Source organism: Spea bombifrons, chromosome 10 (assembly GCF_027358695.1).
Source record: "Spea bombifrons isolate aSpeBom1 chromosome 10, aSpeBom1.2.pri, whole genome shotgun sequence".
In the NCBI taxonomy this organism is placed as follows: Eukaryota; Metazoa; Chordata; class Amphibia; order Anura; family Pelobatidae; genus Spea; species Spea bombifrons.
This window is the reverse complement of record NC_071096.1, coordinates 23,194,786-23,266,874: the sequence shown is the minus strand read 5'-3', so window position 1 is coordinate 23,266,874 and position 72,089 is coordinate 23,194,786. Positions and strand designations below refer to the sequence as shown.

Genomic DNA, 72,089 nt, shown 5'->3' with positions numbered 1-72,089 from the left:
GATTGCTAGGGCAAGTCAGAGCCGCGGCGGAGCTCTCCACTTAAGCGGCCATCTTCTCTGACGGTCGGCCACGCTTCCCCCAAAATATTCTATCCAAATATGTATACCGTATTTGCTCGATTATAAGACGACCCTGATTATAAGACGACCCCCCAAAATCTGAATATTAATTAATGAAAAAAAAGAAAAAGCCTGATAAAAGCTATGATTGAGAAAAATATATTTCCTTTTTTAGGATTTTTAGGATTTAAGTTATGCACATCTACCCCCACATCTACCCCCAGGCTTGCCACTCTGCCCCAGAAATGCCTTATACCCTCTAAATGCCACTGTGCCCCATGATACGCCTTTTAACCCTCTATATGCCACTGTGCCCCATGATATGCCTTTTGACCCCCTATGTGCCACTCTGCCTCCAGAATTGCCTTATACCCCTAACACTCTGGCATTTAGGGGGTTAAAAGGCATATTATGGGGCACAGTGGCATATAGGGAGGTATAAGGCATTTCAGGCGGCAGAGTGGCACATAGAGGGTTAAAAGGCATTTCTGGAGGCAGAGTGGCATTAAGGGGGTTAAAAGGCATTTCACAGAGCACTCTGCCTCCAGAAATGCCTTATACCCCCCCCCTATTTAACACTCTCTCCCTCTCCCTCCTCCAAACTTACCGATGCTTCTGAGTCCCTGGTGCTTAGTCCGGGCAGCATGTAGAGCTCTACGCGCTTGAGCGGAAGTTGTCTACATGAATCGCGTAGAGCTCTACGCGCTGCCCGGACTAAGCACCGGTGACTCAGAAGCACCGGTGACTCAGAAGGATCTGGTATCTTAGTCTCATAGTCAGACCTATTTGAGGTCTGATTATAAGACGAGGGGTATTTTTCAGAGCATTTGCTCTGGAAAAAACCTCGTCTTATAATCGGGCAAATACGGTATTTTCTATTTTTTTTGATGCAGCTGCTGCGGGACCAAATGTTATTACTCTAACTCAGTTAAATGGTTTTCCTTTTTCTCTCCTCTTTTCTCATTTTGCTCTTAGCGATTCTCCTTCTGATCTTCTTTCCCCTTTATTCTCTCTTTTTTCTCCTCTGTCACTTATCTCACTTTTATCTTCCCTTTTCTTTCTTGTCATTTCTGTTTTCTCATGTTTCTCCCTCACTTTCCCCTTTTGTTCTCTTCCACAATTTCCCATCCTTTCTCTCTTTTCTCCCTCTTCTTCTTTAGCAATCGTGTCTGATCTTTCCCTCTTTTTTTCCCTCTCTTTATTTATTCTACTCTCTCGTGTCTTCTTTCTATCATTTATTTCTTCTCTCTAGCCTCTAGCCTTGGGGACTAGGCGTGCAAGTGGCAGATGAGGTTCAATATAGAGAAATGCAAAGTTATGCATTATGGTAAAAATAATAAAAATGCAACCTAGTCTTTAAATGGAATATCCTTGGGGGAAACTACCAATGAGAATGATTTAGGAATAACGGTTGACAACAGACTTGACAGCAGTGCACAATGTCAGCAAGCAGCTGCGAGGGCCAATAAGGTTTTGGCATGCATAAAAAGAGGTATTGATTCAAGAGAGGAGGATATAATCTTGCCTCTTTACAGGTCATTGGTAAGACCCCACCTTTTGAATATGCGGTACAATTCTGGGCACCGGTCCTTAAAAAGGACATTATGGTATTAGAAAAAGTGCAAAGGAGGGCTACAAAATTAATAAGAGGATTGGGAGATACTAGTTATGAAGAGAGACTAAAAAAGTTAAAATTATATACACTGGAAAAACGGCGTCTCAGAGGGGATATGATAACATTATACAAATATATGCAGGGCCAATATAAAGAGCTCCTCGGTGACCTGTTCATTAACAGAAATATACAAAGAACAAGAGGTCACCCTCTGAGACTGGTTTCATAGACGACAAAGGAAGGGATTCTTCACAGTGAGGACAATTAAGGTATGGAATTCACTTCCAAGGGAGGCAGTGTTATCCAATACATTAGATTTTTTTTCCCTGATGGCAGAATTCGAAGTAGCTTAATTAGGGTTTTTTTTGCCTTCTTTTGGATCAAGAATAGGAAGGTTAGGTAGAAGGGTTGAACTTGATGGACTTAGGCCTTTTTTCAACCTTATGAACCATGTAACTATGTAACTCTACTCTCTTTCTACTAAACCAAAGATTTTAACTGTCACAGCTAAACCCTCTCAGAGTGCCCTGTAAACAGCTGCCACTTGTGCACAAGTTGCCATCATTTACATGTAAGGTGCATCATTTTAATGCATATACGTCTACACCAAATTCACCTGTGCATCAAATGTGAGCATGCAACATATACACCATTGTGATAAATTGTGGCATCAATGTTTAGGGACCTCTTTTTAATGTTAGGATGTGCATCTGCGATGCATTAGTTACAGGGCAGAAGTATTAATTGTTCTAGTGGGTGTTTTTACGGGAATTCTGCGATGAAAGAGGGCAAAGCAAATTCAGTTTTTGCCCTGTCATCAAATATTAGCTAGCTTACATTATGAACTTTTCCTTTACATTTAACATTATAAAAGTGGTAGTAGTTTATTAAAGTGGTCCTATATTCACAAAGTGGTAGTAGTGTTGCCCGCTGACGTCGGGGGAGTTCCCGGGAGGGGAACTCGCGACTGAGAGGATTCGGGTCTTGACCCGGAGAACCAGAGGAGCATCGCTCACCCGGCAATCTACAGGTCAAACCCGGAGAGTTCCCAGGTATGCCGATCATCAAAGATGGTGGCAAAGAAGGCAATCTTCTGTGCCTCGCTCAACAGCAGAAAGGCAGCGGGAGAATAGGGAGGTTAATGCATGGCTAAAGTCATGGTGTAGGAAGGAGGGTTGTGGCTTTTCAGAGCACTGGGCTGATTTTGTGCTTGGATACAATCTTTATAGCCGTGATGGATTGCAAGAGGGTCTGCTGTGCTGGGGGACAGGATGGCTAGAAGGTTGGAGGGGATTTTAAACTAGTTGTAGGGGGGGAGGGACACAGACATCTAGAAAAGGTAGATAGCACAGAAAGGAGATGGGCTTTAGATCGGAACAAGGGGGTGGAGATGGGGAGGGGCAAGATCAGAACAGAGGCGGTATGTCATAATAAAAATTCACATAAAATAATAAAAGGAGTCTAAATAACAAAATGGGGGAACTAGAGGCAATTGCATACACTAAGCAATATGACATAATAGGCATAACGGAAACATGGTGGGATGAGACGCATGACTGGGCAGTTAACTTAAATGGTTACACGTTATTTAGGAAGGATTGGAAAAGCAGGAAGGGTGGTGGAGTATGCCTGTACGTTAACAATGAGCTAAAGTCTAATATTAAGCAACTTGAATGTGACAAGGAAAATGTGGAAGCTTTATGGGTAGATATCAGCTTGGGGCAAAAAAAGGAAATCAACTACTGGTTGGTGTATGTTATAAACCACCTAATGTTAATACTGATGAGGAAGAAAAGGTGTTAGAGCAAATTGAGAAAGCTGCACATCTGGGTAACACGTTAATTATTGGAGATTTTAATTACCCAGACATAAACTGGGATAGAGAAACTAGTAGTTCTACTAGTAGTAGATAAGGACAGCTTTACAACATATTGACTGGCTCTAACGTTTCACCCTTCGCTGTCTGGACTTGTTTAAACTTTGTGCTGCTCATTTTCATTACCAACCACTAGTGGCCACCCTTGTCACTCTGAACCACTCTGAGTGATTATCATGTCCAGCTGCACTCAGACCTGATTGCCATGTCCAGGTGCACCTTGTTTCCTGGTTATCACAGCCTTTATAAACCTGCCCAGCCCTTCAGTCTGGGCCTTGACATTGATGTTAGAGGACTACCTGGTTTGATTCCTGATCTGTTCCTGTTTTGGTTCCTGTATTGTTCCTGAGTGGACTCCCAAGACGAGTGCCCTGCATCCGGGCTCCCAAGACGAGTGCCCTGCATCCGGGCTCCCAAGACGAGGGCCCTGCATCCGGGCTCCCAAGACGAGTGCCCTGCATCCGGGCTCCCAAGACGAGTGCCCTGCATCCGGGCTCCCAAGACGAGTGCCCTGCATCCGGGCTCCCAAGACGAGTGCCCTGCATCCGGGCTCCCAAGACGAGTGCCCTGCATCCGGACTCCCAAGACGAGTGCCCTGCATCCGGACTCCCAAGACGAGTGCCCTGCATCCGGACTCCCAAGACGAGTGCCCTGCATCCGGACTCCCAAGACGAGTGCCCGGCATCCGGACTCCCAAGACGAGTGCCCTGCATCCGGACTCCCTGTTGTGTGTGTGTGTGGGTGCCCCATGCAGAGGGCTTCGTGCCGTGGGTGCCCCATGCAGAGGGCTTCGTGCCGTGGGTGCCCCATGCAGAGGGCTTCCAGCCAGAGATCATGTTATGTTGTTGTACCATCATTTGCAATACAACTCATATCAGCGTCTTTTGTCTGTGGTTTATTTCCTGTGCCTGTCTGTACCAACCCCAAACCATCATGCATTGTGGGGTACAGACTCCTATCAGACTTCTTAACCCGGTCCGTGACACTGGCCTAAACTCTTTAGTGATAAAAACACTGAGGAAAATGGAGTATATGCAAACAAATATTAGAAATGTACACTTCTCAGTATGTACCATTGGGTAATAAATATAAAAGAAATAGACTGAACCCAATGTGACTTTTAAAGCATTTAAATCAGACAAATCAGAGGCATCTTATATAAAATATAAGGAAGCCAATAATGCATGCAAAAAGGTGATTAGATGGACTAAACTAGAAAATGAGAGAGGGATAGCCAAAAAGAGCAAAACCAACCCCCCAAAGTTCTTTAAGTACATAAATGCTAAAAAAAAATGAAAGAGAGATGGGAGTGTTAGTTAACGAGGACCAGGAAAAAGCAGAAACTTTAAATAACTATTTTTCCTCACTATATATTAAGGAGGAACCTATGGCAAAGGATATTGAAATGACTACTGCAAAAAAATTACAAACAAATCGCGATTGGATGACTCAGGACAAGGTGCTGCAGCAACTAAAGAAAGTTAATGTTAACAAAGCTCCGGGGCCTGATGGTATTCACCCACGAGTATTTAAGGAGCTAAGTCTAGAAAGAAGTGAACCTCTGTTTCTAATCTTCCGGGATTCTTTTCTTTCAGGAATCGTATCAGAGGATTGGAGAAAGTCAGATGTGGTTCCTATATTCAAAAAGGGTTCAAACTCTTTGCCTAGAAATTATAGACCTGTGAGCTTAACTTCTGTGGTTGGGAAAGTATTTGAAGGGCTATTAAGGGATAATATTCAGGAATTCATTGGGAAGAACAGTGTTATTAGCAAAAATCAGCATGGTTTTATGAAACATAAGTCATGTCAAACTAACTTAATTGCATTCTACGAAGAAGTAGATCAGGGTGTTGCAGTGGATGTAATCTACTTGAATTTTGCAAAGGCGTTTCACACGGTTCCATACAATAGGTTAGTACCATATTTGCTCGATTATAAGACGAGGTTTTTTCAGAGCAAATGCTCTGAAAAAGACCCCTCGTCTTCTAATCGGGGCCGTCTTATAATCAGACCTCAAACGGGTCTGACTATGAGACTAAGAGCCAGATCCCCTGCAGCGCTACAGGGGACCTGGATCTTCCTGTCTTATGCCCCCCCCCCAACTTACCGGCACTTCGCACTCCTCGGTGTGTAGCCGGGGCAGCGTGTAGACGTCTACGCAATTTGCGTAGGCAACTTCCGCTGCAGCCGGAAGGAGGTTCGGTTCGCAGCAGGGGTTGTCTGCGTCCATCGCGCAGACCTTCCTCCGGCTGTCAGTGAGAAGAGTTCCCTAGGGAACCTACGGACCGGTACGTTTGGGGGGAAGTGTTAAATGGGAGGCATAAGGCATTTCTGTAGGCAGAGTGCTCTATGAAATGCCTTTTAACCCCTATATGCCACTCTGGCATTTAGGGGGTTAAAAGGCATATTATGGGGCAGAGTGGCATATAGGGAGGTATAAGGCATTTCAGGAGGCAGAGTGGTGTATAGAGGGTTAAAAGGCATTTCTGGAGGCAGAGTGGCACATAGGGGGTTAAAATGCATATCATGGGGCACAGTGGCATATAGAGGGTTAAAAGGCATATCATGGGGCACAGTGGCATATAGAGGGTTAAAAGGCATATCATGGGGCACAGTGGCATATAGAGGGTTAAAAGGCATCTCATGGGGCACAGTGGCATATAGAGGGTTATAAGGCATATCATGGGGCACAGTGATATTTAGAGGGTTAAAAGGCATATCATGGGGCACAGGGGCATATAGGGGGTATAAGGCATGTCTGGGGCAGAGTGGCAAGCCTGGGGGCAGATTGGAAAATAAAAGGAAATAAAAACAAAATATCTTTCTCAATCATAGCTTTTATTTAAAAAAAAAATAGTTTACATAGTTTACATGAATTAACATTTACTGGTAAAACTTTTTTCCTATAGGGTCGTCTTATATTCAGGCTTTTTCTTTTTTCCTAAATTAGTATTCAGATATGGGGAGTCATCTTATAATCAGGGTCATCTTGGTATTCACACTGAAAGAAATTGGTCTAGATGCAAATTTTTGTTCCTGGGTTGAACATTGGCTGAATAGATAAGGAAATACATGAGAACAAAATGGTGAAGGACCTCTATTTAGGGTGCCTGGCCAGCATCATAAGATGGAGGGCTAGCCTGTGTCACAGAAAAGAAGCCACCTAGAGGTAATACCATGACATAAAGACACTCGTCCCTGGAAGATTCTGTAAAGTCCCCACGACAGCTATAAAAACCTAAGGCTGCAACTACCAACTTTGAAGTCTCACCTGCGGTGTTTCCAAGAACATGCACGGGCAGCCCAGGATGGATCCAGGGATCCTTGCGTCCGAGACACGTGGCTCTTCGAAAAGACTGTTCTGAGGGGTTTCCCAGTCCTTGCTGAGTTGCCAGTTAATCAGCTAAAGGAGTGATAACTACTTGACTCGGTGATCTATTACTGTATGGACATTTGACACTATAGCATTGATTGCTGTGATATTGATTTATTGATGGCTTAACTCGTTTCACACACACACATATATATATACATACATATAAGTTTACACACATACCAGAAACTACTTTCTATCTGCTGTAGTATATTACAGTTCTATATTAAAGTTTTGCTTGATCAAATTGCTGTGTGTTGGGCTGTCATTCCATATACTTATTTATTGGGCAAAACAGGGACATTCAGTACATTTCAAGTAAAATGTTCCCCATATTAAGGCACCAAAGTCTCTTTCGTTGAACCCATGCCTTTACAATCCTTCAAAAAGTGTGTGTACATGTCCCTTAACCCCTTCAAATCCCTCAAGTCCCAGTGCAATTTTGCCATTTTTGCGGTATGTCGGTTTAGCGATTATTCTCCTTTCCTGTGAATAGTGTACCCATGTAAACTATATATTGTTTTTTTCAAGGAGAGATAGAGCTTTCTTTTGATACCATAGTTGGATGATTAGCTGAAAATTTAGAATGAGAAATTTAGTAAAAACTAGCGACAATTAGAAAAGAAACCTAATATTTTTTAAATTTTCCCTCTGAATCCTCACAAAATTAGGTAAAGTGATGGAAAATCCCCTCCAAGTTTATCAATTCAGGTGTCGTGATTTCAGAAATACCTAATTTATATAGATTTTCCATACTTTCCCAGCACCAGGGAGCATACTATAAGGTGTACATTTTTTGTATAATTTTGGGTTTGGGGGTTGTGAACAGGGGCAGGATGGTTATACTGGCTAGATGTTATGCTGGGGCAATGGGATGTAAGGTTTTTTAATTTTTTTTAATTATCTTTTTTATGTATATTTTTTAATTTTTTTTTACTTATTTATTTTTATATATATATTTTTTTACACAGAAATGGTTAGAGGTCCTCTTAGGGACCTCCTGAACATGCCAGTAATGTCACAATGACATCACAGCTCACATTATTATTTTTTATTATTATTTATATTATTATTTTAATGATTTTTTAATTATTTTTTTAAATAGTTTCTCACTCCCCTCCCCGCGATCCTCACAGACGTGCATAGAGATCGCAGCGTCTGTACCTCATCGGAGGACAGGATATCCCCTGCAGGGGATATCCTGTCCTCCGATGAACTTCCGGGTTACGTCTGCAGTGACGCAACCCGGAAGGGAATGCCCGATCACGCGATCGGGCAGTTAGAAATGTAACAGCTTTCCGGCTTTCATGCCGGGAACTGTTACATCAGATCGGACAGCAGAAAGCCGGCGAATGCGGCTTCTGCTGTCATCGGGGAGTCCATATATATATATATATATATATATATATATATATATATATATATTCTTGCTTAAGCAATAAAATATTACCTTCCAAATTGCTTCTTTTATACAATTTATCAGGGCTGCAACTAACGATTATTTTCATATTTTAAAATAATTTAATAAACAAACAGGATGTTAAAAACAAACGGCAGAATAAAAAAAAACTTTGCTAAAAATGCATTTCTTGTTTTTATTTCCCAACCTGCCCCCCCCAGTTATGCACATTTGAGCCCAGGCTTCCAACACTGCCTCCCAGATATGCCACACTGCCTCCCACATATACCACTCCATCTTCCCAACATATGCCACTCCACCTTCCCCACATATGCCTTATATACCCCGATATGCCTTATACCCCAGTATGCCTTATACCCCCAGATATGCCATAGTGCCTGCATATATTCACAGACTCGTTCACAGCACACTGACACAATACTTTTATAAATAAGTACTGGGTTAATAATAACTGCCCCTAAATTAACCCTAAGACCCCATCAACCATAACTGTCCTTAAATTAACCCTGAAGACCCCATCAACCATAGCGGGCCCCTAAATTAACCCTAAACACGCCATTTACCATAATTGCCCCTAAATTAACCCTAAGCACCCCATCAACCATAACTGCCCCTAAATTAACCCTAAAAACCCTAATTTTATAATCGATAAAAATCGATTCAACTAATCGATAATGAAATTCTTTGGCAACGATTTTCATTATCGATTAGGGCTGCAACTAACGATTATTTTCATAATCGATTAGTTGGCGGATTATTTTTTCGATTAATCAGATAAAAAATGTAAATGTTTCATTTATTTAAAATAATTTTATAAAGTAACGTAGGATGTTAAAAACAAATGGCAGAATAAAAAAACTGATAAAAATGCATTTCTTGTTTTTATTTCCCAACCTGTCCCCCAGTTATGCACATTTGAGCCCAGGCTTGCCACACTGCCTCCCACATATGCCACACTGCCTCCCAGACATGCCACTCCACCCTCCCCACATATGCCTTATATACCCTATGTGCCTTATACCCCCAAGGTATGCCGTATACCCCCCTGATATGCCATAGTACACTCACAGATTTGCAGACTCGTTCACAGACACAATACTTTTATAAATAAATACATTAATAATCCCCAGGACTTAGATTCCCCTCAGTTTGCCCCCTTTACCTCTAACTGCACCTTAAGTTAACCTTATTAAATTAATTAAATTAACGCTCAGTCCTCAGCATTAAATTAACCCTGAAGAGAAGACCCCATTAACCATAACTGCCCCTAAATTAATCCTGAAGACCCCATCAACCACAACTGCCCCTAAATTAATCCTGAAGACCCCATCAACCACAACTGCCCCTAAATTAACCCTAAACACCCCACTTACTATAACTGTCCCTAAGTTAACCCTAAACACCCCATTAACTATAACTGCCCCTAACTTTCAGAGCAGTGGCTCTTGGGCCCTATTTTCAAGTGGCCCTGTTTCTAAGTGGTAAAAACAAATCACCATATCCCATTGCACCAAGCCCCACAATGATCCCTTCACCATCCTTATCTCGCTCTCCCTCCTCAAATCACCTATGCTTGCTTCGCACAATCTGCTATGTTTCCTCAGAAACCTTTCTCCATTCACTTCTGCTGCTACCAAAACTACCCGGTCCTTTAAGTCCTACTCCCACATTCACTCTCTCCTTCTCCTACTAGTGCTTGCTGCCGGTGACATCAATCCGAACCCCGGCCCCTTAACAATCCCCACCCTGTCTTGCTCACCTTCCCACAGAAAACACCACAGGTCCCGCAACACCAAGTATCTCACTACCATTAAACCACAGCTTTCATCCCCATTCTTTCTTGTGCCCTCTGGAACGCTCGCTCGGTCTGTAACAAACTCACAGCCGTGCACAACCTATTTTTCTCCAACAATTTCAACCTCCTAGCCATCATGGAAACCTGGCTTTCCTCTGCTGACACCGCTTCCATTCCTGCTCTCACATATGGTGGCCTCCACTTTAGCCACACTCCTAGGCCAGGAGAAACACCTGGGGGCGGTGTTGGAATCCTGCTCTCCCCCTCCTGCTCCTATCAACACCTGCCTCCCCTCCCCTCTCTGTCATTCTCCTCATTTGAAGTTCACTCCATAGCATCGGTGGGTGCGCTAAACACTAAAGAAGGACGTGTGCTAAACCTGCGAGTACTGTGGGTCTATCACACACCTCCCACGGCAGAGCGTCGCGGACATGTTGCAGCACCTCGCTTATAACTCCGCGAGTTCTGCTGACACGCTGTGGCAGCTCGCCGAGGGACGTTGCTGCTTTGTGGGCGGCTCACGGCGGTTCGCATTGTGTACTGCGCCCACCGTGAGCGTGCCGCGTCAACACTCACGTCTCTCCATGTACGTGCAGAGAGATGACGAGGGACCGCGTCAGAGACGGTAGGTACAACAGTATTCCTGTGTATTCGGTAAAATACTGTTTTAACATTCCACTAATGTGTATTTTTTCTTTACAAATATTTTTTTCCTTAAAATAGAACCAAACTTTTAGGGTGCGGCCTATATTCGAGCCAATACGGTATATTGGTATATCCTGCTGCTCCCTCTCCAGGAACACACAGAATAATGGTGCTTCGCGCCTTGTGTTGTTAGCCCCACCTCCCCGCTCGCGTCAGTCACTGGGGAGGGCGGGGAAACTCCGGGCTGGGCAGTGAGTGTGGTGGCTGGGAGCTGACGGCTGGTAGCTCCTTCCCCGTTTGCACAGCCTTTACTGTGCTAATGGGGATCCAATGGGCGGCTCAGCCAGCGCTTTAGCAAAAGATCAAAAATCCATTTTAATCTACAATAAATTATTATTTCTATTTACTTTAGATTAAAATGGATTTTTGATGAATTTTGCAATTTTGTTTTCCTTTTGCGCTTGGGGGTTCACGTGCGCATGTGCTCCTATGGAGGAGCCTCCACTGGGCTAATATATATATATATATATATATATATTGTGCCAACAGGGGGTAATATTAATATATATTGGCAGCAGGGTCTTATATTTATGTATATCAGCAGCAGGGGCTAATATTAATATATATTAGTAGCAGGGGCTAATAAAATATATATTGGCAGCAGGGGCTAATAATATATATTGGCAGCAGGGGCTAATATTAATAAATATATATATATATATATTGTCAGCAGGGTCTAGTATTTATATACCGTATTTGCTCGATTATAAGACGACCCTGATTATAAGACGACCCCCCAAAATCAAAATATTAATTTAGGAAAAAAACAAAAAGCCTGAATATAAGACGACCCTATAGGAAAAAAGTTTTACCAGTAAATATTAATTCATGTAAACTAATTTTCATATTTAATAAAAGCTATGATTGAGAAAAATATATATATTTTATTTCCTTTTATTTGCCAACGTGCCCCCCCCAGTTATGCACATCTGCCCCCAGGCTTGCCACTCTGCCCCCAGAAATGCCTTATACCCCCCTATTTGCCACTCTGCCCCATGATGTGCCTTTTAACCCTCTATATGCCTCTCTGCCTCCAGAAATGTCTTATACCCTACTATATGCCACTGTGCCCCATGATATGCCTTTTAACCCCCTATATGCCCCTCTGCCCCATGATATGCCTTATACCCCTATATGCCACTCTGGCATATAGGTGGTTAAAAGGCATATCATGGGGCTGAGTGACATATAGGGGGTTAAAATGCATTTCTGGAGATATATATATACTGCTAACAGCAATCACCCTCCTATCAAGCCAAGGCAGCCAGTACATGCTGGAACCTGGGGATGTTAGAAGTGTGATTACATCCTCCCTATGCCATGCTACCACCCCCACCCCCTTACACATCCATGCTATCACACACACACACACACACACACACTCATTCACAAACATTTAAATACTCATTCATTCCATTAATCACACATACACACACACGCTCAAACCCCCCACTCCCTTACCTGAACTGCAGATCTCCCGCTCGCAGACTTCTGCAGGGGCCCGGCTGTGCGAGCAACTTCTCTGGCCCCGCCGCCAGAGGAAGGAGGGGGGAGGTAGAGTTATGTGAGGACTGTGCTAGCTTCCTGTTTCCTGCTGCTAATAGCAGAGATGCTGCTCGCGATCAAAGCCCGGTAAGCAGCACGGTCGAAGCAGAATGAGGTCTGATTAGAAGACGACCTCGATTATAAGACGAGGGGTATTTTTCAGAGCATTTGCTCTGGAAAAAACCTCGTCTTATAATCGAGCAAATACGGTATGTATATATATATATTGTCAGCAAGGTCTAATATTCATTTATATTGGGAGCAAGGGCCAATATATCGGCAGCAGGGTCTAATATTAAAGAATGAAAAATAACTGCCAGTTCAGCTGTTATCTTGAAATTATATTTCAATCACAGTCTTTACATAATATGTACTTATCTCTTTGAAGTAGTTAAAAATGCATGTCAAACGCCTGAGTATAAGTTTTATTAGTAAATCTTAATTCACATGTAAACAATGTTTTCATATTTAATAAAAAACTATGATTGAGAAAAATAATTTTGACTCTCATGGCTGGTAGAAGGTCCTACACAGGGATTTAAAATTGGGATCTGCAGGACCCACCACTGGGGAGGGATTCATTGGACCTGAAACAGCCTGTTCCTTCTTCTGGTTGGTTGGCATTACTGATCCCACTGTAACCAGCACACCAGGATCATCCAGTGGCGGCATCACCATCACAGGCTCCTTCGGGTCAGCTGTAGAGGAGGTCTTACTTGGACCTGGATCTAATTTCCCAGGCCGTCCAGCAGCCATATCTGCCCAGGACCGCCGGGGCTTATTGGGACAGTCCTTATACACATGGTCTGGCTTGCCACATATATTGCACAACTTGGACTTATTACAGCTAGCAGTGAGGTGGCCCCATTCTCCACAGTTCCTGCATAGGAGCCTAGGCATTGGAGGCTCCTCCATAGGGGCACATGCGCACGTGAACCGCCGAGCGCAAAAGGAAAAAAAGATTCACAAAATTCATAAAAAATCCATTTTAATCTAAATTAAATAGAAATAATAAGTGTATTGTAATAAACATATATTGAATATGAAGCCTCCTGTCCCCTGATGTAGCCGGCCTGCCTGCCTATGCAAGAAAGAGCTATGAACAGGCAGCCTGTACGTGCAATAGAAAGACCCTATTTGCTCAATTGCTGCCAGAACCTTGCTTACATTACAAAGCGCCGACTGGGCCGCCCATTTGATCCCCATTCGCACAGTAAAGGCTGTGCGAACGGGGGAGGAGCTCCCAGCCGTTTGCTCCCAGCCAACACACTCACTGCCCAGCCTGGAGTCTCCTCGCCCTCCCCAGTGACTGACGCAAGCGGGGAGGCGGTGCTAACAATTGAATTTTTAAGTCTCCCGTCCTTAACAGATGCAAACTTGATGGTTGCAGGCATTCTCCTTTCACCAGAGTAAGAAAAATTACTCCGGCTTAAGGTAGGCAGTCTGCTAACTGTTAACACAAACAGTAATCAGGGCCCAAACACACAGCTACCCAGAAGGCAGATAAACTGGAATGCAAAGGCCCTGAATGGAGGCGGGGTTGCACCCAGGTGAGCAGGTGCAGCTGATCAGGTCGTTAGCATACACGGTACTGTGATCTGACAGCCCGGGCCGGATTGACTTAGGGGCTAATGGAGCTGCAGCTCCAGACCCCTACCTTAAAATAGGTCCAGTCAGGACCGGAGTGACTGGGCCTATGCGGCCGTCCTTAACGCAGGGCAAAAAGGGCACCTGCCCCTTAAGCCCGCAGCAACTGGAGTTGCAAGCTGCTAGAGTTGCGGGCCTGCTACTTACCTGGCAGACGCGCGAGCAGCGTCTCTTCTACAGCCAGGGCGAGGCAGGAATCCAACGGACCCTGCTGCACGTCTGCTTCCCCTGTGCAGATCCGCGGAAGTCTGCGAGCGGCGTGTACATCATCAGTTCAGGTAAGGGGGTGAGGGAGGCTGTATGGAGTATGTGAGATTGAATGAAAGAGTGAATTAATGAGCATCAGTGAAGGAGTGAGTGAATGAATGTTTGTGAATGAGTATATGTAAATGAGTATCTGAATGAGGGAATTAATGAGTATCAATGTATGAATGAATACCTGAACGAGTGAATGAATTGTGTGTGTGATAGCATGGATGTGTAAGGGGGGGGCAAAGATGCCACAGGTAGGCTGTTTTGGTGGCAAAGATGCCACAGGCAGGTGAAGCCGTCCGTGGAAACCCTCCGGATGCAGGTGTCAGTGTGGCAAAGCCTGTCCTGGTGTTTGTGATTGGGTGTCAGTGTTGCAGAGCCTGTCCTGTTGTGTGTGTGTTTGGGTGTCGGTGTGGCAGAGCCTGTCCTGGTGTGTGTGTGTGTGTGTGTGTGTTTGAGTGTCGGTGTGGCAGAGCCTGTCCTGGTGTGTGTGTGTGGGTGTCGGTGTGGCAGAGCCTGTCCTGGTGTGTGTGTCAGTGTAGCAGAGTCTGTCCTGGTGTGTGTTTGTGTATGGGTGTAGTTGTGACATAGCCTGTCCTGGTGTGTGTGTGTTTGGGTGTCGGTGTGCCTGTCCAGAGCCTGTCCTGATGTGTGGTCTGGGTGTCAGTGTGGCAGAGCATGTCCTGATGTGTGGTCTGGGTGTCAGAGCCTGTCCTAGTGTGTGTGTTCGGGTGTCAGTGTGGCAGAGCCTGTCCTGGGGTGTGTGTTTGGGTGTTGATGTGGCAGAGCCTGTCCTGGTGTGTGTACGAACACAGAAAAGAACCCCAGCACTCCAATCAGCTTCCAATCCTTAGGTTACTTTATTTAAAGAAAGCAAAACAAAAAAAGCAACGTTTCGGCCAAACAGGGCCTTTGTAAAGCTCAAAAGGCCCTGTTCGGCCGAAACGTTGCTATTTTTGTTATGCTTTCTGTTTTTGTTTTGCCCTTTTCCCTGCTAGCTCCCAGCTTTCTGGGAGTTGAGTGCTGAACCATTTCTTCTTTTTTTAACTGTCCTGGTGTGTGTTTGTGTTTGGATGTCGGTGTGGCAGAGCCTGTCCTGGTGTGTGTGTTTGGTTATCTGTTTCCTTAATTTACAGTAGGAACTATTTCATTTTTACTTATCCAGAGATAAAAATGCCATCCTGAATTTGTAGTGACTTCAGGGGACAAAACATTCAAGGCCCTGAAATCATTTAGTGGAAAAGATACGGTATTGTGTTATTTACTCTATAATATTTATTTCAAGGATTAGTCGCACTAAATTGTGGCTTCAGGCTTCCCATGTTGAATGACCAAGTAGTATGTATATGTATGTACATATATGTTTTTTCATAAAAATGGGCTGCTCAGTCGGAAATGCCCAGGCCTATTTTTTGTCCCAGTCTTCAGAATCCTTTGGTACTTCTGCTTCTCCTCCTCCTCTCTCTTTTTATCTTCCTTCTTGTCATCCTCCTTCATGTCCAAATACTCCTGCAGAGGAAGCAAGGAGAAAGGTTCCACATATTCCCTCCTCCAAGCTCTTTCCTTAAGCTCGGCTTTCAAATGAACGCCCATGGGGACCTCAAAGGATTCATATACCTTCTACTGAGCCGCTTTCGGCACACTGGGCAATATACTAGGGCTGCAACAACTAATTGCTAAAATCGCTAATAATCGATAATGGAAATCGTTGCCAACGAATTTCATTATCGATCAGTTGAATCGATTCTATCGAATATAAGATGAGGGTTTTTTCAAAGCAAATGCTCTAAAAAATACCCTTCATTTTATAACCCGACCTCAAACAGAGGTCGGATAATAACACTAATAGCGCTGCAGGGGACCCGGATCCTCCTCTTTGACAGCCAGCGGGCGTCTGTGCGATGCACGCAGACATCCTCCGCTGCTGCCGGCATTTCCGCCGGGGCTTCTATGATGGAGCACAAGCGTGACAGGACCTTCCGGTGCTCCACCATAGAAGCCCTGGCCAGCGGAGGCAGAGGTTGTCTGCGCGCATTGCGCAATGTTCGCCAGCTGCCAGAGAGGTGGATCCCCCGCAGCGCTGCAGGGGACCTGGATCCTCCTCTCTGACAGTCGGTGGGCGTCTGTGCGATGTGCTCAGACAACCTTCGCTACTGCCGGCACTTCCACTGGGGCTTCTATGATGGAGCACCGGTGTCACATGACCTTCCGGTGCTCAGTCAAGCTACAGCAAAAGTGCCGGCCAGCAGCAGAAGTTTGTCTGAGCACATCTGGGGTGTGAGGGGCATATCTGGGGGTATAAGGCATACTTGGGGGGGCAGAGTGGCATACTGGGGGTATATAGAATTTCAGGGGGTATAAGGCATATCAGAGGGCACAGTGGCATATCAGGGGTATAAGGCATATGGGGGATATAAGGCATATCTGGGGCAGAGTGGCATATCTGGGGGCAGAGGGGTATATATGGGGGGTATAAGGCATATCTGGGGAGGGCGGAGTGGCACATCAGGGGTATAAGGCATATCAGGGGGTTATAAGGCATCTAAGGCATCTGGGGAGGGTGGAGTGGTATATCTGGCGTACAGGGGTTATGAGGCATATCTGTTAGGCAGTGTGGCAAGCCTGGGCTCAGATGTGCATAACTGGGGGGGCAGGTTGAGAAATAAAAACTGCATGCATTTTTCTCAAAGTCTCTGTTTGTATTTAGCATCTAGTTTGTTCATAAAATTATTTTAAATAAATAAAACATTTACATTTATTTTTTTATCCGGTTAATCGAAAATGTAATCGTAGTTGCAGCCCTACAATATACGGTCTTCCACTTCGTAATCCCCCCTGCCCCACCAGCCAGAGTATCAGCAATGCTCTCAACTAAGGTGTAAACAACCTGGCTGCCCCCAAGCTCCCCCACAATACATGCCCCCAAACTCATCTCCCCGGAACCGAGACGCGCTGAGCCCCCACCAAAGAACCCCTGTCTTTTCGAGCCCTCCACGACTCCACCAAGGCTTGCAAGTCCTGTATAATCCCCTCCACCGCCCCGACCTGCGTGCCTCTATGCTTGCCGCCACACTGCGTCACACCCATACCTGCAAGACCTCTGGCTGTGCTGGACCGCTGGATCTGACACCGAGCCCGGGGACTGCCTCTGCTCCCCATGTAGCCCTTGATTAGGCCGCATCTCCTCATGAGCTTGTCTGGCCGGCTCACCGCTGCCCCTGGCTACCTCCCTGCGACGCCGCAGCCTCCTTCGGCCCCTGAGGCCCTGCAGGGCCTAGACGAAGCCGGGGAGCGGGAGGACCAAGTCTCAGGGCCCTGCCGGGGCTCAGGTGATGCGGGGGACGAGTCTTCCGTGCAGGCCTCTTCACTTCTCAGTGGGCCCAGTTCATAGCCATACAGAAAATGCCATGCAAAGTACCATCTCTTTTTTGAGCTAAAGGGGAGGGACACAAGGTGCGAGACGAGGAGGCAGGCCCTGCATCTACATGGGCTGACGAGGAACAGCTCAGCAGGACCCAAGACAACTCTCTACTCACAGTAAGCACCATGACAGAAATACTAACCAAAACGAGGGCAGCTTTCAAAAGAGACATCGCAGATATAGTGAATAGCTTACATAAGGAAGTTCAATCTCTAAGGGAACACATCTCCCACGTGGAGTCAAAGACAGCATAAGTCTTTAGCAGATCCCCAAGATAAAGTTACAACTGAGCTAGAAGTTATCAAAATAAAATTACCTATTAACAAATGGACCTTGAGGTTATGTCTAGGAGAAAAATTATATGAATAAGGGGAAATAGGCAGGTAAAATATCATCCTATATGTGCAACATCCAAGTGAGAAATGGATTCCCTAGGTCCTCATGTCTTGTTCGAGAGTGGATGCCAACACCTCAAGATTTTCATTGAAAAAGCGTCCAAAATCATTTGTATGCCCAGATAATTTAGTTTCTCCAGGCACCATCTGAAGGGGAAAGAAGAACAGAGGAGAGAGATCAAGGAACTGGAACACGATTAGTTCAACACTTCTGATTTTTCCTGATTGATTTTATAATTTATGAGGTCCCCTGCATGGAGAGAAATGGCCGTGATATGACGAACAGCAGATCGTCTGCATATCCAAGGATTTTATGATGCCCTTGCGTGCTTTTTAAACACATCCTGGTTACTTCAAATGGCTGCCATAAGGGGCTGTAAGGTGAGGATAAGTAGCAGTGGGGAAAGGGGTAAGCCCTCTCTAGTTCCATTTGAAACACTGAAGGGGCAGGACAGATACTCTTGCGAATGGAGCAGAGTTGAGGGAAAAGACCCAGAGCAACATCCCCTCACCAAAACCCATATGTGACAGCAGGGCCGGCCTTTGGGGTGTGCGACCTGTCCGACCGCACAGGGCGCCACACTCCAGGGGGCGCCGCTGCCGCGCGGTCCGACGCCACCATAGCGTACCGCTGACGCCAGCAGCGTACCTAGCGGGGGGGGGGCGGTCCGCACTGGGTGCCGCTCATCAGGGGGGCACCCGGCACCCCTCCAGAGACGGCAGAGCCGGCCTTAGGTGTTCCGGCGCCCTGTGCGAACTACTCCTCTGGCGCCCCCCCTCACTACCCCGCCTCTGCCCCATCAAACTACCCCCCCTGTGCCTTCAAACTACCCCCCCTGCCCCTTCAAACTACCCCCCCCTCTGCCCCTTCAAACTACCCCCCCCTCTGCCCCTTCAAACTACCCCCCCCCTCTGCCCCTTCAAACTACCCCCCCCCCTCTGCCCCTTCAAACTACCCCCCCTCTGCCCCTTCAAACTACCCCCCCCCCTCTGCCCCTTCAAACTACCCCCCCCTCTGCCCCTTCAAACTACCCCCCCCCTCTGCCCCTTCAAACTACCCCCCCCCTCTGCCCCTTCAAACTACCCCCCCTGCCCCTTCAAACTACCCCCCCTCTGCCCCTTCAAACTACCCCCCCTCTGCCCCTTCAAACTACCCCCCCTCTGCCCCTTCAAACTACCCCCCCTCTGCCCCTTCAAACCGCACAGGGCGCCACACTCCAGGGGGCGCCGCCGCCGGGTCCTCCACCGCCGCCGCTGCTGCCGCCGCCGCCGCCGCCACGTGGTCCTCCGCCGCCGCGGGGTCCTCCGCTGCCACCGCGGGGTCCTCCTCCGCTGCCGCCGCCGCGGGGTCCTCCTCCTCCGCCGCCCCCGCTGCACCTAAATGAAAACGTTGTTTTTTTTGTTGTTGGTTTTTTTAACTTTATTTAACATCCTCCATGTTAAATAAAGTTAAAAAAAACTTTATTTAACATGGAGGTTATTAAATAAAGTTAAAAAAACCAACAACAAAAAAAACAACGTTTTCATTTAGGTGCAGAGGGGGCGGCAGCGGAGGAGGACCCCGCGGCGGCGGCAGCGGCAGCGGCGGAGGACCCCGCGGCGGCGGCGGAGGACCCCGCGGCGGCGGCGGAGGACCCGGCGGCGGCGCCCCCTGGAGTGTGGCGCCCTGTGCGGTCGCACAGGTCGCACACCCCAAAGGCCGGCCCTGAGAGACGGACAGTAATGTCCGCCGCTGGAGGAGCAGGCTCGTTCAAGGATCTCCTTTGAACCCGGCTTAAAATAACTCAAGGGAGCCGGAGGTCTGTTAAAGACCTCCGATACCGCTCCCTTGTGATCCGCGCGGCAACAGCTGCTGTGCGCCGGGGTTTGCTGTCAGATCCCGGCACACAACACTGAAGCCGCGCCCACCGCTGTCCTTGCCCTCTGACCCGGAAGAAGACAGAAGAACTGAAGAAGAGCGAAGAGAAGGAAAAGAAGCTGTAAGGAGAAAAGAGGAAAGGTAGGAAAGCATTCAGTGAGAGTGGATTAGTGTATGTGTGGATTGGTATATATGTGGATTGGTATGTGTGTGGATTAGTGTATGTGTATGGATTAGTGTATGTGTATGGATTGGTATATGTGTGGATTGGTATATATGTGTGGATTGGTATATGTGTGTGGATTGGTGTATGTGGATTGGTCTATATGTGTGGATTAGTGTATGTGTGTGGATTGGTCTATATGCGTGGATTGGTATGGTATATATGTGTGGATTGGTATACGTGTGGATTGGTATACGTGTGGATTGGTATGTGTGTGGATTGGTGTATGTGGATTGGTAAATGTGGATTGGTGTATGTGTGTGGATTGGTAAATGTGGATTGGTGTATGTGTGTGGATTGGTAAATGTGGATTGGTGTATGTGTGTGGATTGGTGTATGTGTGTGGATTGGTATGTGTGTGGATTGGTATATATGTGTGGATTGGTATATATGTGTGGATTGGTATATATGTGTGGATTAGTGTATACGTGTGGATTGGTATGCGTGTGGATTGGTATGCAGGGTTTTTTGGGATGGGGGGGCGCCAGAGGAGTAGTCCGCACAGGGCGCCAGAACACCTAAGGCCGGCTCTGTGTGACAGTGTCACAGCCACGGATTTCCAGAAACTTCGAGAAAATAGAGGAGACAAGTGGTCAGGAATCAGATTCCTCCGGTAGCAGTCTGCATTTTTGTGAACCACGAAAGACTAGTGCACAATTTTCCCCTGAGCCTCCACCTTCTCCCCTACTCCTATCATCATAACCATGATCATCACCACCATCAGCAACACCTACCAAATCTGGTAAAAGTAAAAAAGAAAAAAATTGCAGTCCTGCTACCTTTTCTATGGCAAGTACTCCTGTTTGCACTGTTTGTTACCAGTGCCACTACCCGTACTGTAACTGTTCCAATAAGAAGAAGAATCACTGTTAGTAGCCAAAGTAGCAGTGTGGAGAGTCTAATGAGCTATCTCTCAGAGCACTAGTCCTGTTGCTGCTCATCCACCAAAAGCAATAGAAGCAGCACCCATGCCGCTATTTCAGAGCACTTTGAAAGTGTAGAAGAAGGGAGCTATGGAAAGTGAAAACATTGTGGGAAGTAAATCAGCAGAGGGAAAGTGTCCAGACATTTCACCATTCCTGCGAAGAAGCATCACCTCATCACTCAACACAATGCTGTGTTACTGGGGAAAAAGGCAGAAAAATGTAGGGCAGGCAGCATAGCTGGTGGTACTACTACAACAATCAGTACCATCTCCAAAGAGAGTGGGAAAACCCCAACAGCTGTTTTAGACCCACTCTTATGAAAAAATTACTGCAGTTTTTCTGAAGTAATACTGCACTTTTAATGCAGTATTACTGCACATTTACTGCAGTTTTACTGCATTTGTACTTCACTGTACTGCAGTTTTACTGCAGTTATTTTTGTACGGAAGTACAAATGCAGTACATTGAAGTACAACTGTAGGTTTGCAATATAAAAAAAAGTGCAGTAAATGTGCAGTAAAACTGCAGTACAGTGAAGTACAGTGAAGTGCTGGCAGCCAAAGACCAAGACAGGTTGGAGCATGACAACAAGTCTGGTCCAGCCTGGAAGACTTTGGAATGGTCAAACAGCAGGCCAATAAATAACCCGACTTATTGGGCAGTTAATTGCTGTTGGAGGTGCATCATTTTCCATGATTGAAGGTGAGACTTTCAAACAATTGGTGGGGGCTTTGGCTCACGTTCCACTTTCAGTAGGAAAATTGTCCCCTCAGAGTATCTGTCCTGTGTTTCAGCAGGAGGCGCTTTCCAAGGCTGCTGGTCAGTGTGTGCATCTCACAACAGATTTGTAGAGTGGCCCTAGCGGGCAGCATATCTTTTGTTCCCTGACAGCACACTGGTGGCAGCACGGTGTGTTTATCTAAGGAAGCTGCTGCAGCTGGCAATCATTCCTTCTCCATTCAGAAATGATGGATGAAAAGCACACTTCTGAAAATATTCTGCATGCAATAATAAAAATGTTTTTCTTTGGGTGGGAGCAGAGGCGGGTTACCAATGTTGAAGTGGGGTTTGTGGTAACTGAGGGAGGTGCAAACATGGGGAAAGCGCAGTAGCAATAGTTTTGTCACGCTGCAGGAAGATTGCTGGGCACTTCCACCACAGTAAAAATATAACACAACATAATAGTGCAATATGTTATACAGATAATATTTGAATAAGTATTGTTGATATATACACTCACAGCGGTATAGCCCAAACTCGGCTCTATAGTATGTGCCTGTGGTGTATATAGTTAACCCTACACCCTCTGGTCTGGAAGCAGTCCACCTCATCAAACGGCAATCTTGGAAAGAGCCTGTTGGTGAAACACTGGCTCAAAGTGTATATACACTGATGCTGACTCCCTTAGGCCGCCGGATACAACCAGAAAAACGAACTTTGCAAATACGGCTAGAGGTAGTTATTACAACAAAATAAACAAATACCCAATGCTGCCAAAGTACCCTATGCCGCGTTTCGCCCTGGATGGGCTTCCTTAAATTGGTCTGGTTGTCTGGATATATTGACTGCCAATTACAACCTACTGTACAAAAGGGTAGAAGTTATTTAAAAGACACCATTAGTATGTTGCAAATTTTAATTGGAATAAGTGAGACTTTTTAGTCACTGCAGACGTTAGCTCCCTATATACTATTATCCAAACGATTGCAAACGATTTTTACTTGCAAGCGTGTGGGACGGCGATAAGGACTAGGCTTAGTGAGGCCCCAAATGCTTAGGATGTGAAGAAACTGTACTGATGTACAACAATTTGAGATCCAGGCAGATAAAATAAAAATATATTTTTTGGAAAAAGAATATGATAAGAATAAATTACAGGCAACAAAAATAAAAGTTGGGGAAGAGAATAGAGAACAACTCTTTCAATATAGGGACAAGACCAATAATGATAGTAACAAAACTTAGTTTTAAATTGAGAAACAGTATCAAGAAATATTGGCCCATTTTAAGAAAGGATCCCATTTTAAAAGACATTTTACCATCACATCCACAGATTGTATGTAGAGGTGCACCCAATTTAAAAAAACACCTAGTTAAGAGTTTTATAAAAACCCCACAAGAAACACATTTCTTAAACCAAGAAAAAGGATTCTTTGGGATGTGGTATGTGATTAGCCTGTAAAAGGACAGGGAATAAGAACAGACATCTAATTAAATTTACAGTACCTCACATAATAGTAATCCCTAATAGTAATTTTAAAATTAACGAGTTGATAACATGCCACAGTAACAATATAGTATATCTTATAACGTGCCCCTGTGGATTAAGCTATGTTGGAAGGACAACACGTACTCTTCATATACGTGTTGAGGAACATGTAAGGAATATTGCAAAGGGCTCTGAGTTTCATAGCCTTTCTTTACATTACAAATTGAATCACAATAATGATCCCATAGGCACTTTATTTATAGGAATACAGAGAGTCAGCAGAAATTGGAGAGGGGATGATTTGAAGTAACTTGATCAATGTGAAATGAGGTGCATTTTTAATTTTAATGTTCTTCAACCAAATGGTTTAAACTCAGATTTTGAGTTGTGTCACTTTCTATTTTGGGAAGGGTTTTATAGGAGGTTCCATATGTATTTATATATTTTAGGATAAGGTTTTAATATTTGAGATATAGTATGGATATATTTTGAACTCCTACTATTTCATGGGGTCTGTTTCTTTAAATGATTATTTATGCTTTTTAATGGCTTTTTATGCAATTGTATTATGAAATTGGCAATAATGAATAGCCCCCCCATTTGTCCCTCCCTTTAGAGGAGTATTAAAATATTAAATATTTATATATGGGTAAATTATTTTATATTATGTTTTTGTATCTTTAAGTTGTTTTTATATTTGTTTACTTGGGGTGAGTTATGTCTTATAAGGACCTGCTATGACAAGAAACAATTTAATAAAGTGCACAACATTGTATGCTATATGCATTGTACTGTAAGATATGTACTGTGTTTCCCTATACGTACTGACAGTATACTCTATTTTATCTGCATGGTCCATATGGTAGCGTGAGAAGGACTTTAAAAACCTCCATTTTATATTTAAGGCATGTTCTATGAACTTTTATATATTTTGGCCCCAACCGCTCGCCCTACCTTGTGCCTGCAAGCGGCCATATTGGTATAGGACAGAGATGTTAACACTGACTCTAGTAGGCGGCGGCATTATAGAAGGACGCTTAATGAATGATCCGCCCTACATTGCTTCTGATTGGCCAACAAAACACCGGGCGGCACCCGGAAATGAAGTTAAAACCACGGACGATTCCAGAGTACAAGCAGACCGATTTGCCCATCCAGAGCGAAACGCGTCATCGGGGACTTTGGCAGCATTTGGTATTTGTATATTTTGTTGTAATAAATATGTTTTCTGTTCATACTCTCTTGTTGTGAATACCACCAAGAGTAGTGCTTAACTATGGCAGACAAGCCCCGTACACCTTTAGCAGCAGACCTGTCATCATCACACCTGGGAACTCTCTGGGTTTGCCCGGAGATTGCTAGGTGAAGCACTGGTTCTCCAGGCCAAGACCCTAATCCTCCGGGACACGTCCCGCTTCCCGCCCATTTTTCCTTTAAATGGGGGAAGGCCCCCGACGCCAGCAGGAACTCCTACTGACGTCAACGGGAACGTCCCCAACATCAACAGGAACGCCACTGACGTCAGGGGGGACGCCCATAGAGGGCGCAGTGAGCAAACGCCTGTGTAAAGGCATTATGTTGGCACCTCTAAAGGGAAGCAACGAGCGCTACGCATTCCCGTTGGCTCTGCCCCAGAGCTCAATGGGGATACCCATGGTTCAGACCTAGATTCGGACAATCCAGACCTCCTTACCTCTCGCAGGATGGGCGAGACAGCCTCGGATCCCCAGGCTACAGGCTCCTATCTGATGACTCCATCCAGAGCTGCTGCAACACCAGAGGATTCTGGTGCCCTCAATGCTGCGGGTGAACCCTATCCTAAGCTGCCACACAAGGTCTTAAGACCCCCAAGTTTCACCCCACGATAGTGACTATATGTCCAAAGCCGAGAGGAAGGGGCTGAATGTGGTAGCAGAGGAGCCCAGGATAAGCTTCTGGACAGTGCCGGACCATGTCCCAATTGTTCCTGATGGCCGAACAAGCAATCATGTCTGATACCCCAAATGGATGCCTCCCCGCCAGGGAATGGATTCAGCGTTGCATCATCATGGGTAACGCTAACTTAGCCCTCTGTACCGAGCAACGCCAGGCTGCTCTCATGCGCCAAGACCCTCGCCTTATGGATCTGGGGAGCAAGGAGATGGGCCAACGGTCTCCTTTTCCGGGATGCTTTCATAAAGGATCTCAATAAAAATGTGAACATTTTCACTTCCTTCCCAAAGGCTCAATCCTCCATGAGGAAAGGTTTCTCTTTCAGCCAGCGTTTTTTCTGGCAGGGCTGGAAATCCAAGGAGCTGGGCCACCAGCCGTTCAGCCACCAGAGGCTCCCGTTCAGCCACCAGAGGCTACCAGTCGTTATTCCAGCCAGGGTACCAGTTCCGGGCTCCGTTTCCCTCAGCCAGACGTTCAACCGGACAAGGTGCCACCAGTCCTGAACGAGGCAGACCACGAACCTGTAAGTTCACTGTTTTCAAATCTCTCTTCTCCCCTTTGTGTTGCGGGAAGGCTATCTCTCTTTTCCCACAATTGGTCCCTCATGTCCCTGGACCATTGAGTCGGTTCAGGGCTTCCTCATAGATTTTTCCATTCCCCCGTTCAACATGCCCTTCCTTTTTCCCCTGAGCTTTCTCTTCCCCAACAGGAGCCGGTGGACTTGAAACTTCACCTATTATCCCAGAAGGGCGCCATAGAACCCGTGTCTTGGGCCCTCCTCACTTCATCAGCAACATCTTCCTGGTTCACAAGAAGTCGGGGAAATCTTGACCTCTTATAAATCTCAGTAAGTCTCAACGTCTTCGTCACCTGCCGTCACTTCAAGATGGAAGGCATACATCTCCTCAGAGATCTTCTACTAGAGGGCATTTGGCATACGTCTGGATATCAAGGACGCCTATCTCACAGTCCCTGTCCACCAGGATCACTGACGGTTTCTTCAATTCTTCTGGCACAACAAGTTTCGGCAGTTCACCTGCCTTCCCTTTGGACTCAGCTTGGCCCTTTGGTGCTTTATCAAGCTGATGAAACCTGTCATGGCTTTCTTTCAGACCCAGGCGATCAAGAAGGAGATCCACAGGGTGCTATGCTCCAAGACTATTCCACTTTGGACTCTAGCTTACATTATGGGCCTTCTCTCCTTGTCCATCCAAGCAATCGTTCCTGCTCTGCTTCACTACCGAGCTCTTTAGTGACCCACCTTTGCAGGTTTCCATCCTATGATCAACAGATCACCCTCTCGACGGAGGTGAGGCTAGAGCTCATGTGGCTACGATACATGGAGGCATGGAATCTGATGCCAGCTTTTAATGTTGTGGAGTGTCCAGACCTTCCGGAGCCACCGGGGGTCGATGGTCAGTGGAGGAGAGACAATCGCACATCAATTGCCTGGAACTGATTGCAGGTTGCTTTGCCATTCTGAGCTTGGCCGCGGATCGCACCAACTGTTGCCTTCTCCTTCGGATGGACAACATCTCGGCGGGCCAATACATCAACCGTCTGGGGGGCACGTGGTCACATATGCTAAGGGTCCTCTATGATTTCTGCCTAGCCAACCACATCACACTGAAGGCAGAATATCTTTCAGGCTCCGACAACACGGTGGCAGACTGGTTTTCCCGTCACTTGAGGGATGCCAGTGATTGGAAGCTGGACTCTGCGGTCTTCCAGCGTCTGGACTCTCGGAGGGGTCAATTTTCTATTGATCTCTTTGCATCTAATACTCAACTGGCGACTTTCTTCAGCTGGCTTCCAGATCCGGACTGCGCCAAATGCATGTCTTCCTACAGACTTGGCCTCCATCTGGGGCTTACGCTTTTCCCCCCTTCGCTCTGATTCCTCAGGCGTTTCGCATGATCGGTGCTTCTCATCACACCCCTCTGACTGCCTCTACCCTGGTTCCCTTCACTCCTGGAACTGCCTGCAAGGACCCAGGATCCAGATGGTCAGTTTCACCCCCTCATCCTTCAACATCGCTTATCCTTAATAGCATGGAGCCTCTCCAGTGACCTGGAGATTCGTTTCAACTTTCAGAGGATGCTCGCATGCTTCTCTGAGACGCACTTGCACCAGACACCAGACGAGCTTACGCTTATGCTTGGAGGTCCTGGGTGTCTTGGTGTCTGGAACGGCAGGATGATCCGTTTGTGGGCCCTGTAATTGCTGTTCTCAACTTTCTCTCTCACCTTTTCTCCCAGGGGAAGTCGTACCCGGATAGCCTTAGAGCAGCCATCTCGGCTTCTCACTCTCCGGTCTTGGGAGCTCCCCTGGGTAGGCATCCTCTGGTCTGCCATCTTTTGCATAGGGCCCAGTTATCTCGTCCCCCGGGTCCTAGGTATTCTTCTCTCTGTGACATCCAGAAGGTATTGGATTTTCTGAAATCCTGGCCTAACAATACTTCTCTCTCTTAAACAGCTTTCGTCCAAACTTGCTTTGCTTCTGGCTTTAGTTTTCTTTTGCCGCATTTCCGATGTCCGGGCTTTCGATGCTGATGTAATTTCTTTCTCTCCGGAGGGGGTGGTTTTCTCGCTCTCTTGTCGCAAAAAATCTTTTTCTTCGGCTGTCTCCTACCCATCCAGTGCAACCACTTTTGTCTGTGGCTCACTGCTCTCAGCAATATCTTCTGTCCACGGCCTCTCATAATCCAAGGGCTTCCCATCAACTGCTTCTCTCGTATGATTCTCTCTTTCGTCTGGTATCTTCTCCTACCATCGCTAGATGGGTGTGCTGGCTTTTGGGGCTGGCCGGGATTGACTCCAGTTTCGGGACTCATTCGGTCAGAGGGGTGGCGGACTCTGGTGCTGTGGCACCTCCCTGTCGGACGTCCTGCACTCTGCGGACTGGTCCAAGGCTTCTACTTTCCATACCTTTTTGCCCTGCTCCCGTTTCGCTTCTCCTGTAGCGTGGGGGTTGTGGCGTGTTTTTATGCCTTCTTGTTGTTACTGTCTATATTATTGTCTATGTCCTATGCTATAGGAACACAGTTACTGTTCCCTTTTTCTTTCAGTTTAATCATGCCCTATCTGTGGCTCTGAGGTGATTGGTTCCACCCGTCGGAAATAGTCGTTTCGCTTGATTCTTGTTATAACCTCCTGTTCGTATTTGTTCTTCACATTGGCTCTGCATCAAAGAAGAGGAGTCTTCAGGCTTTATAGTCCCTGTTTTATGTTGGTTGGTTATATATTTTGATTTTCATGTTTGTCTCTTTGCTGCTATTGGTGGTAGAGTAAAGATGTTATGGAAATTATGATGTCTCCTGTCTATTAAAATTTAGATTATATATGCACCAAGGCTATTATAATCTCTAATTACATTACACCACATTTATTCATATAGTGCAAGTAGATTTATAATCGATAGTCGATAGTCGATAGGCTAAATTTAAAGCTGCAAACAATAACAAACTGGTACAAAAGGAGAACAACATGTGATTTCTTGAGCAGGGGGACCTTGCGGGCACTGCCGTTTTTCAGTCCTTCACAGCATAGTGTGTTACCAATTGTTTTCTTGGTGACTATGGTTCCAGCTGCCTTGAGATCATTGACAAAATCCTCCCGTGTAATTCTGGGATGATTACCGTTCTCACGAACATTGAAACTCCACGAGGTGAGATCTTGCATGGAGCCCCCCACACGGAGGGAGATTGACAGTTATTTTGTGTTTCTTCCATTTCCGAATAATCGCACCAACTGTTGTCACCAAGCTCCTTGTGAAGGTCTACAATCTTGTCCCTGACATCCTTGGACAGCTCTTTAGTCTTGGCCATGGTGGGGAGTTTGGAATCTGATTGATTGATTGCTTCTGCGGACAGGTGTCTTTTATACAGGTAACAAACTGAGATTATGAGCACTCCGTTTAAGAGAGTGCTCCTAATCTCATCATAAAAGACACCTGGGAGCCAGACATCTTGCTGGGATCCAATAGGGTATCAAATACTTATTTTACTGAGTAAAATGCAAATCAATTTATAACTTATTTGAAATGCGTTACTCTGGATTTGTTTGTTGTTATTCTGTCGCTCACTGTACGAGTAAGCCTACCATTAAAATTATAGACTGATCATGTCTTTGTCAGTGGACAAACGTACAAAATCAGCAGGGGATCAAATATTTTTTTCCTTCACTGTATATATATGGTAATGCTTGATGGAATGGAGTAACAACTCCTTTTACCTCATGTTATTACACTCCACGTAGATCTTTGAATGGAGATTCAAGGGTATTGTACCACCTTGTGTATCATGGTATTTTAAGCCAGAAAAAAGAGGTTTAAGTAAATGGCATATACACTCACCGGCCACTTAATTAGGTATACCTTGCTAGTACTGGGTCAGACCCCCTTTTTCATTCATTCTTCATGGGATACTTTCTACAAGGTGCTGAAAACATTCAATTGGTACTAAGGGGCCCAAATTGTGCCAAGAAAATGTCCCCCACACTATTACACCACCACCAGCCTGAACCGTTGATACAAAGCAGGATGGATCTGTGCTTTCATGTTGCTTGTGCGAAATTCTGACCCTGCTATCTGAATATCGCAGCTGGAATCGAGACTCATCAGACCAGTTTGCTTGGTACTTACCAGTAACCTGGAAAAACATTTTACAACAATGTGTTGGAGAGGTAGGTCATAAAATGGTTAAAAAAAGTGTTATCAAACCATAAATACTTTTGTGAAACAGTTCTGGATTCTGTTACCACTATCAAGGCTACCCTCAAAGCATATCAAATTTGGAAAACCTCTAGCGTGCAATCAGTGAAAGGTATCCTATCGTCTTTTACATGAAACGACAGAAGAAAAACACTGCACGATCCTGTGTTTTCATTAGATTTGTGGTTGTAGCAGTCCACTTACAAAGGGAACTGACATTAGACTTGAAAAAATAAGTCTGATAAGAGATCTGTTTCAATTATTCTAAATGTTTTGCTGGTGATTGATTCACTTTAATCAAACTTCATTCATACAACTAGCATAAAAACACACATTGTCTCCAAGGGTGGTTAGTGAGCAGCTAGAAGGCTCAGTGCAAGGTAAAAGGGAGAGAGTATGTGTTAACATGAGTGCATGAGAGTGTTTGTAGATATGTGTGCCAGCTAGTATGTTTGTTACGGGGGGGGGCGATCAATGGTCTTGGCTTTCCTGGCCCCTAGGCCCTTCTGGGGTGCCAACCCCGTCCTGACAGTCTCAATACAGAACCATAAAGACATACAGCTTATCTGCCATTTATACCATATGTATGAAAAGAGGAATAATGGTTTAACAATGTATGGTATATTCCTCTTTTCAATGTATGGTGTACCGATACAAATAAGACTTCTTTTTTTCAGGACAAGTAGGGTCTTCTTTTGAAAAACATAAAACAATTTTAGTGCTTGTCTACTGTTCCTCACTGCATGGCTTTGGCTAGTCTGATCATCCTGATTATCTCTCTGTCGTTCTCCCTGGTTGTCATCATCCACCAGACTCCATCTTCTGCCATACTGCCGTCTGCAAGTCCTAATCTACAGTACTTGCCCACTGTACCTTGTAGTCATATGGCAACAAAGCACTGACTTTAGGCCGCAGCAGATTTAACCAGACAGATATGATTGGTTGCGTAATGACTACAAACGAGAACTTTTCTTTGGTCTCTATGGTTTATAGTTCATAGTGCTTGTTTTCATCTTTCTTTTCTTGACAAATAGAATGGTACCTTAAATTTAATGAATCATGGGGGGCAGATTAAGAATAATCAGACATCGATAACCTGTAATAAGAGGATTCCAACCTGTACAATTACAAAATAAAATAATCTGACACTTCCCTACTCTTTCAGGGATCCACCCTGTCTGAAGTGGTTACTTGATGGTCTGCCAGTTTTCAAGGCTTGTTTTCGTCAACCCTCTTTACAAAGACATATGAATATAATGGCAAAGTGTAAGGTTTCCCTAAAAAAAAATAATAGTATTTGGGTTTATTAATGAAAATGACAAGAAGCAATAGTTGAAGTTAGAAGCTTTATTTTGCTTTGAGAAAATCCACTGTCACACACTTCATAATGAATTTCCTTTAAAGTGTTTACAGATTTTGGAAGTTAAAACCATTTTATTGTTTCTTGTTTATAACCAGAAATGGAAACAAAGTTTCACCCTCTCTCCCCCAACCAAAAGAGCAAAATAAACCATTGACATGCAGCATTTGATTATGAAAATTGATAGCTTGAGAAAATCTTATAATACAAAAAAAGTGCATTGAACAATGGGGTATGGAGGGCAGAATATATATTGACTTTTTGCTGGGGAACTGTTAGAATTACATAATGACAGAATTATGTAAACCTAACACCCTCTCTGTTGAGCAAAATGTAAATGAAAAAAAAATGTAGAACATATTTCAAAAACAAAGAAAATGGTCTGCAGATTTACGTAAAGAAATAAAATCTATACATGCACAGTTACTTCATTGTCATCATTTTGCATTTTGCCATGCTTTTGTTAAAAAATAATTAACTATGAAAAGAAAAATCATGGGCCGAAAGAGAAAAACACAATAAAAGAATATTTAATTAGAGACACAAAAATGCAATGTGATTTGCATAAACTGTGTAGTAGAACATATTTACATAATTATTCAAATGTAACAGGTATAAATGTAACCACTGGTGTTAGACTTCTTCTGTGAATCCCCAGAATTTTAACATTCCCATTGATTCAATGCACTAATACAGTGTATTTAATAAAACTGCTGATTTTTTTTGTAAAGCACACAAATGAAAAAATATATAGCTGTAAGCAATATAAAAATATATATATGGAAAAATATATTTCCACGTACAGTTAAATCAAAATAGCGAAGTACCTCACCTGCAGAGACATTGTACAATAATACATTTCTCCTGCTTGAAAAAGGTTAAAACTTTTACAGAATTACACAACTGTATATATGTGTGATTAATTACTTTTGGTTACCTTTTGAAAATCTGTATTAGCTTGCAAAAATGTATATACATACACAGAGACATATATATTTATATACATGCTTTGGGTGAGGAGGGAAAAAAGACAACTTTATTCTTTCTTTTTAACAACATTCACTTCTACCTTGGGTAGCTGAAACTCAGCCTTGGTGGCACTGTCATTGCTTGATGATGAGGACACTCTTGACTTACTAGAGGACAAAGGTGCCCCACTATATTGGACATTTTCATCATCAGTTAATGTGACCTCATAAGAACCCTTTGACTTAGATCCTAAACCCCCAAATGTGCCAAATTTGATCTTAGAATGCTTCCCCTTTTTCTTGCCAGGCTCCACAGAAACTTCACTTCCCTCTGCCTCCAGGGTTCCACTTGGTGAAGATTGAGTGGAACCATCGTTTTCCTCACTTAAAGAGGAAGTTCTATGTCTTGTCTTTTTGCTAGTAAACAAGGAAAACTCATACTTTGGGGTCTTCTCCTTTGGGGAGATACCAACTCCACTCTCCAATTCTAAAGTAGCAGACCCTAGACCCCCATCAACAGAGCCCACACTTGAAACATCTGGAAGACTGGCATCATTTTTTCCCTTTGCTTTTGAGAAGTTGAACTTGGGCATTTTTATCTTTGACTTTTTTATCTTGATATCACCCTCTTCTAATTCAGTATCAATCTGACCTGACTTCCCAACACGTTCATCTGTTATTGGGAAGTTGACATCAACTCCTACCTCCCTTCCAGTCATCTCTGGTCCAGAACTTTTAAATTTAGGCATCATGAGTCTGGGGAAAGTAACTTTCCCAACTGAATCACCTAAATATTCATCAGCACTACTCAACCGTATTTGTCCCTCTGCTTGTGTTCTAGTAAGGCCTCCCTCAACCTTTGGTCCAGATATATTTACAATTTCTGTTCCTTTAAACTGTTTTTCTCCCCAACGTGTATCAGTTCCATGAATAGATACTTCTGGTATCTGAAATTGTGAGCCTGACGGTTCTACCTGAGGCACTTTGCCCTGAGCATCTAAGACTTTAGTATCAATATTGGGCACCCTAATATCAATTTTTGGCCTTTTCAAATTACCAGAAAGGTCTATATCACTTTCAGATGTTGGTCCTTTAATATCAATCTCAACATCAGGACTGGAAACCTTTGCAGCTGAAATATCAACAGCGGGAATCCTGATAGAGGGGCCTTTCAGATCTTCAACCAACCCTGACATTTTAAGTTCTGGAGCTCCAACATCAATGCTAGTTGCTGGTCCACTCACAGAGGAGCCCAAAACCCCAAATTCAGGCATACTGAACTTGGGTATTTTAATTTTTTCACCAGACACACCAGTACTTGGGGGGTCTAAGATCATATTTCCAGAAACATCTATATTTCCTTTAGTCTCTGGTCCTTTCAAGTTTACATTTAAACCTGGAACAGAAATATTTGGTACTGAATTTTCTACTGAAATACCAGGTGGCTCAATAGTAATACCTGTGGCACTTATATTAGCATCCATGCTAGGACCATTTATGTCCCCTGCAAGCTTTGGTCCAGATAGACTGTGGTCCGTGTAAGGTTCCTTTGACCCTGATGTATTAAAAGTAGGTAGCTTGAATTTTGGTTTCTTTACCTTAATATCAGGACCCTCTACACCAACTCCTGGTGATGACAAATTACCTTCTAATATTTTTATATCACCTCCGATGTCCAAATCAGCAGCTTTTGAGTCTAGTTTAGGGCTGTGCAAAGATCCATCTCCTTTTAATTTGGGAGATTTGAGATCAAATTCTACATCAGGGAAATTGATTTTTCCAAAAAATTGTTTGCGGGTTTTTGGTGCCTTTATGCCAAGATCTGAAGCCCCACTTGAAACGTTGATATCAACATCAGGGGCATTCAGATTTATGTCACTCTGTGCCTCAGGAGTAATTACGTCAAATCCTCCTTTTTTCCCCTTGATTTTAGGACCACTCATATGAATCTTGGGCATTTTAAACTTGCTTTTCTTTGCTCTGACTCCTAGGTCTACATCAGGGATGTCTGCATCCAATTCTACATCTGCAGTAATGGTGTCAGATTGTGTTTTCACATTTGCTTTGGGCGACTTTGTGCCAAATCCAAATTTTGGTTTTTTTACTTTTAGTTTCAAATCACCCTCAGGGCCCTCAATGTCCATGTCTGGAATATTTAGCTCTGACTTTGGACCTGACGTATCCAGTTCACATTTTGGAAGTTTAAGGTCTACATGTGGACCTTCCAACTTTCCTCCAAAGTCCACATTTGGGCCTGCTATCTTTAGATTACCTTTTGGAACATTTACATCAATATTAGGACATTCCATTTTGGTTTCAGAAACACCAAATTTGGGCATTTTAAATTTAGGAATTTCTAGTTTTCCTTCTGGCCCTTTTAATTCAATTTCAGGCATATCTACATCCATATCTGGACCCTTTATGTCAACTTTAGGACCTTTTATTTCACCTCCTATCTTGGGACCTGACATATTTGCATCTCCTTTCCAGTTTGGACCTTTCAGATTTAAATCAACATCGGGCATGGATACTTTAGGGAGATTCATTGATGGCATCTTGAATTTGGGCCCTTTCACTTTTCCATCAATATCTAAATCTGGAGCATCCATATCTACCCGAGGACCCTTAATGTCAACTTTGGGACCCTTTATATCCCCTTCAAGTTTAGGGCCTTTCATGTTCAAGTCAAAATCAGGCATGGATACTTTAGGAAGATTCATAGAAGGCATCTTGAATTTCGGCCCTTTCATTTTTCCGTCAATGTCTACATCTGGTACATCTACTTCAGGACCCTTTATATCAAAATCTGTTCCTTTTAAATCTCCTTCCATGTCAGGACCCTTCAGATTAAAATCAATATCTGGCATAGATACTTTAGGGAGATTCATTGATGGCATCTTGAATTTGGGACCTTTCACTTTTCCATCAATATCTACATCTGGAATATCCACATCTAATTCTGGACCCTTGATGTCAACTTTGGGGCCCTTTATGTCCCCTTCCACTTTAGGGCCTTTTAGATTTAAATCAAAATCAGGCATGGACACTTTAGGCAGATTCATTGAAGGCATCTTGAATTTGGGCCCTTTCACTTTCCCATCAACGTCTACATCTGGAACATCCACATCTAATTCTGGACCCTTGATGTCAACTTTGGGGCCCTTTATGTCCCCTTCCACTTTAGGGCCTTTTAGATTTAAATCAAAATCAGGCATGGACACTTTAGGCAGATTCATTGAAGGCATCTTGAATTTGGGCCCTTTCACTTTTCCATCAATATCTACATCTGGAGTATCCACATCTAATTCTGGACCCTTAATGTCAACCTTGGGTCCCTTCAAATCCCCTTCCACTTTAGGACCCTTCAGGTTTAAATCAAAATCAGGCATGGACACTTTAGGCAGATTCATTGAAGGCATCTTGAATTTGGGCCCTTTCACTTTTCCATCAATATCTACATCTGGAACATCCACATCTAATTCTGGACCCTTGATGTCAACTTTGGGGCCCTTTACGTCCCCTTCCACTTTAGGGCCTTTTAGGTTGAAATCAGGCATGGACATTTTAGGCAGATTCATTGAAGGCATTTTGAATTTGGGTCCTTTCACTTTTCCATCAATATCTACATCTGGTACCTCAAGATCAACATCCGGGGCCTTAATATCCATCTGTTGACCTTTAAGGTCTCCTTCTAACTTTGGGCCTTTTAAATTAACATCAACATCAGGCATGGATATCTTTGGGAGATTCATTGAAGGCATCTTGAATTTGGGCCCTTTCACTTTTCCATCAATATCTACATCTGGAGTATCAACATCTAATTCTGGACCCTTAATGTCAACCTTGGGTCCCTTCAAATCCCCTTCCACTTTAGGACCCTTCAGGTTTAAATCAAAATCAGGCATGGACACTTTAGGGAGATTCATTGAAGGCATCTTGAATTTGGGCCCTTTCACTTTTCCATCAATATCTACATCAGGAGTATCCACATCTACCTCAGGTACCTTAATATCAACATTGGGAGCCTTCAAATCCCCCTCTACTTTAGGTCCTTTCAGGTTGAAATCCAAGTCAGGCATGGACACTTTAGGTAGATGCATTGAAGGCATCTTGAATTTCGGCCCTTTCACATTTCCATCAATATCTACATCTGGAGTATCAATATCAACTTTGGGACCCTTAATATCCCCTTCCACTTTAGGACCTTTCAGGTTGAAATCAACATCAGGCATGGATACTTTAGGGAGATTCATTGAAGGCATCTTGAATTTTGGCCCTTTCACTTCTCCATCAATATCTACATTTGGTACGTCTACTTTAGGACCCTTTATATCAAAATCTGGTCCTTTCAAATCCCCTTCCATCTTAGGACCTCTCAGATTGAAATCAATATCCGGCATGGATACTTTAGGAAGATGCATTGAAGGCATCTTAAATTTTGATCCTTTCACTTTTCCATCAATATCTACATCGGGAGTATCAACATCTAGCTCGGGTACCTTAATATCAACATTGGGAGCCTTCAAATCCCCTTCTACTTTAGGTCCTTTAAGGTTGAAATCCAAGTCAGGCATGGACACTTTAGGGAGATGCATTGATGGCATCTTGAATTTGGGCCCTTTCACTTTTCCATCAATGTCTACATTTGGAATATCCACATCTAATTCTGGACCCTTGATGTCAACTTTGGGGCCCTTTATGTCCCCTTCCACTTTAGGGCCTTTTAGATTTAAATCAAAATCAGGCATGGCTATGTTTGTTAAATTACCATCCACAGATGGAATCTTAAGCTTAGGACCCTTTATTTTACCGTCTGGACCCTCAATGTCCAACTCTGGAGCTTCTATATCTACCTTTGCACCAGATATATCAATGCCCCCCTTTGGCAACTTAATATCAATATCAGAAGTTTCCCCTTTGTGGCCAGAAAACCCAAATTTGGGCATGCTGAATTTTGGCATTTTTAATTTTCCTTTTCCTTCTATATCAACATCTGGAGTTTCAAGGTCTACATCTGGTACCTTCATATGCAGATTTGGTCCTGTTAAATCCCCTTCAATTGATGGAGTTGTAACATCCACATCTCCTTTTACTTTGGGTCCTTTTACGTTTAGTTCAACATCAGGCATAGAAACTTTAGGACTTGTAATGTTTAATGAGGGCATTTTAAATTTGGAACCTTTAACTTTTGCCTCTTGGTGTGCAATATCTACATTGACACCACTGGCCTCCAAGTCAGGTTTTGGAAGTTTTACATCTGTGGTAGGTACCTGTATTTTAGGACTAGAAAAGTTAAACTTTGGCAATTTAAATCTGGATTTTTTAACCTTTGCCTCTGGGATTTCGACATCTACTTTAGGACCACTGATTTCTAAGGCAGGACCTTTAAGGCTTCCTCCCTTGGGCATAGAAGCATCAATGCCACCCTTTACATTTGGGCTCTTTACACTAAGGTCAACATCTGGCATTGAAACACTGGGTTTAGAGAATCCCCATGAAGGTAATTTGAACTTGGAGCTTTTTACATTTCCTTCTGGCAAATCAACAGCTAAATTAGGACTTGGAGTATCAATTTCAGGACTTTGAATTTCAACTTTTGGAGCCTTCAAGTTAACATCCAGATTTTGATCAGTTGTGTCTAAGTTTCCTTTCAGTTTGTGAGTTTTTAAATCCATGTCAATGTCCGGCAAGGTTGGTTTTGGTAAATTTACATTTATTGATGGCATTTTAAATTTAGGTCCCTTCACTTTACACTCGTGTCCTTCTATTTCCAAATCTGGAGTAGACATATCTACCTTTGGTACATTGATGTCACTATGCAAAAGTATAGAAGGATCCTCTATGTGGGGTCCAGAGAAACCAAACTTTGGCATTTTAAATTTAGGTAATTTCAGCTTTCCTTCAGGACCTTCTATATTAACATCTGGTGCTTCTAGATCAATTTCTGGACCTTTAAAGTCTCCTCCTACCTTTGGAATTGTTAGGTCTGCATCCCCCTTCCAATTAGGAGCTTTTAAATTCAAATCAATATCAGGCATGGACACTTTAGGCAGATTCATTGAAGGCATTTTGAATTTGGGCCCTTTCACTTTTCCATCAATATCTACATCTGGAGTATCCACATCTAATTCTGGACCCTTAATGTCAACCTTGGGTCCCTTCAAATCCCCTTCTATTTTAGGACCTTTTAGGTTGAAATCAGGCATAGACATTTTAGGCAGATTCATTGAAGGCATCTTGAATTTGGGCCCTTTCACTTTTCCATCAATGTCTACATCTGGAACATCCACATCTAATTCTGGACCCTTGATGTCAACGTTGGGACCTTTTACGTCCCCTTCCATTTTAGGGCCTTTCAGGCTTAAATCAAAATCAGGCATTGACATTTTAGGCAGATTCATTGAAGGCATTTTGAATTTGGGCCCTTTCACTTTTCCATCAATATCTACATCTGGAACATCCACATCTAGTTCTGGTCCTTTAATGTCAACCTTGGGTCCCTTCAAATCCCCTTCTACTTTAGGACCTTTCAGGTTGACATCAGGAATGGACATTTTAGGCAGATTCATTGAAGGCATCTTGAATTTGGGCCCTTTCACTTTTCCATCAATGTCTACATCTGGAACATCCACATCTAATTCTGGACCCTTGATGTCAACTTTGGGACCTTTTACGTCTCCTTCCACTTTAGGGCCTTTCAGGCTTAAATCAAAATCAGGCATTGACATTTTAGGCATATTCACTGAAGGCATCTTGAATTTGGGCCCTTTCACTTTTCCATCAATGTCTACATCTGGAACATCCACATCTAATTCTGGACCCTTGATGTCAACTTTGGGACCTTTTACGTCCCCTTCCACTTTAGGTCCTTTCAGGCTTAAATCAAAATCAGGCATTGACATTTTAGGCAGATTCATTGAAGGCATCTTGAATTTGGGCCCTTTCACTTTTCCATCAATGTCTACATCTGGAACATCCACATCTAGTTCTGGACCTTTAATGTCAACCTTGGGTCCCTTCAAATCCCCTTCTACTTTAGGACCTTTCAGGTTGACATCAGGCATGGACATTTTAGGCAGATTCATTGAAGGCATCTTGAATTTGGGCCCTTTCACTTTTCCATCAATGTCTACATCTGGAATATCCACATCTAATTCTGGACCCTTGATGTCAACCTTGGGACCTTTTACATCCCCTTCCACTTTAGGGCCTTTCAGGCTTAAATCAAAATCAGGCATTGACATTTTAGGCAGATTCATTGAAGGCATCTTGAATTTGGGCCCTTTCACTTTTCCATCAATGTCTACATCAGGAACATCCACATCTAGTTCTGGACCTTTAATGTCAACCTTGGGTCCCTTCAAATCCCCTTCTACTTTAGGACCTTTCAGGTTGACATCAGGCATGGACATTTTAGGCAGATTCATTGAAGGCATCTTGAATTTGGGCCCTTTCACTTTTCCATCAATGTCTACATCTGGAACATCCAAATCTAATTCTGGACCCTTGATGTCAACTTTGGGACCTTTTACATCCCCTTCCACTTTAGGGCCTTTCAGGCTTAAATCAAAATCAGGCATTGACATTTTAGGCAGATTCATTGAAGGCATCTTGAATCTGGGCCCTTTCACTTTTCCATCAATGTCTACATCTGGAACATCCACATCTAGTTCTGGACCTTTAATGTCAACCTTGGGTCCCTTCAAATCCCCTTCTACTTTAGGACCTTTCAGGTTGACATCAGGCATTGACATTTTAGGCAGATTCATTGAAGGCATCTTGAATTTGGGCCCTTTCACTTTTCCATCAATGTCTACATCTGGAACATCCACATCTAATTCTGGACCCTTGATGTCTACTTTGGGACCTTTTACGTCCCCTTCCACTTTAGGGCCTTTCAGGCTTAAATCAAAATCAGGCATTGACATTTTAGGCAGATTCATTGAAGGCATCTTGAATCTGGGCCCTTTCACTTTTCCATCAATGTCTACATCTGGAACATCCACATCTAGTTCTGGACCTTTAATGTCAACCTTGGGTCCCTTCAAATCCCCTTCTACTTTAGGACCTTTCAGGTTGACATCAGGCATTGACATTTTAGGCAGATTCATTGAAGGCATCTTGAATTTGGGCCCTTTCACTTTTCCATCAATGTCTACATCTGGAACATCCACATCTAATTCTGGACCCTTGATGTCTACTTTGGGACCTTTTACATCCCCTTCCACTTTAGGGCCTTTCAGGCTTAAATCAAAATCAGGCATTGACATTTTAGGCAGATTCATTGAAGGCATCTTGAATCTGGGCCCTTTCACTTTTCCATCAATGTCTACATCTGGAACATCCACATCTAGTTCTGGGCCTTTAATGTCAACCTTGGGTCCCTTCAAATCCCCTTCTACTTTAGGACCTTTCAGGTTGACATCAGGCATGGACATTTTAGGCAAATTCATTGAAGGCATCTTGAATTTGGGCCCTTTCACTTTTCCATCAATATCTATATCTGGAACATCCACATCTAATTCTGGACCCTTGATGTCAACTTTGGGACCCTTTATGTCCCCTTCCACTTTAGGGCCTTTCAGGCTTAAATCAAAATCAGGCATTGACATTTTAGGCATATTCACTGAAGGCATCTTGAATTTGGGCCCTTTCACTTTTCCATCAATGTCTACATCTGGAACATCTACATCTAATTCTGGACCCTTAATGTCTACTTTGGGACCTTTTACGTCCCCTTCCACTTTAGGGCCTTTCAGGCTTAAATCAAAATCAGGCATTGACATTTTAGGCAGATTCATTGAAGGCATCTTGAATCTGGGCCCTTTCACTTTTCCATCAATGTCTACATCTGGAACATCCACATCTAGTTCTGGGCCTTTAATGTCAACCTTGGGTCCCTTCAAATCCCCTTCTACTTTAGGACCTTTCAGGTTGACATCAGGCATTGACATTTTAGGCAGATTCATTGAAGGCATCTTGAATTTGGGCCCTTTCACTTTTCCATCAATATCTATATCTGGAACATCCACATCTAATTCTGGACCCTTGATGTCAACTTTGGGACCCTTTATGTCCCCTTCCACTTTAGGGCCTTTCAGGCTTAAATCAAAATCAGGCATTGACAATTTAGGCATATTCACTGAAGGCATCTTGAATTTGGGCCCTTTCACTTTTCCATCAATGTCTACATCTGGAACATCTACATCTAATTCTGGACCCTTAATGTCTACTTTGGGACCTTTTACGTCCCCTTCCACTTTAGGGCCTTTCAGGCTTAAATCAAAATCAGGCATTGACATTTTAGGCAGATTCATTGAAGGCATCTTGAATCTGGGCCCTTTCACTTTTCCATCAATGTCTACATCTGGAACATCCACATCGAATTCTGGTCCCTTAATGTCAACTTTGGGACCTTTTACGTCCCCTTCCACTTTAGGGCCTTTCAGGCTTAGATCAAAATCAGGCATTGACATTTTAGGCAGATTCATTGAAGGCATCTTGAATCTGGGCCCTTTCACTTTCCCATCAATGTCTACATCTGGAACATCCACATCTAGTTCTGGACCTTTAATGTCAACCTTGGGTCCCTTCAAATCCCCTTCTACTTTAGGACCTTTCAGGTTGACATCAGGCATTGACATTTTAGGCAGATTCATTGAAGGCATCTTGAATTTTGGCCCTTTCACTTTTCCATCGATGTCTACATCTGGAACATCCACATCGAATTCTGGTCCCTTAATGTCAACTTTGGGACCTTTTACGTCCCCTTCCACTTTAGGGCCTTTCAGGCTTAGATCAAAATCAGGCATTGACATTTTAGGCAGATTCATTGAAGGCATCTTGAATCTGGGCCCTTTCACTTTCCCATCAATGTCTACATCTGGAACATCCACATCTAGTTCTGGACCTTTAATGTCAACCTTGGGTCCCTTCAAATCCCCTTCTACTTTAGGACCTTTCAGGTTGACATCAGGCATTGACATTTTAGGCAGATTCATTGAAGGCATCTTGAATTTGGGCCCTTTCACTTTTCCATCAATGTCTATATCTGGAACATCCACATCTAATTCTGGACCCTTGATGTCAACTTTGGGACCCTTTATGTCCCCTTCCACTTTAGGGCCTTTCAGGCTTAAATCAAAATCAGGCATTGACATTTTAGGCATATTCACTGAAGGCATCTTGAATTTGGGCCCTTTCACTTTTCCATCAATGTCTACATCTGGAACATCTACATCTAATTCTGGACCCTTAATGTCTACTTTGGGACCTTTTACGTCCCCTTCCACTTTAGGGCCTTTCAGGCTTAAATCAAAATCAGGCATTGACATTTTAGGCAGATTCATTGAAGGCATCTTGAATCTGGGCCCTTTCACTTTTCCATCAATGTCTACATCTGGAACATCCACATCTAGTTCTGGACCTTTAATGTCAACCTTGGGTCCCTTCAAATCCCCTTCTACTTTAGGACCTTTCAGGTTGACATCAGGCATTGACATTTTAGGCAGATTCATTGAAGGCATCTTGAATCTGGGCCCTTTCACTTTTCCATCAATGTCTACATCTGGAACATCCACATCTAATTCTGGACCCTTGATGTCTACTTTGGGACCTTTTACGTCCCCTTCCACTTTAGGGCCTTTCAGGCTTAAATCAAAGTCAGGCATGGACATTTTAGGCAGATTCATTGAAGGCATCTTGAATTTGGGCCCTTTCACTTTTCCATCAATGTCTACATCTGGAACATCCACATCTAATTCTGGACCCTTGATGTCAACTTTGGGACCTTTTACGTCCCCTTCCACTTTAGGGCCTTTCAGGCTTAAATCAAAATCAGGCATTGACATTTTAGGCATATTCACTGAAGGCATCTTGAATTTGGGCCCTTTCACTTTCCCATCAACGTCTACATCTGGAACATCCACATCTAATTCTGGACCCTTGATGTCAACTTTGGGGCCCTTTATGTCCCCTTCCACTTTAGGGCCTTTTAGATTTAAATCAAAATCAGGCATGGACACTTTAGGCAGATTCATTGAAGGCATCTTGAATCTGGGCCCTTTCACTTTTCCATCAATCTCTACATCTGGAGCATCCACATCTAATTCTGGACCCTTGATGTCAACTTTGGGACCCTTTATGTCCCCTTCCACTTTAGGGCCTTTCAGGCTTAAATCAAATTCTGGCATGGACATTTTAGGCATATTCACTGAAGGCATCTTGAATTTGGGCCCTTTCACTTTTCCATCAATGTCTACATCTGGAACATCCACATCTAATTCTGGACCCTTGATGTCAACTTTGGGACCTTTTACATCCCCTTCCACTTTAGGGCCTTTTAGATTTAAATCAAAATCAGGCATGGACACTTTAGGCAGATTCATTGAAGGCATCTTGAATTTGGGCCCTTTTACTTTTCCATCAATGTCTATATCTGGAACATCCACATCCAATTTTGGACCCTTGATGTCTACGTTGGGACCCTTTATGCCCCCTTCCACTTTAGGGCCTTTCAGGTTTAAATCAACATCAGGCATGGACATTTTAGGCAGATTCATTGAAGGCATCTTGAATCTGGGCCCTTTCACTTTTCCATCAATGTCTACATCTGGAGCATCCACATCTAATTCTGGACCCTTGATGTCAACTTTGGGACCCTTTATGTCCCCTTCCACTTTAGGGCCTTTCAGGTTTAAATCAAAATCAGGCATGGACACTTTAGGCAGATTCATTGAAGGCATCTTGAATTTGGGCCCTTTCACTTTTCCATCAATGTCTACATCTGGAACATCCACATCTAATTCTGGACCCTTGATGTCAACTTTGGGACCTTTTACATCCCCTTCCACTTTAGGGCCTTTTAGACTCAAATCAAAATCAGGCATGGACACTTTAGGCAGATTCATTGAAGGCATCTTGAATTTGGGCCCTTTTACTTTTCCATCAATGTCTACATCTGGAACATCCACATCCAATTTTGGACCCTTGATGTCTACGTTGGGACCTTTTATGCCCCCTTCCACTTTAGGGCCTTTTAGGTTTAAATCAACATCAGGCATGGACATTTTAGGCAGATTCATTGAAGGCATCTTGAATCTGGGCCCTTTCACTTTTCCATCAATGTCTACATCTGGTGTATCAACATCTACATTGGGACCCTTAATGTCAGCTTTGGGGCCCTTTATGTCCCCTTCTACTTTAGGTCCTTTTAGATTTAAATCAAAATCAGGCATGGACACTTTAGGCATATTCATTGAAGGCATCTTGAATCTGGGCCCTTTCACTTTCCCATCAATGTCTACATCTGGAACATCCACATCTAATTCTGGACCCTTAATGTCAACTTTGGGGCCCTTTATGTCCCCTTCTACTTTAGGTCCTTTTAGATTTAAATCAAAATCAGGCATGGACACTTTAGGCATATTCATTGAAGGCATCTTGAATCTGGGCCCTTTCACTTTCCCATCAATGTCTACATCTGGAACATCCACATCTAATTCTGGACCCTTGATGTCAACTTTGGGGCCCTTTATGTCCCCTTCCACTTTAGAGCCTTTTAGATTTAAATCAAAATCAGGCATTGACACTTTAGGCAGATTCATGGAAGGCATCTGGAATTTGGGGCCTTTCACTTTTCCATCAATGTCTACATCTGGTGCATCAACATCTACCTGGGGACCCTTAATGTCAACTGTGGGGCCCTTTATGTCCCCTTCCACTTTAGGACCCTTCAGGTTTAAATCAAAATCAGGCATGGACACTTTAGGCATATTCATTGAAGGCATCTTGAATCTGGGCCCTTTCACTTTTCCATCGATATCTACATTTGGAACATCCACATCTATTTCTGGAACCTTGATGTCAACATTGTGAGCCTTTGTGTCCCCTTCCACTTTAGGGCCCTTCAAATTCAAATCAAAATCAGGCATGGACACTTTAGGGAGATTCACTGAAGGCATCTTGAATTTGGGCCCTTTCACTTTTCCATCAACCCCTGGAATATCAAGATCTACTTTTGGACCTTTAAGATCTCCTTCCAAATCTTTCCCCGCATAACCTTTCACATTAATATCTATGTCTGGTGTTGATATTTTTGGTTTAACATCTGGACTTTCTACTTTGAGTCCAGATACACTGAACTTGGGCAGCTGTAGTTTGGGTATTGTTACGTTTATTGTTCCTTTTTCTTCAATCCCTATTTCTGGTGCAGTAAGATCTACTTCTGGAGTCTTTAAACATATTTCTGGACCTCTCATATCAGCAGATATGTCAGTGTCACCCTTTGGCAATTTCATATCTAGGTCTGCACTTTCTCCTTTCCATCCAAATTTAGGTAGATGAAATTTGGGCATTTTCATTTTACCTTTTACTTCTGGGTTTTCTACTTCCAGATCAGAAGCCTTAAGGTCAACCGCTTTAATGTCAAGTTCTGTGGCTTTCAAATCTCCTTCTAGTCTGGGTCCTGAAATATCTGCTCCTGCCTTCCATTTAGGACTTTTTATATTTAAGTCCACATCAGGCATGGACATTTTTGGAAGATGCATCGAAGGCATCTTAAATTTAGAACTTTTTACCTTCCCTTCTGGACCCTCAACATCCATTTCCGGAGTATCCATATTTACCTTGGGACCAGATATATTGAGGTCACTTTTTGGTATCTTGACATCTGCATCTGAACCTTCTAATTTTGGTCCTGAAAAGCTGAACTTTGGCAAATGGAATTTGGGCATTTTCTTTTTCCCCTTCACATCTGAAACCTCAATATCTACATCTGGACCTTCAAAAGCAACTTCTGGACATTTAACGTCTGGGCTTTTTAGTTCACTTTCCAAATTAGGATTTACAGTATAAATCCCAGTTTTCACTTTAGGACCTTTCAGATTAAAATCCACATCAGGCATTGACATTTTAGGTAAATTCACATGCATTGTTGGCTTCTTAAATTTAGAACCTTTAACTCTACCTTCTGGACCTTCTATCTCCAGTTCAGGAGTTTCAAGATCAATCTTTGGACAAGTCATATCAATATCACCTTTTGGTAGTGTAACATCCATATCTAGGCCCTCAGCCTTTCCAAATTTAGGCATTTTAATGTTTGGCATCCTTAGCTTTCCTTCTGGACCTTCCAAATCAACACCTGACAAATCTAGGTCAGCCTTCAGATCAGCTTTAGGATTTTTCAAACTAACATCCCCTTTCAGATTGGGATCTTTAAAACTTGTATCAAGGTCAGGCATGGACACTTTGGTTAAATGAACTGAAGGGATTTTAAATTTCGGACCCCTTAGTTTCCCATCTACATCAATATCTACATCTCCAGTTTCAACCTCTAAACCTTTTATGTTTACTTCTGGGTTCTTTGAATCTTCTAAATTAGGTACGGACATATCTGCATCTCCCTTCCACTTAGGACTTTTAATGTTTAAATCAACATCAGGGATTGATACTTTTGGTAAGTGGACATTCATTGAATCTCCTTCTGGCAATTTCACATCTACACCTGGAACTTTTTGTCCAGACATACCAAATGTAGGCATTTTAAATTTAGGCATATTAAATTTACCTTCTGAACCTTTAAATTCAGCATCTGGTGCCTCTAAATTCATGTCTGGACCTTTGAGGTCTACTTTGACACCTTTCAAATCTCCTTCCTCTTTAGGACCTTTGCCTTTCCCCTGTAGACCTTCAATATCTACCTTTCCACCTGATATATCAAGCTCAACCTCAGGACCTTTCAAATCCCCTTCCAGTTTAGGCCCTTTTAGATGAAGGTCCCTTTTAGACATTGACACTTGCATAGAAGGAATCTTGAATTTGGACCCTTCCAGTTTGCCATCAGGGCAGACATCTGGCATAACTGAAAGGTCTGGGCGCTCAATATGAACTTTGGCTTCCTTTAAATACCCTTTAAGATTGGGCCCTGAAATAATAGTTTCCTTTTGATCCACATCATGCCCTGAAACTTTTGGCAACTCTATACTCATTGAAGGCATTTTAAATGTAGGACTCTTTATCTTGGCTTCTTGAGCATCAGTATTGACCTCTGAAGTATTAATGTCAAACTTGGGACAAGTTATGTCAACTTCACTCTTTGGAATTTTAATACCCATTTCAGTAGGGTCTACTTTGTGTTCAGATATATCAGCAATATCAACATCCCCTATTAAAGTGGAACCTTTCAAATTAACATCACCAACATCAGGCATGGAAACCTTTGGTAGGTCAACATTCATTGATTTCATTTTTAGTTTGGAACCTTTTATGTTCCCCGCTGCACTGTCAATTTCTAAACCTGACTTCACATTGATATTTGGACCTTTAAATTCCATTTTCTGACCCTCTGGGTCTAGCTTTTTATCAGACATAGAAATGGGTAGATCAATCTTTGGAGCTTTTACTTTACCATCAATATTCTTACCATCCAACTGTGAGCTTGCAATCTGAAATTCGTGTACAGTTTCAGGGGTGGGAGTCTCAACAGCTGCTTGGGGAACATTTAAATCAATGTTTGCAGTCCCACCTTTTGTTCCAGAGTAAAAAAACTTTGGCATTTTAAATGCAGGGATCTGAATCTTCCCCCCATAACTATCATTGTCAGGTTCTCTCATATCCACAGAGAGACCTTTTGCTGTTGTGCTTTCATGTGAGACTTTTTTGATGTCAGTTTGTGATGCAAAGAAATCATGTCCTCCTGAAGTCGTTGTGGGGTCGCTGGTTGCGCTGTTTGTCTTTGGTCCAGAGATACCAAATTTGGGCATCTGAAATTTGGGTATTCTTATCTTTCCTTCTGGGAGTTCTACTTCCGATGCATCTATTTTCGGGCCGTACACAGATTTGTCAGATTTTGCAAGGGTGTCAACCACGTTTTCTCTTTTGTAATCAAAGTCAGGCAAGATAGTTGATGGTTTAGATGGAGCACTAATGTCAACACTTGATTTTGCTTTTGTAGTGTCAAAATCGGTTCTTTTAACAATGCGGTTTAGGTCTTCATGCTCTGTTCCAAACACATCAGTTTTGCTTGTGTAACTCTGAACTTTTGGGTCAGAGACGCTGGTTACTTGGACTCTTGAATCTGTGCAAATACTAGGAAGATCAAACACTTCCCTGCTACGCTCATGATAGTGGACAGTTGTGCTGAGAACACTTAATGAATCTCCAGGCAGAGAGACACCACCTCTGGCTGTGAATAATGCTTGCTCTCCTTCTACCTGAAAGGTTTTACCCGTAAAGTCAGTCCCCGGGATTTTTATTATAGTTTTGTCCTCTTCAGTTTCCACATTGGTTTTGGAAATTTCGGTTATGTCATGCCTGGGAATTTTAATCTTGTACTCAGGACTGCTGATGTCAATCTCCTTGCAATCTTTAGATCCAGTCACATCCACAGTGTAGGCAGCCACTTTTCTAGTGACAGTGATTGTCCTTGTTTGTGTTTCTGGCTCCAGAATCTCTTCAGACTTCAGACGTGGCTTAATCTTTTTTGTGTAAATGCGTCTGTATTCCTCATCATCGCCACTCTTTAAAAAAAAAATATAAAATATATGTGTATTGATTAACCTAAATTACGCAATAGTCTTGAACATCGCAAGATGTCATTTCTGTTCACAAGAAGGTATAGTAAAGTTCTATGAAAGGAAGTGTCTAAAAGCCTCATCATTTCTCATTCACTTGTCACGTTTCTCGTCACCATATGATTATCAACAGATTATCAAGAGCTGGCATTTGGGTGCTTAAGCATTTGGGTACAGAATATACAAAATAATTGGAGCTATAAATATGTGCAGGTGAAAGCAGTGCAACATTGTCTCCTGGCCCTTGTTTTTTTTTTTGCACATTGCTTGGGACTCTGGTTAAGACATCATCAGATGCACACTGAACTTCTAGCAGACGTGTAGTTTGGGGTGGGGGCAGGAAAAGAGAATATATATAATAGAAACAATAACAAATATACCACTTAGTTGAGAGATTTTAGTGGTAGGTGTAAGTCGCCATAGAGCTTACTTAAACATCATAAGATGATCCAATTCACCACTTTATGTTGATTACCCAAAAATAATCAAATGTACTAAATTCTACTTACCAGAACAACATCAGGGCTTTTTAGGCTGAAGACATCATGAGACAAGGACACTCCAGGCTGGGGTGATCTGTCCCCTTTCCTTTGCAGTTTAAGGCCCACAGTGTGCTGTCCTACATTAGTTAGCAGCCTCTCAATATCATCCGATGACATGTTGTCAAAGTAGACAGTGGCACCTACAATCTGATCACCTGTACATAAGAGACAAGCAAGTGTGCCAACTTGTGAATTGAGACAGAAGATGGGGAGAATTCTAGTGGCAACATGGTTTAATACAGGGGAACTTTTAAGGTTTTCACAACCTTATGTTTAACTTCATCTCCCACAATCCCCTCTGAGATACATATACATTGCAAAACGGACTGGCACTGTTTAGGTGTATAGAGGTGATTTCCTAAAACAATAGGGTATGAAACTTAGGTGATTTTCAGGCCACCTTTCATTTGCTTAAACTTGCCCACTTTCTCACAGATATCCCATGCGTTCTAAGGTCTAAAACATGACACACATGACATTGATGCCCTCTACTTGCAATCATTGCCAATTGACTGTAAAATTCACCAAGATGCCAATTACTGGTACCAAAGTGGCTACAAGCAGGTGGATTTTAGGTTAAGAATTATTTTAACTTGGGTGTAACTAGGTGGAAAGGACTCCTGTGCTCTAAAACATTTGGCTGATCCTGAACCAGTGTTAGATTAATGCAGAATGTTGCATACAGACATCATGTAGGAAAGGCATAAGGTGACTGTTCTTCTTAGTATCTACCAGGTCAACAGGAGTACAAAAAAAGTACAAATGGTATCTAGCTACAGGTCCCTTGACATCATTATATGTGCCATTAACACCTGACAACTCTAAGTAGCGGGGAGCAAGAAAAACACAGTCCCCAGGTTACTGGTTGCACTGTGGCTTGTTACCCTGGTATCTGTGGTTTGACAGTAGTTGCCCCCTCTGCAACCCCTATTTCCTATACTGCTGGCCTTAAAATAGAGGATGTGGGTGGTCTATTACACTAGCCCTGAGCTGAGAATAACCAGCTTTGTTTGTGGCTCATAGTCCAAATCTAAGGACAGGAAGTAACCAGGGTTAAACACAGCTTAGTTATAGCCTCATAGATAAAACTATAAAAAACATTATTAGAGTGTGTTCTCTATTTACCAAGTTATTTTTAGATATATATATATAAAATCATGTATCACAGGAAGATGACGGTGGGGGACCCTTGTTAGCCAAGAGACATGGGGTGACATGCGACACAGCTGTGTTTACAGAGAAGGGGTATGGGTACCAGAATAGTTGAATGGATAGGCCAATGGTTGAGTGATAGGAGGCAGAAGGTTGTAGTTTAAGGTATATATTCAGAGGACGGGCTTGTCACTAGTGGGGTACCTCAGGGATCAGCATTGGGACCTGTACTTTTTAATATTTTTATTAATAATATTACAGAAGGTCTTATTGGTATGATATGTCTTTTTGCAGATGATACAAAGGTCTGCAGCATGATAGACATTCCAGGTGGAACAACCCAAATGGAATTAGAAGAATGGTCGAGTGTGTGGCAGCTGCAGTTCAATATTAATAAATGTAAAGTAATGCATTTAGGATGTAAAAATCCCAAGGCAAAATACAGTATTGGTGGCACTGTACTGTCAGTAACAATGGAAGAGAGGGACTTAGGAGTAATTATATCTGATGACTTAAAGGTAAGCAGACAATGCAATTAATTATCTCAAAAAGCAAGCAGGGTGCTGGGTTGCATAGGGAGAAGCATTAGTAGTAGAAAGAGGAAAGTAGTTATGCCACTTTACAGATTGGGTCAGGCCTCACCTAGAATATTCCCTTACATCAGGAAAAATGGGCAGACTAGATGGGCCGAGTGGTTCTTATCTGCCGTCAAATTCTATGTTTCTATGATACAAAATCCTGTTTGGAGGTGCTGGATAGATTAATTTAAGTTTTCCATGGCACAGTTATTTACCTTCTCTTACAATTCCCGTTTTGGCCGCTGGTGAATTCTGAACGAGCTGTTTCACAAACACACCTTCCTCATTCTGATCCAGGGTAATACCCATGGACCCACTTCCATGCCAGTTGGGGAGCAAAATTTCCCTTGTCTCTTCTTCTTCCTTCTCCATCTGAAAGAAACATCAGTCTATAAACTGTATAGTAATTGTTGAGCCCAAATAAAAAATGTACAGAATTATTTAAGTAATTTCACTACCTCTTTTCATTGTTTTCAAAAGGCAGCATAGTATAAAGCCAAACTTATCTGGCATTGGGCAGTTAATTTGGCCTAGGCAGGTGACATAACAGTAAACATATCTTAAATTATCTTAAAACGCAGTAACGTCAGACACATGGGTCTCAAATCATATTACAGTGATGTAACATCACAGTTATCCGTGCTCAGGTGTTTACCAGCTTTCTTTATTGGGAAAAGCTGTGTGCGTGTCTTATTCTTTTGCTTGCTGTGCCTTTATCTAGTGGATGGCTTTTGTCACTTTTGACCCATCATAAGCCTTGAGAATTATTGGCTATACACTTGTCAAATCATGCTCTTCCAACCCTTTGGTGTGCTTAAAGGCTGTGTTTAATACAGCAGTCACATGCAAATGAGGGAGTCAATGTAATCATGGATAAAAAAAAAAATAGAAAAGTGTCATACCTTGTTTTTGTGTGTGTGTGTGTGCGTGTGTTTTCGTTTTTAGGCATGTCCATACAGACAAATATTTGGTATTTTGGTTTTATTTTATGTAGAGATATCCTAATAGACTCGCACAATTTACAAAAATGATGAATACACCAAAGCAGTGCAAGTAAAAGGCACAAGACCGATACTTAACCTTGAAATTAATTATTCCGTTATCTTCAATAAGACCTTGCTGGCTCTTTCTGCACTGTCATTTGCACGAGGACCTCAGGCTACAAGGAAATAAAAGATCTCAATTATGCTACAAGAAAAAAAATGTTCACACATTTTACAGTAAAGACGTTATAATCTCATGTCATACTCTGTAGCCAACAGCTTATGTGATCATGTCCCTTATGGATCACAGATGCTCTGGGTTCAGATAAAAATCATCTCAATCACCTTAACTCAGCGGGAGCTATCTGGGTCCGCTCCCATTTTTTGGCTACCAATAATTCACACCAAGGCTCTGCAAGTATAGTGTGCTGAGAATAGTGAGGCTTCTGCATCGTATTTTGTGCAGGATGTTAAAGGACTTTTGGATGGTGTTCTGTGAAGTGAGGAGAGCATAGTTGCCAACATTTCGAAGGAAACCCCCCAAAAAAAAAAAAACAAAACTAAATAGTGCCCTCGGTAAAACGTGTGTTATAGGGAATAATTCTATGCCCTACACTTACACTGCCTTAACACACGCCTGCCCATATGCACATACATATACACTACCCTTACACACAAACATACACATGCACTCTTGCTGTTACACACAAACATACTGACCACACACAAACTTGCCCAAACAAGCACTCACTTACAAACACACTTTCTCTCTTCCCTAACTAACCCTCCCCTTTTTCTGTATCTTAATTCTCTCTCCTATTCTTTACCTCTCCCTATCTCTCTTATCCCTCCCCTTTATCTTGTTTCTCATTATATCCTCCCTTTCCTTTCTCCCTCTGCCCCACCTTCTCCCCGTCTCTTACCTGTCAGCTGCCATATTGTAGTGATGGGAAGTTCGGATCATGAAAGTGAATCGGATCATTTCGACTCATTCACTGAAATGATCGATTCATGATCCGAATCTTCGGATCACTCAGTGTGACTCACAGGAGTTACTGTTTTCCAGTAACTCCGTGCAGGCACACTAACGATTGGCCCCGCCCCTTTCATTACTCAATGAATCCTCCCCCCTGCCTACTCCAGTGATGTCAATGAAGGCAGAGAGTCGTTCAAAGATTCGGATCTTACAGGGATCCGAATCTTACAGTGATCCGGATCTTTGAACGACTCTATGCCTTCATTGGGATTGGAATCAGTCAGATAATATCACCATACTGTTATAAATAAATACATTAATAATCACTGCCCCCTGACGCAAGTTCACCACTTTTCTTCCTTGAACCACTTTTGTTAGGTAGTGACCACTACAGACCAGGAACACCCCACAAGAGCTGCAGTTTTGGAGATACTCGGACACGGTCGTCTACCCATCGCAATTTGGCCCTTGTCAAAGTCGCTCAGGTCCTTATGCATGCCCATTTTTCCTGCTTCTAACACATCAACTTTGAGGACAAAATGTTCCATTGCTGCCCAATATATCCTACTAACTCATAGGGGCCATAATAACAAGATTATCAGTCTTATTCACTTGACCTGTTGGCGATCATAATGTTATAGCTGATCAGTGTATATGCTTTCAATAACCAAGAGATCCCAATCACTTGACCTGCTAGCGATCATAATGTTATAGCTGATCAGTGTATATGCTTTCAATAACCAAGAGATCCCAAAGACTCCAAGGTTTTGCAAATTGCCTACAGTGTATAAGATGTAGGTAATACCCAAGATACATTTCAAGTCACAGTTTGTTTTGTGTCCCATCTTACATGTATAAAAGGCTCTCTAGCCAACATCTAGCAGGGTGTGTGCATTTATAATACACGTGAATATCTTAGTAATCCATGTGACATTAAACAAACCACCTTATGTAAATATTACACAAAGAATGCTTAGCAACTCCTTCTCTCATGGCTGGCCACATAGAGACCATTCTCGACAAATTAAGCAGCACTGAACAATCCTGATCATAATAACTTTAGATGCAAATGTTGGCAGCTAATTAAATAAAGTCCCCCCCCCCCCGGCCACCCTGAATCTAAATTACACAGCCACGGGGCCGCTCACTGAAGTGACCGATCCGAGATGTCATTGCAGCCGATGAGGCTGCGAGTTTAAAAGCGGTCATAAGACACGCCGGCCACTTTAAAATCATTAAGCAGCCCGCGTGACTGCACCATGCCTCCCAGTGAGTCTATTCATCCCGCCACTTTGAAGACACGACGTGCCGCTTCAAGGGGGCGGGCTCACACGGAACAGCTCCTGGTGACATGGAGAAGAGCATGTTGTAGGAGAGCAGGGAAGGAAAAGAAGGGGGGCTGCCTTGGGGCAACAATTAAATACAAAAAGGGAGTGGCTTGGGGTATAAGTACACAACAGGGTGGTTGGGTTGCAATACACATGGATACACAAGAGAGGAAGGCTGGCTGGGGACATCAAATAAATCAATACACAAGGGTGCAGGGGTAATACATTAAAACCAAAGGGGGGGGGCAACACACAAAAAACAAACCAGTGTGGAAAGCATTTTTATGTTTTGTGTAGATTAACTTGTACTGATGCAGGTGTCGGTGTGGCAGAGCCTGTCCTGGTGTGTGTGTGTGTGTTTGGTGTGTCGGTGTGGCATAGCCTGTCCTGATGTGTGTGTGTGTGTTGGTGTGGCAGAGCCTGTCCTGATGTGTGTATGTGTGTGTTTGGGCATCTGTGTGGTAGAGCCTGTCCTGGTGTGTGTTTGGGTGTGTCGGTGTGGTAGAGCCTGTCTTGGTGTGTCGGTGTGGCAGAGCCTGTCCTGGTGTGTGTGTCTGTGTGACAGAGCCTGTCATGATTAACTCATATGACATAGTGGATGTATGGAAGGTAATCCAGCAGAGGTGGTTATTCCTTTGTGTTAGCATTCAATGGGTTAATCCGATGTTACATTTAAATGTGTTTATTTGTGCATGCCCTCTGTATCTGTTCTGGCAAGAGGTGTCATCTTCCCAGGACCCCTGTGGCGATTCATGGCCTAACCGATAAGGACCCAGAGTTATAAGAATTCCATTCCTAGCTTAAGTGGAGGGGTTTTCCATCACCTTTACCCCACCATAACTTATTGGCAGATCAAAGATGGGAACTAATAGTTGGAAAGGTGTCATATAACCAGTCACATGGTCATGTGGCCAGAGGGGTGTTTTCTTGCAAAAGAGCCTGATTTAGGGGCAACGCATCCACCTCAAAGAAGAACTCCACGATATACTACGATTGGAACAACATCATAAGAAACCATCTGGATTTAAGGAGTTTCTACAGGCTGGCTTATTGAAGAAACTCGTGAGTGAGGGTCCTGTGTTTAAGTCCCATTGTTTTTAAGAACTGTTTGCCGTTTTATTTTTATTTTGTATGCTTTGTTTTTTGTAATTGTGGCACTGTGTAACATTTGTCTTTTGTTATTAAAATACACATAATCCAAATATCTTTGGGCTCTAGTATTGATATCCACAAACCCTAAGAGTATAACACATTACCTAATTGTTATTACCTAATTTCTAGCGGATATATATGTTGTTTGCCTGGGGTGTGTTGGGTGAGAGGGTGTGAGAGAGAGAGAGAGAGAGAGAGTGTGAGAGAGAGAGAGAGTGTGAGAGTGAGAGTTTAATTCGGATATCACACAAGTCCGGTATCAAAATCACGAGTGGTGGCAGACTACCTGGGGGGATACAGGCAGGATTTGCGGGTTAATATAGTAACTGATGCCTTGTTAAGGGGTGAAGTTAGTAAATCCAGAGGCCTGGTGCTATTAACCCCTTCATGCCCACTCCTTCCACACCGTCACGGCTTGGCAAGTAGTCCTGACCGTGACAGAGCCTGTCCTGGTGTATGTTTGGGTGTCTGCGTGGTAGAGCCTGTCTTGGTGTGTGTTTGGGTGTTGGTGTGGCAGAGCCTGTCCTCTTACTTTTATTTCAATCTGCATACCTTATCACAAAGGAGTAATCACAGAAACTTGAATGGTGGTTGGGATCTTCAGAGTGAAACCCAATTTAGTTGTAAGAACTGATTTAATTACTCCCGTTGGTTTCACAGTCCTTCCCCCGTAAGAGAGGACTTTTTATATAAACACACTAGCAGACCACTTTGCACCATGAACTGTATCTGGGATGAGGTATTCATTGGATGATGCAGTGCTAGAACAGTTGCGGTGGTATTAATAGTCAAAAGTTTCTTACAAGAATATCGTGAAGAATAATGTGATCACTGTTTTGTTCCACTGAATAAAATGGAACTTTTTCATCTACAAATTCTTGCAGTAGCAAATGCTTTGATTCCATTATGTCTAATGTATTTAATTTATTAGGACCTTTTAACACTTTTGCTTTCTGGCATTTTAATACAAATAATGTGATAAAAAGAATGTTTCATAGTTATTTGTATGGCAAATAGTGTGACTCGAGTATGTATAAGGGGTGCGTGTGGATACAAGAGCTCGACCACGAGATACAATATATGGGGCTGTTTCCAGGGCTGCTTTCCATTCCCAGTCCGGCCCCGGACCCACATTTACGTACTCCATATTTGAGCCTCTATCTTGTTGGCATTGCCGGTTTATTAATTTTCAAAAAACTAATTAAATAATTAAACTACTAAATAATTAGTAGTAGGCTGAAACTTTATTACAATCTATACAAGAGGCTAACATATTGGTTAACATGGTCCATGACAACTTTTGGCATGACAAGCTAGGTAACTGTTTATCTATACTATGTATATTTACTATGATCTAAGACACTTTTCTTCTCAAAGATTTCTTTCTGCTGGTCATGAATTACGTAACTTCATGCCTATCGTATGCATTTTTAAATGCTCTATATGCTCTCTAGTGCTTGCTAGAAGGCTGCTGCACTTAGCCTTCCTCTCAGTAAAAATGCCTTACATTATATAAGTCTCTGACCCTCTGGGTTTAGACTATGACCTCTTGTTCTAACATTCCTCCTTTGAAATAAACCTTCCTCCTGTACTATTAAAAAACTATAATATGCCATTTCATCGAACAGTTGGAATTAAGACACAATTTCAATTACTACCATGAGTATCACATATTTCCAAACATTGAAGAAACAGTTGAGGCCACAGATACTTGTCTAAGTTTTTCAAAATGATCTGAACACTCAGCCTTCCAATGTGGACACAGACACACAAGGGCAAGACAGACAGATTTTGTAGATTGCCAGAACCACTTCTTTATTGTTAGGCACGCAAGCACTTTTGTATGCTTATAGACTAACGTGCCCACATTGATCTGTACTGTTTTCTAAAGAACACACATTACCATCATACATCTGAAATGTGGTTTCTTAGCAAAGATTGGGGGTGATACAAAGGTTGATAGTGAGAAATGGAGGAAAGAAATTGAGTTCTTGTCAAGAGTTAAACATAAAAACAAAGCAGGATTTGTTGTGTTCTTTGAACAGAGAAGCTTTGGGAATACAAGAATGCAGAGTGGCCATGCAGAAACATGTATGGGAAGCTGAGAGATTGAGTAGAGCTGGAGTGGAATCTAACCCCAACACATGTGTACAACATCTGCAGCTAATAAACTCCACCCTCGTCTCCAGCATTTTTTCTTCCCCAATCAGAAATCCCCCTTAATTGAAAGTACTCCGAGCAAATGCCACAGCATTTTTTAGAAATATATTTATGCTTGGGAGTTACTATGACATAGTTTAGGCCTATTCATTAGTAAACATTAATGTCATTATTACAAAGTAAAGCGATGGCATATTATAGACGGATATTACAAATTGCAATGAGTTTTTATAATTCCATAGCTGTATTTCTTAAGGTTTTTAGACAGTTTCCTAGTATGCATGTATATATAGTTTTTTGGGAATACTTGGTGTGATCCATTGTGGCAGGTTAAATACTAAAACTTAATCCAGATAGCTTCCTGGTTGTTTCACTTCTCCCATAATTATCATTCAACTGTTGGGAAGGTTCATAGCAAGCTTTTAAAAGGCCTATGACCAATTATAATACCGTGGAAACAATGTTAGCAGGCTAATTTAGAAATTCAATATGGCTTTACTAGGCAGTTGTGGCATGTGGCAAGTCTCTACATGGAATGTATGTGAGAAGCTATTTAAGTATATTTAATACATTTTCCAGAGTCTTTGCTTAACATATGATATTGTATATATGGGAGATATTTAATTTTCACAGATTTTTACCAGACACAAATGCAGCTCCTTCTGCTTAAAGAAAGACCTTAGCTAGCCTTGTATGATGTGGATTAATGGAGAACTCATTAAACTATGCATTATGCAGGGCTAGCAAAGCACTTCTTATAGAAGCCTTTCCATGTTGGCCCTTCATAATTGATAGTGAGGCAAGTTGAATCTGCAACTACCCTTTCAACTCTCCCTTTAGTGAAACAATCTAACGGATATATTTTTATTGCTTATTTTCTTAATAACCCCTCCTGATTCGAAAAATGTTGTGCCGTGTAACAAGAAATAGAAAAAATGGTTCCCTGCAGCTCTATGTAACACTTATATATTACCCACACACCTTTCATTTGAATATTTGGTCACTGTTAGAAATTGCTTTTAATTTATGAAAAAATTTAAACTGCAGTATCTCTTGAATTGGGAGAAACTTGAAAATGTGCTATATTACAAATGAAACTCTTGGCTAAAGTCAAGAGTAAAAAAATGAGTTGTGTAAGAGCTGGGCTTTGAATGTCATAGCAGAATTCCAGGTAATATGAGAGATGCAATAGCTTCATGGAATGTTTTGAATCTATTTTCATCATTGCCACGTGTTAGGGCACTTGGGATTATATGTCCAAGGAAACATCCAAGGGACATAGCAGTCAGAAACACACTAAAGGTGCTCCCTCAATCAGTGTCACAAACAGGAGAGGAGGCTCCTTCGGTCAGCTCATTTTACATATACACATAGCAGAAAGGCTCACTAGTTCAGTTTGAACTTATGCAACAGAGGCTCTGCTCATTGCTAGATAAACATTTGCTTCAGCTTGCTACACACCCAAATGCTAAATTGAGTTGTAAAGCTGCAGAAGACAGTGAAACATTCAAACCATACTGCAGTTCTGGAAAAGATGATCATGGAAGGGAGGAGGGAATATAACATTTTTAAAACACACACACACACACATATATATATAGGCAATGTACATAGCAAAATGGGTGCGCAAGTGTAGGAAAACATAATGGCCTAAATAGTGCATGTCTCATAATTGTGTCCTTAATCCTGAACCAGGAAAACTGCATTCCTGGGGTAGAACAGCTGTAGGGCAAACAGCAAAATTCTGGCCCCTCCCTGCCTCCACCTTATTAAGTATGAGACTACCAGGGCATGCTGGAACATGTAGACCACATACAAAATCATTTCAGCCAGAATTGGTGAAATAAACTAGTAGTCTTGAGGATGCAATCCAACACTGATTAGGGCTAGATATTACAAAGGGCAATTACAATAATGCATTACAATGAGAGTCCAAGTGTGTGAGAATACCAATAGCAGATTCATGTGTATTAATCAAAAATAGCAAAAGAAAGGGATAAGTGGACCATTGCACTGGTTTCTATAATGATAAGATCACTTTTTGACTGGACAAGATACACAATCTCTACTGTTTAGAGTAGCACATGTATAGTTAGGTAAAAAGGAATATTCATAAAAAAAAGTGCCATTTGCTGCAAACTCATTTCTTGTTAATGTATGTCACTGTATTACTGACTATACTTCCACTTTGTTTCTTCTTCTCTTGAGCCCTTCAACGCGAATGTTAATAGCTAACAAAGCCTGTGTAGCAGCAACTAATTATACATTTCCTTTAGAGAAATTCAGGAGTTAAAATGTTGTTAGACTGTTTAACCTGCATTTAACCATGTTACAGTTTGCAGTAACAAAAAGGTGTATGTTTGACACACCTAGAAACACATACTAAACAGATAAAAAGTAACAAAACAATAAAGGACATACACTCCCATAATACAAAATAAAGCACGATGGAAAAAGCACTTAAAGTACATAATGCATTTACTGTATACACTACATACCAACATTAAAACACACTATTTTATATAGTATAAACTGATATAGGATAACTGAATTGTAAACATTTGAGCATGTGTATGAAATGTATCCGGAGTTGGTGGGGGCTATTGCTGCCTGATACGCATGTAGGGAGGTGGCAGGTTTCCGGTCATGTAACCAAAGAAAAATATTTCCAGATGTGGATGAAAAGTAAAACTTTCTTGAACAAATGCAGTTTCAGAAAACATTAATGATATTCTAAGAAATTTGGGGAGAAAAAAAAGTATATTGCGCACACAAATCCCCTCTTCTACGCAACCTTATTGTGTCCACTAGGGTTCACATAAACTTTTTTTTTTACATTTTCTGTTACTCACAGACTTCATTCTTTTACAGAGTACGGGCAACCTCTTGCATTACAGCTAAGACTCTCACTGTCTAATAACCCATGTCAGATGATATTAAGGGTAAGGGTTTATAGTTGCATAGTGAAAATCTATCCGAGATTCTTACATTGATCCAGATAAAAGCAAAAACAGTTTGTCCAGAAGATTCTCCACGCTTCGATAGTCAACTAAAATAATCCTCTAGAGTGTAAATGTTTAAGCAGGACCTACTTTACTCCCCTAATCATTAGTGGCCTCTTGTTCTCTGTCTATTTCTTCTTCAAGGACCTCATACAGTCTTCTAATGCAACTGAAATCCCCTGATTTCCTTTATTAATCTTGTAGCTTTTCCAATTCAATCACATATAATGATTAGGTGCTGAAAAATGAACTGCAAATTACAAACTTCATAAAGAGGAGTAATCATATTTGCAGATCTCACCTGGAAAGCCTTTTTAATGCAGGTTATTTATTTTCTTTCCTTAAGCAGCGGCTCATTGATATCGTGTTTGATTCGAGTTATTAGTTTGAGTCAACAGGTATACACCAAAAGATCATGAAAATTATGTGGACACCTGACCATCATACCTGTTTAAACTTTTTGGACTTCCCATTCCAACACAATGGAATGGGAAGCTGGCTCCACCTCTTCTGGGAAGACTTTCTGTAGGATATTATACACACTCAACCAAAAAATAAAAACAAGCATTTGTGAGGTCAGGCACCGATGCAGGACGAGAAGGACTGGCTTGTAATCAGCGTTCCAATTCATCCCAAACGTGTTCAATGGGGTTTAGGTTAGGGCCCTGTGCAGGTCACTTGAGTTCCTCTACACCAACAATCTCAAACGTTGTCTTTATGGACCTTGTTTTGTGTAATGGCCACAGTAATCCTGGAACAGGAAAGGGCCTTCAGCAAACTGGTGCCACAAACTTGGAAGAATACGATTGTCTCAGATGTCTTTGTATACTGTGGCATTAACATTACCCTTCACTTGAACTAAAGGGCCTAGCCATAACGCAGAAAAACAACCCCAGACTACTTTCCCTCATACACCAAACTTTACACTGGGCACTATGCATTCCGGTAGGTAGCGTTGTCCTTACATCCACCAAACCCAGATTCCTCCATCTTACTTCAAGATAGTGAAGCATGATTTGTCACTCCAGAAAATGTTTCCACTGTTCCAGAGTCCAGTGGTGGTATGCTTTAGACCACCCTAGCTGATGGAGCATGTGGCATCTTGCATAGGGATCTTCGACTCCTGTGCAGCTGCTTGGTTATGGATACCCATTTCATGAAGCTCCTGACCCACCATACTTGTGCTGATGTTGCTTTCAGCAGCAGTTTGGAACTCTGTAGTGAGTAATGCTACATAGAATTGTTGAATTCTACCTGCTGCAGCACTCAACAGCCAAGCTCTGTAAGTGTGCGTAGTCTACCACTTTATGGCTGAGCTGCTGTTACTCCTAGAGACTTCCACTTCACAGTAATAGCACTTTCAGTGGACCGAGATATATCTAGCAGGGCTGAAATTTCATCAACTGGCTTCTGGCAAAGGTGGCATCCTATGCCATAAGTTCCTTGATTTTATATACCTGTTACTGTGTGGAGCTGTCACATGTGTTCTGATATAGGAGGAAATAGTGATTGATACATTGTATTCATTATCTGCTTACCACCATTACATTTTTACATAGGATCTGTCTGCGTGCAATATTTTAGTTCAAGCATTCAAACTGCACTACTACATAGATATACATAAACTGACTTACACTGCCTTGGCATAAGCAATATCATTCCTCAGTCTGAATCACCCAGGTGGACACTTCATGTACAGGATGCAAATAATTTCACTTCATAAGCAGACATTCCTTAGCCCTGCCATAAACAGCTGATAAAATCACTTTTTTTGTTGTTGGATGAAAAAAAAAAGTTTTCTTCACTGCTTAACTACATAACTGTATACAGCATTGTAATAAAAGCTTAAAGAAGCTTTAATTACAATGTTAAAATGAGCACAAATCATCAAGTCCTGATAATTGGCATTACATGCCAAAGTATAACAGAATATAACACGATTTGTCAATGAAAGGTGAAGTTGTTTTAACACCATCTTGGTGTATGGCTGTGTATATCTAGCCAGCAGCCCCCCTACTCCAGCAATGAAAGAGGACGGCAATGTGCATACCTCTTAAGTCATGTGAATCTAGCTGGCAACTCTGCAGGTTGTTTATCCGCAACTAGCAGAAGCCTGGCATTGATTTAGTATATACATACCAGGTAAAACGCTCTTGTGGAACCATTTAAAACCATTTTGCCATAGTTACAGTCACTCCAATGTACTATGACATGTGTCAATGCACAACTTACATATTTCTTTTTCAAAGACAGACGAGGCTTTATTTTGATAATTTTGCAATTACTTTTTCTGCAATTTAGGTGCTATTGATGAAAACCCTGATTTATATTCAAAAACAACATCCCCTGAGGAGAATACCCTGCATGCATAGTTGTTTTTAATATTATAAAAGGTAGCAAAATACTACTTTACATACCAAACTATTTTGTTATTTTTAAACTAATGTTATATTTATAATGGGAGGGGCATAAGGTGCTTTGACCTTTCATTTATAAAATTACTTTTTTCAAATTTTTCACTGGCAATTGTTTCCGGGTGTTTATAGTCCTTTTGCATCTCTCATATGGTATTCCTTAAGATGTCGTAGGGTTTTTTTTTACTATTTTTTTTATGAAAAGAAAAAACTTGATTTCTTTGTCTTTTGAATTCAAAACTCACATAGATGGTAATATTTTAAAGCCTAGCTGGGTCTAGCAGTGAATTGCCTGTACAGAGTACAGGGCAAAGTAATTATTTCTTATGAAGGAGAAGCTGAGTCAGGTAGACAGGATAGATCACACCCAGGCACAGGAAATAATTGCTCTGCCCCATACTCTCTACAGCCTCTACACTCCTTAGTGCTCTACTCCCTGCACACCACCTGCCTGGCTCATACACTCTATGTGCAATCACACACGATCAGTCTAATGCCATACGCCAACACACCATATACTGAAACTCAAGAATACACTCACACACTTTAACAATGGACACTGCACATTGACACCCCCAAAAACACACACTTAAGAACTGTACACTGACACACACGACCACTGTACAATCGTGTGTGATTGCATACACTTATGGTAACACATACCACATACACTTATGGTAACGCTCATTGTAGCACTGTACTCCAATGTCATACATTGACACTCCCCTCGCACATAAATACCATACACCAACACATACACAGCTTAAGTTGTGTCCCCAATGAAACAGGATTTAGCCTAATCATGGCAAGAAAGACTGTTTAATCAATTTGTCCGGCTGTTCATGTAACTCATGGGTTAGAATTAAGGTTATCAGAACAAAAGTTTTTGTTTGTTGGCTTTTTTTCAGAAACAAAGGCTCAGTGAACCTTTACACTTAATTCTATAAGTAATGCTTCAGTGAAAGTTTCTCTTTAAAGGTGCTGTTCCACTTAGAGGGCCTCTTAAGATATCAACAAATCAGTTATGCATTGTGTAGAGAGAAGTTCCTTGTAAAGCTCCCTTCACATAAAGATTGGGTGTGAAAGTTTTTTTCCAGAATACTACAGTAACCTAAGAACAGAGTCCTATTGTTCCTCCAAAGCCCTCCTCTATGTATTACATTACAGTGGTATTACCACTCCCGCCTGATATTTAATGCTCATGCACATGAAACAGTGTGATGGAGCAAGTCGTTTTGTTAGAATTGGTGTTTGGGAGTGAGGTCCCTTTAAACTAGGAGCCCTTAAAGGTAACACCCCTTGTGTGATCACAGAGATTGGCTGCCAGGGCAATGCAGACAGACAGGATTAGAAGGCCCTGATTTGAAGTTGAAGTTTTTAACAAGAAAATACAACGGTATGTTATTTAAAAAAATAAATAAAAAAATAAGATATATATACCGTAGTAGTTGATAATATAAAAATCTAAGAAAAAGTCTGTTACAGCACCTTTAATGTCAAGAAAAAAAAAAAAATATGTAAGTGAACTCCAAACTGCTAGCTAATACTGTTGTGTTAAAATACTACTATAGTGTTAGCATGATATTAGTTGTAGGGCCATTTTAACATGACTTTCTATTGCATTATCTTCTCTTTTAATGATGACTGGATGTAACTAAGTACAGGGCTCATCACTGTTTATCAAAACAGGGTGGCCATTCAGGTGTAACCTTTAATATATGATGTAACACACATATAAAGAAATATTCTTTAATAATCAGATCCTCTGCCATATAAACAGAATAATTGTCAGTCTTCACTAACAAAAAAGTGTGATATCTATAATTTATAGAGGGACTGGTCAACAAAAAGTGTTAAGTGCTTAAAAAAATATACATAAATTCAGTATATATATATATATATATATATATATATATATATATATATATATATATATCCCCATGGTGAGAGCGAGCCTGCTATAATGTTTCAGTTTGCACAGTTAGTCAACTTCAAATGAGTAATGAAAAACCACACCCTATAATCAATCACCTTGTCCTTCTGAAGGATTATCAGGTAAAGTGGATAGAAGTGTTACATGTCACTAAAATCTCCCAGATAGTTTTTTTTTCTTTCTTTTTTTAGGGCTCATGCGGGTTGACTATGTCCTTTTAATTTGCAGGAGCCAGCTGGATACATAGGTTACCTATAGGTAATTTTATCAGATCCTGTCTTTAAAGGGCCAGGGCCAAATTGAATCCCCAGCCTGCCCCTGGGTGACATCAGCCATTTCCAAGGGGGACATATATACATGTTGGCCAGATATCTAAAATGCTACCCTACTGTACATGGGATGGATAATAGTAACCTATCTTCTGCGGATTTATACATCCAATACACTGCAGGGTAGCTCTTTTCGCATGTTGCCGCTTGCCAGGTACATGTAATGTATACGTTTCCAAGAAGAAATAGTTGAGGTGGTCAACCTACTCCCAAATTATCGTGTTCCGTTGTATATATCATGCCCTTCTGTATTAAACCCTTAGATGACTACTTCCTATAAAGCTAAAGATTAAAATTTCTATAACAGATATACAAGGCATCTTTCCATTTTACAACAAAGGATGCATTTTACACACACTTAAGAGAACATGAGGTCATGTGTAAAACTTTAACCTCTAAAACTCCAGATGCCTTAGCAGCATGTTACATGGCTATTCATTTTACCATCAACAGTTAAAACTAGTTGTGCCAAGACAGAGAGCGGTTTAAACCCAAACTTGACATCTCCTAGAATCTTAAGTTCCCTTTCTGAGACTGAAAGCATTGAACACGGGATGGGTTTATACTTTGGGTGTATGAATTGTTCTACACACTATCATCCCTTTGTAAGTAATCACCAACACCCAAATCACATGAGTTTCCACTGAAGGTTTTGACACACATGACTGTGGAATCAGATGATTCTTATAAGCCGTCTGATTCATCTAGCCCCCCCTTTTTTCCTTGATCTTTGTTTTAATGAATTTAAATCAATTTTTACCAGTACCATCCATGCTGGGAGGCTGGGGCATGCTTCAACTATTGCTAAAAGTCAACTCTTCAAACTTTTTCTATGTAAAATAATTTACACTACACTGAACAGAAAAATACCATTTTGTGGGTCCCCCCCCCTCCCTCCCTATAGCTTATAAGGAGATAATACAGCAACAGATGCACTCTTGCACGGCATACACATACTCTTGTGCAGAGTGCTTTCCCTTAGTAAATTACAGGCGGTTTTCCCTCCTCCTCTTTCCCTCCCCTCCGTGTAGGAACTGCTGTGAGTCACGCTTGCTTCCAAACCAACATTCCTGAAGGATTCTGGACAGAGGCCAGACACACCCAGAACCAAGTACCAAACAGACAGGGTGCAGCACAAAATATATCCAGAGAATCCGAGCACACGAAAAACAGAGCAAGCTAAAATGCGCACCCAATTCCCGCCACATCTTAGTCTGCTGGCATTTCAAGGAGAAGAAAACAAGTTTTGTTACAATGTGCGCTATTGATAAAACTCGCTTACTAGCAAAATAACTTGCATAGCGAATATAGAAATAGTTCCAGCACGCTCCCAAAATCCATACAGATTCAGAGATTCTCCAGTTTTCAGTAGCTGAATAACTTTTTAATCGTTAATATGCAAAATCAGAACTTTTAGCAAGCACTTTCCTCGCAGCAATATACCGAGAACCGAGCTTTCAAATACTTTAAATCCTAGATCAAAAGCTAAATTTAAGTGCAATGAGACCAAATGAGAGGTTCCCTCGTTTTATTTTGTCAGGTAAGCAAATGACCAGATCAGCACTTCTCAGAGCTCAAGAAGCTCACTTATACCTTTGGCCCAGGTTACACAGAAGGCGTGTACCGCACCCTCGTCCCTAATTACAGCGCATTCCTCATTCACGCTCAGTATTTGGTTGGGATGTTTCTTCCAATAATAGCCAACACGCTGAGCCCTTCACGAAGGGCATATGGGACATATAAGCGCATCACAAGAAAATTATATGTATAAATGTGAACTATTATGAACACAGTTACTGTTGCAATGTTATACATAAACATATTATAACACACACAAGGCCACACCTTTCCCATCGCCGCTTTTGCCAAAACCTGTACGCAAGAATCCAAACTCAAAACAATAATATGCAGCATCGCGGTTGCAACTGCATTTTAAGAAAGAATACCTTAAACATGTTGCACGCATACAAAATACCAGCTACAGCTTCAATCACAATATTAGTTATACGTAATAATCCAATCGTTGCATTTACAAAATACAGAAACATGTCGAATAATCTGACCCGAAATAAAGCGACGAGAAGTTTAATATTATAAGATTATGTATATTCTTTTTAGGGGAGATAGTTTCTACTCTTTGGGTGTAGCTTTGTTCCACCTCCCTAATGTTCTTTTGAGCAAAAGTTTTTTTTTCTTCCTAACTCTCTGGCCCCACCACCCTCTCCAAAATGTGCTGCACGAGGGTGTGGTGCCTGTAACTCAGTCCTCTGTGTTGTAACAGCAAGGGAAATCCTTCCAAACCAAACATTACCATTAATCCAAAGAGACTGCGCCTGTGTAATATACATATATATACATATAATGCCCACATACTAAAATGACAGTGAATTTAACTGCACATTATACATATTCTAATGGGGCATAGCGATATCCTAGATATGCAACGCATTCAAAAAGTATTCAGATTGCACGGAATATATTTGTAAGTATACATACACACGCAATCTACGTGGACTGTCCAATACGCATATCAGATACACAATCCGAGCAAGGAGTAGGTGAGTTTTTTTTTGCAGGATTTACTAGGCTATTGCTGTGAAATTTAGAACAGTAATCGGCCATCTCAATATTTTTTTTATATAAGATCTTCACTCTTACATATAATCAGGAAACCGACAAACATAAAAAAAAAAATAACAGCCATGCAGTGTAAACAGATATAATGCACTATTAAATTTAGCCCCTATGCATATAGATTTGCTGAAAAGAGAGGGTGTTGCAAAGAACGGCGATGTTTATGTATTGGGAGTAGATAAATACACAGTGTACAGCAGAGAAACAATATTCAAACTTTGAAAGAACAAATGACAGCCGCTTTACGGTCCCTAATATGTTGATAGAGAATATGGAGAGTGTTCAGAAAGAGTAGTAAGTATGATTTGAGATTATTACCTGTGTGGTCCTGGTCGGGCACTTTTAATGTGCAGGGAGCCAGCGGCTCTGTTCTGCCTTTTGGAAGCAGGCTAAGTGATCCGCGCAAGCAGGGTTGGGCTGCTATACAGGCAGATTGAGCCTAGCTGGGTGTGTCGGTCTCCCAATCCTGGAGAAGAGGCAGAGCTTGGCCTGCCCCGGGCTGAGTTTTCTGTCTATGTGTACACATTGTTAGTTTCGTATAGAGCTACGCAGGCATGCAACCCAGCAGCCTCGTGTATGTAAAGCTATATGAATTATCTGAGAAATGAAAAATATTTTTGCACATACAGCAAAATGAGCACCCGACTTTATACAGCACTTGTGTTCCCAATATTTCATAAGCTATCTTAAATACCAATAACAAAAGTTATGGTGGGGTAAAGGTGATGGGATAACCCTTCCACTTAAAATTAAGGGGATAGCAGAAGCATTAAGTACCAAACTATATCCAGCCGACAAGCCAGAAAGCTTGTTTTTTTCCTTCAGAAATCCTTGTGGCGCTGCCACAACCTCAAAGGATTCTGGGTAGGCACATGCATGTTGACCTTATTTGCTTAATAATGTGTTTGCTATCCCCTTTATTTTAAGTGGGTTTTCCATTACCTTTACCACATCATTGCTTTTGTTATTGATATCTCTTGTGCTTCTCCAAGACTCAAGTATGAAGCCAGTACGAAAACCTCGTGCTGATGAGTCCAATTAAGGATGAAACAGCATCATTGTTTCTCTGCCTTTTGACTAACACGTGTAAGAGAGGGAAAGCTTGGGCCTCTGGCCTTAAAGGTGGGAATTGCATCTGAGAGCCCGAGGTGTTATAGTGTCCCCTAGCAAGGATCCACTGGGGCACTCGGCACAGTGATGGGTACACTTTTTGAATCACTTTTAACAGGCTGGTAAGCACATTGTATTCACCTTGGATGCCCTGTGCTATGGCTGGTGGTGGAGAGTCCATTTTTTTTAACTTACCACCCATTGGCTGGGGCCTGTAATACTCTCACTGGCACTTATTTGGCACCAACACTTTTCAGGTTCTTTGGATTTCAGTGCATGTATGATTTTAAGTTTCAGAGCGAGTTAAGCAACATTGGGTTGCCTGAAGCTACAGTGGAACTGAGCCCCCCAAAGACTCAGTCCAGTTTTGGTGGGGGAGTGGTGTGCGCCTTCTAGGGAGATCCCACCCAAGGCTTCTGGGAAGGAAGGGCTGCATATCCCTTCTGGAATCTGGCCCCAGAAGATGAAGATCGGCTCCACGGTGACTCCCTCAGTTTTGGATCACCGATCACCTTCTTCACTTGATAATGCACGGTTGTAGAAGATGGAAGAGCATGAGCTCGGGCTCTCAAAATAAATAAATAAATAAATAAAGATGAAACAGCTGTTCATGAGTGGTGATCTGGCTACTGCACCTCTTTCCCAACTTTTGTCTAAAGGCTGTGGCACAGCGAACATTTGCTCTCAAGGGGTCCATGTATAAAATGGATATAGAGGTGAAAGGTGATCATTTCTGACCTTATTTGCATGTGCCTACCCAGAACCCCTTGTGGTTTTGGCAGCGCCACAAGATTTCTGCGAGAAAGAACAAGCCTTCTGGCTTTTCTAGTGGCTGTAGATTAGTGCTTAATAATGCTTCTGTTATAATCTTTTATGCAACAATATCTTAAATCAAGGCGGTTTTCAGAAATGGTGAGTTGTCCATTACTAGGTCTTTACAGTATGAACAACCTTGGTCAAGCTATCTCACAGTGCCTATTGTGTCAGTTTGTAGCTGTCTGCCCTGCCCTTGCAAGATAAGCTTATTTAATTTCTATTTTTTTAATATATTTCATTGGGTGAGCTATCTAAAAATATTTGCGCACACACATAAGACTGTACTGTATTGCAACAGAATGCTTAAGAAGACAATTTATGTATTACATGATCATGCGTGAGCTCTTTAACCCTTTCATCCCGGTGCACAATACCTGTATTGTGTTTTTCAAGAACGTGTTAGCTCATTGCATTTTATTCTTGCCCTATTACTAACAGGTTTCCATCCCCCCAAGCTCAATACACATACATCCATACACATCTTGACGTTATACCTGCCTTTGCTAGTCTGCTTCTGTGACGGATGGGATTATGGGAGATTATACCGGTACAAGGATAATTGTGAAAAAGTCAATAATATTTTGCTTCATCTAGTTATGCTGTAGTTTTAGATTTTAGCATTGACAGGCAATTTGTAAATGGAAGGAGATGTAAGATTATGCCAGGCTCACACAGACACTTTGTCACTATTGTATTTAATTTTGGAAAATTACCTATACTTTATGGATAGTACATACTTTTTCAAACATTGAAACAGGACTGGAGTAGGTATGAAAAGCAGCCCTGGCAAATGCGTTTTTTCTGCTTACAGACATGCAGTTGTGCGTATCCAGCCAGCAGTTGCACATACTTCATTTAGTATTAGGTTGTCCAGTGATCAAGATTAATACCACCAAAAAAGCAAGCTTTAGGGGAAGATGGCAGAAACAGTAGAAGCCAGATTCGTATTCATTAACATTGATCACTCTATAATTAAGTGTGTTAGTAGGTGAAATGCATTAGATGCTTACTTTTATGTCGTCTTCTGTTTTGATAAATATTTGAAGAAAAAATTACCGAATAAGGTACAAAGAAAGTTATGTGGGTTGGCATTTTTTTTCTTTCTTTTTTTTTTTTTTTTCTTTTTTTTTTTTAAGGTGATACGTGTTTTCCATGGTGGGATAAGCTGTGATTCTTTTGCCATTGGGAGTGCTTGCTGAATGTTCTCCCCTCCTGCTTGTGATTTCATTACTGCGTTGGTATCCTGGCACCCTCCGTTTTCTGGTCCCTATTAAAGCTATATGATCTGAAGGTCAGCACCACAAGATATTAATCATTGTTAAGAACTCAATTCATACAGTCCTGTACAAATGTTTGCATCTGTTTTGCATCTGATTCCTTGTCACTTTGGTGGCTTGTTGGGGGATTCTTTCTCTAGAGTGATACTTTATTCTAAGGACCAGAGCAACTACCCATCTATAGCTGGCCCATAGTACGAGGAAGGCAGCAATGAGAGCTACGGATGTCCCTGTAGATCTCTGGTTCCCATTACAATCCAACCAAGACATATTACTTCCACATTTAGTACAAAGATTAACCCTTCAGGCCTGGGGGTTTTCAAAACCAAATGACTGAAATATTGTGATTTTTTTTTTACCTTATGTTTGTAAAATCATGATTCTCCTTTTCCATATTTGATAATTTATGCATAATTTTGCTCAGGAGAAGTAGGGTTTAATTTAAAAAAATAGAAATACATAAAACATAATAATTGGTGATAGTAGAAAAAAAAATACTAAAATAGACAAAAAAATTCTGCTTGAAGTTTCTTCTATACTGTGAATGCCACAGCTGAACCAATTTATATTCAGCAAAATCTTTTGATTACATTCAACCGTCACATACATATTTTTTATGTTCTAGAGGGCTACAACCATGCTTTACATATTACTCCATATTACATATGTTTTAATACTATTGGATCAAAGAGGTTTGGGGATAGTGATTTTTTTTAGTATAACATGCATATCACGTTCGTCCTCCCTGTGCCCCCTACACGGATCCATGCTATCACACACACACACATATATTCATTCATTTACTCCCCCACCCTTACCTGAACTGCAGATCTTCTGGTGCC

At 42.2% G+C, this 72,089-nt stretch overlaps 1 protein-coding gene across 1 annotated transcript; it reads right to left on the bottom strand.

Annotated features, from left to right (window-relative positions):
* Positions 1–31,294: 31,294 nt before the first annotated feature.
* On the bottom strand, positions 31,295–68,506 carry AHNAK (AHNAK nucleoprotein). Its single transcript, XM_053448811.1, has 6 exons — positions 68,363–68,506; positions 52,214–52,292; positions 51,349–51,505; positions 49,371–49,558; positions 45,502–48,807; positions 31,295–45,441 (listed from the first exon to the last, which is right to left on the bottom strand). The coding sequence occupies exons 3-6, from the start codon at positions 51,503–51,505 to the stop codon at positions 32,359–32,361; spliced, it is 16,734 nt and encodes a 5,577-aa protein (XP_053304786.1). The 5' UTR covers positions 52,214–52,292; positions 68,363–68,506; the 3' UTR covers positions 31,295–32,358.
* Between the last annotated feature and the right edge of the window lie 3,583 nt (positions 68,507–72,089).

Bases quoted from the DNA above. Each gene is read 5' to 3' on its own strand.
- AHNAK (XM_053448811.1), bottom strand. From the start codon at position 51,505: ATGGAGAAGGAAGAAGAAGAGACAAGGGAAATTTTGCTCCCCAACTGG. The intron at 49,559-51,348 runs GTAAATAACTGT...TCTTATGTACAG, and splicing joins AACGGGAATTGTAAGAGAAG to GTGATCAGATTGTAGGTGCC. The intron at 45,442-45,501 runs GCACCAGAAATA...CCCAAACTACAG, and splicing joins CTCCAGAAGTAGATCTTACT to CTGCCCAAGTTCAGTGTATC.